This window comes from Odocoileus virginianus, chromosome 17 (genome assembly GCF_023699985.2).
Source record: "Odocoileus virginianus isolate 20LAN1187 ecotype Illinois chromosome 17, Ovbor_1.2, whole genome shotgun sequence".
In the NCBI taxonomy this organism is placed as follows: domain Eukaryota; kingdom Metazoa; phylum Chordata; class Mammalia; order Artiodactyla; family Cervidae; genus Odocoileus; species Odocoileus virginianus.
In genome coordinates, this window is record NC_069690.1 from 6,799,958 (window position 1) to 6,860,033 (window position 60,076).

General features: G+C 45.7%; 1 protein-coding gene and 1 long non-coding RNA gene across 3 annotated transcripts; one reads left to right on the forward strand and one right to left on the reverse strand.

The window, feature by feature from the left end:
- Positions 1–9,125: 9,125 nt before the first annotated feature.
- On the reverse strand, positions 9,126–33,297 carry TRIM25 (tripartite motif containing 25). Its single transcript, XM_020888934.2, has 9 exons — positions 32,631–33,297; positions 27,659–27,754; positions 24,141–24,374; positions 21,282–21,453; positions 19,166–19,231; positions 16,532–16,558; positions 16,127–16,204; positions 15,950–16,048; positions 9,126–14,153 (listed from the first exon to the last, which is right to left on the reverse strand). Exons 1-9 carry the CDS (start codon positions 33,228–33,230, stop codon positions 13,624–13,626), a joined length of 1,902 nt encoding a protein of 633 aa, XP_020744593.1. The 5' UTR covers positions 33,231–33,297; the 3' UTR covers positions 9,126–13,623.
- An 80-nt stretch (positions 33,298–33,377) lies between these two features.
- LOC139038988 (uncharacterized) lies at positions 33,378–51,489 on the forward strand. 2 transcript variants are annotated; one of them, XR_011492086.1, is made up of 4 exons: positions 33,378–33,685; positions 34,025–34,120; positions 37,836–38,043; positions 44,493–51,489. It is a non-coding gene; the product is annotated as an uncharacterized lncRNA (long non-coding RNA). The 2 variants fall into 2 exon arrangements; XR_011492085.1 differs by lacking the exon at positions 33,378–33,685 and having other exon boundaries at positions 33,704–34,120.
- The last annotated feature ends 8,587 nt before the right edge of the window (positions 51,490–60,076 follow it).

The following is a 60,076-nucleotide window of genomic DNA, read 5'->3' on the forward strand; positions in this document are numbered from 1 at the left end:
TCAGATACAAGGTAAACCTCTATCAATACCAAGGGGTGATTCCACCATTTAAATCTTGCAGAGCAGATCCTCTTGCAGTCTTGTCAGTGGAGACCTCAAAAGGGACAAATATGACATGCAAAAGCCCAGGTGGATGAACACCCCCTGAGGTGTTCTTTTAGATCAGTGATTCTTGAAGTACAGTTCCCAGATCAGCAGCATCAGCAACACCAATGAACTTGCTAAAAGTATAAACTCTCAAGTCAGAAACTCACAGATGGAGCCCAGGAATCCGTTGTTGCTGTTGGTCAAAGTACCGGAGATTCAGCATCAGCATCAGTCCTTCCAGTCAATATTCAGGGTTGATTTCCTTCAGGATTTACTGATTTGATCTCCTTGCAGTCCAAGGGGCTCTCAAAAGTCTTCTCCAACACTACAGTTCAAAAGCATCAATTCTTCAGCACTCAGCCTTCTATATGGTCCAACTCTCACATCAATACATGACTACTAGAAAAACCATAGTTTTGACTGTACTGACCTTTGTTAGCAAAGGGATGTCTCTGCTTTTTAATATGTTGTCTATGTTTTCGTCATAGCTTTTCTTCCAAGGAGTAAGCATCTTTTAATTTCATCACTGCAGTCACCATCCAAGGTGATTTTGGAGCCCAAGAAAATAAAATCTGACACTGTTTCCATTTTTTCCCCATTCATTTGCCAAGAAGTCATGGGACCAGATGCCATGATCTTCATTTTCTGAATGATGAATTTTAAACCAGCTTTTTCACTCTCCTCTTTCACCTTCATCAAGACACTCTTTAGTTCCTCTTTGCTTTCTGCCATTAGGATGATGTCATCTGCATATCTGAGGTTAATGGTATTTCTCCCTGCAATCTTGATTCCAGCTTGTGCTTCATCCAGCCCGGCACTTCTCATGATGTACTCTGCATAGAAGTTAAATAAGCAGGGTGACAATATAGCCTTGATATACTCCTTTCCCAATTTTGAGCCAGTTTGTTGCTCCATGTCAGTTCTGTTATTTCTTGACCTGCACACAGGTTTCTCAGGAGGCAGGTAAGGTAGTTCTGCAATCCCATCTCTTGAAGAATTTTCCACAATTTGTTGTGATCCACACAGACAAAGGCTTTAGCATAGTCAATGAAGCAGAAGTAGATGTTTTTCTGGCATTCACTTGCTTTTTCTATGATGGATGTTGGCAATTTGATCTCTGGTTCCTCTGCCTTTTCTAAACCCAGCTTGTACATCTGGATGTTTCCCAGCTCACATACTGCTGAAGCCTAGCTTAAAGGATTTTGAGCATTATCTTGCAGGGATGTGAAAAGAGTGCAATTGTGTGGTAGTTTGAATGTTCTTTGTCATTGCCCTTCTTTGGAATTGAAATGAAACTGACCTTTTCCAGTCCGTGGCCACTACTCAGTGCTCAAAATTTGCTGGCATATTGACTGCAGCACTTTAACAGCATCATCTTTTAGGATTTACAATAGCTCAACTGGAATTCCATCACTTCTACTACCTTTGTTTGTAGTATTGCTTCCTAAGGCCCACTTGACTTCACAGTCTAGAATGTCTGGCTCTAGGTGAGTAACCACATCAGCATGGGGGTCCAGTTCATTAAGACCTTTTTTGTACAGTTCTGTGTATTCTTACTTCTTAATAGCGTCTGCTTCTGTTAGGTCCATACTGTTTCTGTCCTTTACTGTGCCCATCTTTGCATGACATGTTCCCCTGGTATCTCTAATTTTCTTGAAGATATCTCTAGTCTTTCCCATTCTATTATTTTCCTCTATTTCTTTGCATTATTCACTTAAGGAGGCTTTTTTTAATCTCTCCTTGCTACTCTTTGGTACTCTGCATTCAGATGGGTATACCTTTCCTTTTCTCATTGGCCTTTAGCTTCTCTTCTTTTCTCAGCTATTTGTAAAGACTCCTCAGTCAACCATTTTGCCTTTTTGCAATTCTCTTTCTTGGGGGATGGTTTTGATCACCGCCTCTTGTACAATGATGATGAAATGGGAATCCAAGTTTTTGTTCATGAAGCCAAAGGATGAACTTTAAGAACACACACACACTCAAGGTAGCAAGCAAATAGCATTTATTAAAGAGAAGGAAAGTACAAAACTCTCAGCATAGACACTGAGATGGGGTACAGAGTCCCCCAAAGGTGGGACTTACAACAGTTTATATCTTTAACCATATTAACCTGTACATTTTTGGTTGGCTCCTTTCCTTAAAATAGATCATTTTTAACCAATCAGTTTAAAGGTCAGCTTAACATCTTTATGGCTTCTGTTGATCCTCGGGTTGAAGAAATGCCCCCTGGTCATTTTACAATGGAACAGATATATGGGCGAAAGATTAATGATCACCACTTGTTTTCCCCTCAGCCATGTGGAACAGAAGCTAATTACAGCCCTTCCCTGGATCTGAGTGCTGATAACTTATCAGACCAAGAACATATTCCAGGAATTCAGAACTAGGGGTACAGCTTTAGGTTAATGGTGCGAGATGCTTATTGAAAACAAGACTGAGGTCTCAGAGTCCTACACTGATGGCCTGGAAATTTCTACCTCATTATAGTCCTCTGTCCATGGTTCTTCAGGCACATAGTCTATCAGACCTAATCCCTTCAATCTATCCCACTGTATAACCATAAGGGATTGAATTAGCTGATACCTGAATGGCCTTTCAAAAGTATGTGAACTGTGAACTTCCAGACGTTCAAGCTGAATTCAGAAAAGGCAGAGGAACCAGAGATCAAATTGCCAACATCTGCCAGATCATCGAAAAAGAGAGTTCCAAAAAAATATCTACTTCTGCTTTATTGACTATGCCAAAGCCTTTGGCTATGTGGATCACAACAAACTGGAAAATTCTTAAAGAGATGGAAGTACTAGACCACCTGACCTGCCTCTTGAGAAACTTGTACGCAGGTCAGGAAGCAATGGTTATAACTGGACATGAAACAACACACTGGTTCCAAATAGGGAAAGGAGTACATCAAGGCTGTATATTGTCACCCTGCTTATTTAAATTATACACAGAGTACATCATGAGAAATGTCGGACTGGATGAAGCACAAGCTGGAATCAAGATTGCCAGGAGAAATATCAATAACCTCAGATATGCAGATGACACCACCCTTATGGCAGAAAGTAAAGAAGAACTAAAGAGCCTCTTGATGACACTGAAAAAGCAGATTGAAAAAGTTGGCTTAAAGCTCAACATTCAGAAAACTAAGATCATGGCATGTGGTCCCATCACTTCATGGCAAATAGATGGGGAAACATTGACAGACTTAATTTTTTCGGTCTCGAAAATCACAGTAGATGGTGATTGCAGCCATGAAATGAAAAGACGCTTACTCCTTAGAAGGAAAGTTATGACCAACCTAGACAGCTTATTAAAAAGCAGAGACATTACTTTGCCAACAAAGGTCTGTCTAGTCAAAGCTATGGTTTTTCCAGTAGTCATGTATGGATGTGAGAGTTGGACTATAAAGAAAGCTGAGTGCCGAAGAATTGATGCTTTTGAACTGTGGTGTTGGAGAAGACTCTTGAGAGTCCCTGGAGTGCAAGGAGATCCAACCAGTCCATCCTAAAGGAAATCAGTCCTGAATATTCATTGGAAGAACTGAAGCTGAAGCTCCAATACTTTGGCCACCTGATGCAAAGAACTGACTCATCGGAAAAGACCCTGATGCTGGGAAAGATTGAAGGTGGGAGGAGAAGGGGACAACAGAGGATGAGATGGTTGGATGGCATCACCAACTCAATGGACATGAGTTTGAGTAAACTCCAGGAGTTGATGGTGGACAAGGAAGCCTGGCGTGCTGCAGTCCATGGGGTTGCAAAGAGTTGAACACAACTGAGAACTGAACTGACTGACTGAATGGCCTAGCGGTTTTCCCTACTTTCTTCAACTTAAGTCTGAATTTGGCAATAAGGAGTTCATGATCTGAGCCTCAGTCACCTCCAGGTACTGATTTTGCTGACTGTATAGAGCTTTGCTATCCCCTTACCTTACTTTCTTTATAGCAGTTTTTCCTTAACTAATACTTTGTGTATTGTCTGTACCCTCTGCTAGAGTGTAGGGTCCATGAAAGCAGGTGTTTGGTGGTGGTGTTTTTTTTTCCCATTGTGTCCCCAGCATGAGAACAATTCCTGGCACATAACCGGAACTCTAAAAATGCTCCCGGAATAAGTCACCTGTCCACGAGGACACTGTAGCAACAGGAGCATTGTTTCAAGGGGGTGGTGGGCCAGGGTTCTAGGTGAGGAAGCACTAGTGAACCGGAGCCATACCTGGGGGAGGGTAGAGACAGGACAAGTCACACGAAGGTGACGCAGCAGGACCCTGTGGGGCCCTGATGGGTGCAAGTCCTTTCTGTTTCCACTTTTTATTGGCAGGCAGTAGGTTTCATTCAGCCTCCTTGACCTTCCCTGAGTTCCAAAGGGCAGATTCAAACAGTTGCTCATCAGGGAAGGGAAGGAATATAGAAACAAAAGAGGAGCAGTCAAGAAATAATAGTATAGCCTCGGGGCAGGGTCCTGATTCCTCCTGAAGAATACACATAACAGTATCTTTGAGTTATTCTGCAGAAACAAAGATCTCTACCAAGGTGGAGGACAGTAACTTCTCCATGATCATTAGATCCCTGGAGCACCAGCCTGTTACCTCACCATCAACCAATCAGAAGAAAGTCACATACCCTGCAGCCCTTACCCCAAAAGTTGCCTATAAGAAATCCTTCTCCCAAACCATCAGGGACGTCAAGGCTTTTAAACACAAACCACCCATTCTCCTTTCTTCACACTGCCATAAACCTTTCTCTGCTCCAGACTCTGACATTTCAGGTTATTCGGTTTCACTGTAACAGGAAGTTTCGCAAAATCTGACTCTGTTGGATCTGTTCCTCTGAGTTGTTTCTCATTGCTTTTGTTATTACATTCACACATGGTGGCCTGCCCCAGGAAATATGCCCTTCTGTCTGAGTATTAAACTAAAGTGACTTTGTTTATCTCACAGAGCAACAATCTGATATCGCCCACCTGTGAATAGCTACAGAAAAGAAGAAATTAATACATCCCCTCCCTGATGTTGGTCAAGCCAGGCAATATTTTGCAATACTAATTGCCATTTTATTTTACTTGCTCATCTCCTCTTCCTTTCTGTTCTATAAGAGAAACTGGCACCCAGACCCCAATAAAACGGTTTCTAGGGGAACACTAGTCCTCCATCTTCTTGGTCTGCCAGCTTTCCAAATACAGTTGTGTTTCTTGCCTCAACACTTTACCTCATGGTTTACTTGCCTGTTGTGCAGTGAGCAGAGCAAGCCTGGACTCGGGAACATCACTGTGCATCAGGCACATGAACTTGTGTTCAGTAACAGAGGAGCAGCTGTTCTGCGTGGAGCAGCTGGAGATGAACCAGGACCTGGGAGGCAGACCCTCGTGTCAGGGGAAGCACACTTACTCAAACCAACCACCCTGGCCAGGCACCAGAGTAACCATTTGCGTGAGTTGTTTTACAATAGGAGGTCCTGGTAAGGAACATGGAACTAATACGCCACCGCCAACCAGAAGAGTTCAGGAAAGATCAAAAGGAGACACCACATGTCCGACCACCTCCCAGAATCCTCCTCGCTGGCGTCCATCTTGGCTGAACAAGGCTGCACCACCAGGAAGGACTCTGAGTCAGAATGATTGGTCAGAGACAACCCGGAAACTAATCTCATCGCCATAAACCCTGAGACTGCCAGCCATGTGGCAGAGCGGTCTTCCTGGGTTCCCTCACCCTACCGCTCTCCACCCAGGCACCCCTTCCCAATAAAGTCTCTTGCTTTGTCAGCATGTGTGTCTCCTCGGACAATTCATTTCCGAGTGTTAGATAAAAGCCCCCTTTCAGGCCCTGGAAGGGGTCCCCCTTTCTGCAACACTTGGGCTACAACAAATTTAGCAAGTTAGTGCGATTTTTCATTAAATATTGGTGCTTTGTTAAAAAAGTATAGTGGCAGAGGATTTCCCTGGTGATGCAGTGGATAAGAATCTGCCTGCCAATGTAGGGGCACAAGTTAGATCTCTAAACCAAGAAGAGTCTGAACACCAAGGAGCAACTAAGCCCATGTGCCACAGCTATTGAGCTCGTGCTCTAGAGCCTACAAGCCGCAACTATTAAGCTCCATAACAAGAGAAGCCACTGCAATGTGAAGCTCATGCACTGCAACGAAGAGCAGCCACCACTCACAGCAACTAGAGAAAGCCTATGCAAAGCAATGAAGGCACAGCACGGTCAAAAATAAAATAATTTTTTTTTAAGAAAGAAATGAAATGGCATAATTGGCAGCATGCATGCATGCTAAGTCGCTTCAGTTGTGTCCAGCTCTTTGCAACCCTATGGACTATAGCCTGCGAGGCTCCTCTGTCCATGGGATTCTCCAGGCAAGAATACTGGAGTGGGTTGCCATGCAGCATAGGGAAAAGGGAAAGATTAAAAATACACAAGAGAAAAGGTGACTGTGGAACAGAATTCCTACCTCTACTTCTCAGCTTCTCTTAGTCTCTATCTTGCCATAAAATTAGGAATTATCACTGCTATTACTCTTTCCTTCTCTTCATGGTAGCAACTACTATTTCCTAAAAGTGTTCGAGTACCCAGTACGACTGTAGTTTCTGATAACTGGCTACCTTCCAGAAAGGTGACAAAAGGAAGGTCACTGTGTGCCATTGTTAGAATTTGCTAAGCAAATCTGACTTGAGGCAACTTAAACAGCTAGACGTAAAGAATCATGAATCATTATGAATTAATGTTAGAAATTAAGTGTTAGAAATACAAAACAGAAACCACTCCACCTAACAGGTGGGGCTCCTACTAATAGAGCAAAGGGCTGCTCACAGAATAGCACAAAATTGTGCAGCAACCCACAACATGAAAATAAATGTAGCTTTTTTGTTTACACTTCATAGAATTGTTTTGAGATGACATTACTGGCATCTATTTCTGACTAAAGATAGTTGGCACTTCCTACACCATTAGAAAATTTAGACTTATAGTTTTTAAAAAATAATTTTCCAAAAAGGGAACACAGCACAGACTGCATTCAGCCTTTTCTTTAAGTGTTGTATAAAGAGATGTCATTTCTTACAGATAAGCAATGACTCCTTTATAAAGTGGGAATAAACTTTTGAGCTTTTTTTTTTTTTTAAAAAAAAGTAGTTTCTGTTAAAAGAAACATTGATTTGCATGGCATTTTAAGAATTTAGTTTCTGTGCTCTAAATAGGTGACACTATTCTTTTTGTAACTTTAAGGGTTATTGTATCTGACAGTCCCAGTGGCAACAGAGGGTGATTAATATTCTAATATTATTCATGGACATTGGTATTGAAAGTCTAATACCATTTGTATGTGTATCTGAATCTTTTACACAAAGATGAATGCAAAGTTGCAAACTGAGTAATATATATATATATATATACACACACACACATATAAAAACATTCCCTCATACTCAAAACAACAATATTTTCAAAGAACAATACTAAATTATTACAGGTGTTGGCAAGCTGAAAGCAGTATATGAGTGAAACAGGAAGGAAGGGGGCACGGCCTAACCTTTAAAGAATGACACAGCCATTGAGTATGTGCTGAAAACTGGTTAGAACCAACTAGGTTCTGGCTGGCAGAATATATCACTTTCAGTGGACCTTGAGTTTCTTCATATGTTCATCATAATATATTAGCACGTGTTAAGTGATACACTCATAAGCACCTTGTCAGTTTCGAGGCCAACCATCAAAGACCAAAAAGAGGGTGGTGGCCACTTCCTGCAAATCTCCACCATTCTTCAAAATAGCTGGAATAATCCTCTCACTCATTAGCCTATGAAATTACCCAGCCCATAAAAACTAACCTGCCAATTTCGAGACACTCTCTCACCTTCTAACACAGCCCACACACTGTCTGTGGTGTGTTTTTCTCTCTTAAATAAATCCACTTCTTGCCGATCACTTTGTCTCTCACTGAATTCTTTCTGTGATGAGACATCAAGAACCTCAGATTCATTAAGCCCTGAGACCAGGTGTGATCTCAGTTAAACGACTGTGGGTTCAAATCCCAACCTGGGTTTTGGCCAGGTTCAAGTCCCAATATGAGTCACATGGTTTCATTTGTTTTCAAGAAGAAGTGACTCAGAGGATTATGACAGATTTTTTTCCCCAGAGATAACCACACCATTATTTCCCATTCTACATGCTCAATTACGTTAAATGTAAATGGTCTATGCATACCAATTAAAAACAGACTGTCAGATCTGCAAGACCCAAATACATGCTCTCTGTAAGAAATACACTTTAAATATGACAACACAGGTTAAAAGCAAAAGAATGAAAAAAAGATATGTCACACTAACATTAACAAAAGAAAATTAGACTGTCTATATTAATATCACAAGAAGTGGTTTTTCAGAGCAAAAATTAGTAGCAGTGTAAAAGGGTTAGTTCATAAAGAGGTCAAATCACCAAAAGAACATAAAAATCCTAAGTATTTATACACTTAGTAGTAGGGCAGCTTCAGACAGACCCAGGTTCAATTCCTGGGTTGGAAAGATCCCCTGAAGAAGGAAATGGCAACCCACTCCAGTATTCTTGCCTGGGAAATCCCATGGACAGAGGAGCCTGGCAAGCTCCTGGGGTTGCAAGAGTCGGACACAACTGAGCGACTAAACACAAGGCAACTTCAAATTACACAGAATGAAGACTGACAGAACCTCAAGGAAAGGTAGATACATTCAAAGTTTTAGAGATTTCTAGCACCCTTCTCCCAGTGATTAATACAAGTAGACACAAATCAATAAGCATATAAAAGAACTGGGATTTCCCTGGTGATCCAGTGGCTAAGATTTCATGCTCGCAATGCAGGGGGCCCGAGTTCAATCCCTGGTCAGGGTACTAGATCCCACATGCCGCAACTAAGGTAAGAGTTTACATGCTGCAACTGAAAGATCCCACATGCCACAACTAAGACCCAGCACAGCCAAATAAATTGTTTTAAAGAGTATAAAAGACCTCAACATTTATCAACCAACTTGACCAACTGACACAGAACCCTCCACCCAACAAAAGCAGCATACACATTATTCTCTTTTTTTAATTTATTGAAGTATAGTTGATCTACAATGTTATGCCAATCTCTGCTGCAAGCAGAGTGACTCAGTTATACAACATATGAACATTCCTTTTATATTCTCTATTAAGGTTTATCCCAGGATGTTGAATATAGTCCTCTGTGCTATATAGTAGGACCTTGTTGTCCATCCATCCTATCTGTAATAGTTTGCATCTACTAACCCCAAACTCCCAGTCCAACTTGGCAACCACAAGCCTGTTCTCTATGTCTGTGAGTCTGTTTCTATTTTGCAGATGGGTTCATTTGTGCCATATTTTAGATAACACATGTAAGTTATAAGTATTTGTCTTTCTCTTTTTGACTTCACTTAGTGTGATCATCTCTAGTTGAATGCATGTTGCTACAAATCACATTTTCATTTTTAACGGCTGAGTAGTATTCTATTGTGCCACCTATTCTTATCCATTCCTCTGTCGATGAACTTTTAGGTTGTCTCTATGTCTTGGCTATCGTGAGTAATGCTGCTATGAACACAGGGGTACATGTATCTTTTTAAATTATAGTTTTGTCCAGATATATGCCTAGGAGTGGGACTGCTGGATCATATGGTAATTCTATAATATTTTTAGTTTTCCTAGGAACCACCACACTGTTTTCCATTATGACTGCACCAACTTACATTCCCACCAGCAGTGTAGGAAGGTTCCCTTTTCTCCACACCCTCTCCAGCATTTGTTATTTATAGACTTTTAAAAGATGGTCATTCTGACTGGTGTGAGATGGTACCGCATTGTAGTTCTGATTTGCATTTCTCTAATAATTAGTGACATTGCACATCTTTTCACGTGTATATTGACCATCTGTATGTCTTCTTTGGAGAATTATCTATTCAGGTCTTCTGCTCTTTTTAGATTGGATTGTTTTTTGTTGTTGTTGCTCGTGTATGAGGTGCTGGTCTGTTCTGGAAATTAAGCCCTTGTCTGTTGCATCATTTGCAAATATTTTCTCCCATTCTGTGGGTGCCTTTCTGTTTTGTTTTCTTTATGGTTTCCTTTGCTGTGTACATGCTATTTTATTTATAATCTCATGCCTGGTCTCTCTGATGACCAGCCCCGATCCTGGGTCATCTCATCTCTTAGCATAAGCTCAGATGTGATCCAAGGGGCTGGTGAATAATAAGGACACTCCCATTACTGAGGGCAATTCCAAGGATTTAGAATCTCTCCACCAGGAACAACAGACAACAGCCAAAAAAAAAAAAAGAGAGAGAGACAACAGCCAGTCAAGTTATTATACAGCAACCTCAAATCCACACCTCCCACAACTCCCTCCCCTCTTTAAACAAGGATAAAATCTGGGCCCATTGCTGGATAGTTTTGTTTCATTGTTTTTAAGTTTTTATTATAAGAATTTTCAAACAGAGACAACAGTAGAAGGAATAATATAGTAAACCCTCATATTTCCACCACTGTTTCCTTGATTACTCAATGGTGGTTTATTTACCTTTTCACTCATACCCCTCCCCTGCCTCCCTACCCTCATCCTCAGATCATCCTGAAGCAAAGCCCAGAAGGACATTTGGCTGAGAATTCATGGCAAGCTTCCTGAGGGGCTGCCCCACCCAAGCAGCCTCAAGTAGGCTCCAGCTCTGCTGAAATCTAGCAGGCAGCTGAGTGCGGAGCACCCAGAGGCCCTTGGGCACCTCATTTGCTGACTCCTGCATGACAGTTAAGGAACAGTTTCTACACACACTGCAGTGTGTGCAAGAACACCAAACGCCACTTTATTGCATTCAAAGCTTCTAAGGCACGTAAGCCAGCCTTGGTCCTGATATTTCTCATGCCTTTCAGAGGAATAGTGTCTACAACACTGATTATGTCCTAAAGAATCAACGCATAAAAAAACAAGCTCAAGAACACAGGCTTAAATACTCCTAAATAAAATCAAGTCAGGGTCAGACACAATAAGGTAAGAAATAATGTATCAGTATTATTTATAGATCACAGACCCATCTCAGAATAATTAAAACAGGCAAACCATTCAACCAGTCTTTGAACAACAAAAACTTGACCCCAATCTTTGATTTATCATGCCAGAGTGGCAGAGACAGTCCCTGCTACCTAGGTTGGGAGAATATTTGCATGTTTATCTGGGAAGTTCTGACCCTCCCCCAAGGTACCAGGAGGCATCTACAAGGTACCTCCTCCAAGATGGGATGGCAGGAGCAGTGAGTAGATTCATCCAATACCTGCCCATCTGACTTAACTCTGCAAAACAGGAAGTCAAATGAATGCAAAGTTCCCCCAGGTCTAGGACTTGAGCACTGAGTACCAGCCCTGCAAGGCAAGAGGGGACACAAAGTCTCACTATTGGACACAGTATGGTTCGAGACAGCAAGGGTTAGCTCCTCAATTCATGTCTCCAAGGCACCCGCAGAGGCCTCAGCTTGGGTTACCTGCTCACCTTTCATCCCAAGAGGGGCTCAGGCTCCTCCATCCTGAGCTGGACGATACACTGTCAGGGGAGCGCCCCCCCACTGCCCTCATTTCTAGAGCAGAGCCCAAGTAGGACCTGTGGTTTAATCTTGGGCATTCTCCTCCTAACTCAGCTATTTCCCAAGCACAAACTGGCTCTGAACAAGGCTTTTGTTTCAGGAGATCAAGGAAGGTGCTTTGAACCATCTCCAAAAGCAGAGAAGAATCACCAAAGAATTTTTCTTCCTAGTAGCAAAGGAAGAAAATCTTTGAACACCCACAGTTCAGCTATTGCAGGGGATCTTCCCTACAAAGATGAGTTCTCTCCCAAGGAAGTAAAAGTTTGTGTTGGAAGATGACACAGACCAACACTTCTGTCGGGAACATCAAGTGCTCCGGGCCTGACTAGAATGCCTGGGGACCCAGCACAAGACCAGAGATGAACTGACATAACATCGAACATCTTTACGGAAAGGCTGGGGTGCGTGTCTCCAATAGTATCGTCCTGTTCAGACCCTAAGGCATAAGGAAGCTGACTTCAGCTCCCCAGTTGGGCAAGCCCGGAGCAAGACTTATTTCATCACAAGCCGTTATACTGCTCCCACCGTGGGGATGAAAACTTATATTCTGACAAGGTCAGGATATCAGGAGCTCGGGAGATTCCAGCCACCCACTCCCGCTAGCCCTCAGTGGGCTGAGGCTATCTCCACTGCACAGAAATGCTGCAGGAAAAAACAGTGCCTTGTACTTGAGCCTGGCAGCTGGTTTCCTCCCTGGTTTCAGCCTGTCTGACCCTTCTCCTGGTCAATTCCTGCATCTGCATTTGGCTCATGTGAGGCAGAGAGGAGAAAGGGTTTGGCCCTCTCTGACTCACAAGAGGACCAGCGCTGGGTTGAAGAGGAATGTTGCTGCTTCCCGTGGATCTGCTAGCAGACCCTTCTGGCCACAGGTAGGCACCCCAGCAGGTGACGAGAGTGGCCTCGGAGGCAGCCGCACCTGGCCTGAGTGACAGCAGGCTTAGCTAACCGTTGAGCTTTGCTGGCCATGGTGGGGTCTCCACCAGCCAGGGCAGGATCTCACGATCCTGGAGGATGGAGGCTACCACTGAGGAGAGCAATCAGTCAGAAGGCAAGATGCTCTGATAAGAGCAAAACTGCCAACTGCTAACACCCTCTTAACTATGGGGGACCGCTGCTCCATGGCCTGCACGACCGGAAGGGTCTGGGGCTGCAGTCGAAGCCAAAGGCATCTGTGGAAATGCCTTTCATAATACATGGGAGTGGGAGGGGCTTGTGGCCTCATGAGAACCAGGTCATGCTGACCCTGAATCACAAAGTCAACACAGGCTGATTCAGATTATGGTTTGAAATCTCAGACCGAAAGGGTTCCTGTTGGGACTCAACATTTTAAAACCGTGGATGGGGTGATGAGATGCAGGACAGGAAGGCACCTGGAGGGGGTAAAGGACATATTTCTTTGGGAAACGCTGGTCTGGATGGAGACCTGTCGCTTCCCTCGAGCACAGAAAATCACCAGAAGTCTGAGCATTCATCCTAACTCCTGCATGGAGGCAGTGGAGAGGAATGAAATTCACTGACTTTGGCTTTTTTTTTTTTAAATCTCCAGAGCTGAATAGCTCTACAAAGAGTCATCAGAACTCCAAGATTTGAAGGCTACTTCAGAGAGCAAAGAAGCAGGCACCAGAGGCCTGAGGAAGAACCCGCAGTGGCTACAGATTATGTCCAGCAGGAAAGGGGTGCTAGTAACTTTAACTCCCCAGAGACCCACCCAGCAGCCTGGAGATCTACCAGAACCGATAGGGGGTGGGGGGAGGCATCCGGCCAGAGAGGCACCAGGAAGTGGGAAGCTTCCTCACCCACAAGGCAAATACCCCACCCCTGTCCCTGGCCAACCCCGACCTCTCATCCCATCTGCCCAGCCTCCCACCCTCAGCAGCTGCCCTCCCATCCCTTTGGCCCTGGGGGACCTGGGGAAGCGCGCGGGCGGTCCAGCCGAGCATCCGTGGCCGGCCTACTTGGAGGAGCAGATGGAGAGCGTGGCTCCCGTGGAGAACAGCCAGAAGGCTGGGTACACAGCCTCGGCGAAGTCCACCTTGTACTTATACAACAAGTGGACCTTGTCAGCCGCGGCGAAGAAGAGGACAAAGCCGTGATCGCAGTTGAGAAGCACCCCCACCCGCGTGGCCTTGGTGGAGGGCAGGGTTTTCTCCACGTTGTTGTGCCAGGCGGAGATCTTGGTGTTGAACCACTCCACACACCAGGACGCACTGTTGCGGCCAAGCCGGCTCTCGGGGCCCTGCCGCTCCATGCTGCCGTAGCAGATACCCACCCCGCAGAAGTTGTTCTTCTGCAGCTCCACCTCCCAGTAGTGAATCCCTTTCTTGTAGCAGTGCAGCCCCAACACCTGCGAGCAGTATGTGAACCTCTGGGGATGTGGCCGGTAGTTCAGGGACGTGTCAGCCACGGACGCGACGGTGTAGTTCTCAGACAGGGCCACCTTGTTGTGAGCGGTGTTGTAGTCCAGGATAACTTTAACAACATCTAAGGAAGCATCAAGGGGTCAATCATGAGGCGCTCCAAACACTCTCACCTTTAATCCCCTCCCTAGCTGGAAATATTTATTCATTTGTTCTACCCATCCATTCAACCACCCTTCCATCCATACATGCATTCAGTCCATTCATTCTGTCTAGCTCGTCAGACATCTGTCCATCTCTTTAACCACCAACCAAGCCATCTCTGTGTCTATTAGTCACCCATCTGTCTGTCTATTCCTCCACCCAAAACCATGTACTGAGCCCCTGGCTTATGCCAGGTTCTATACAGGACACACAGCCATGAACCAGACGTGGTGCCTGGCCTCGTGGAGTTCACACTCACAGAAGGAAGTCAAGCCCATCAGTAATGACAACAGTGAAGACTCCACACTCCACTAAAGGGCAGGCACTCTGCTGGAAGGACACAGCCATGGGGGCAAGGGGCCAAGGGAGGGGAGAGCACAGAGGAACACTTACTTCATGGGCAGACTGGCATCTGAGCCAAGCGAAAGGGAGATGAGAAGAATTAAACAGGAGAGCAGAGGAGGGAGAAAGGCTACGCTGGACAGAAGAGACAGTGCAGGCAAGCATGGAGTCACAAGGATGGCAGACATGTGCCAGGACCAGGGAAGGCCGGGCAGCTGGGAACACAGAGGCCGCAGCAAGAGAAGAGAGACCCCTGGAGCCACGAGTCTTAAGTCAAAGGGTCTCGACTTTAACTGGTGGCAGCAGGCAGCCAGCTGAGGTCTGCCAAGCACATCAATGGCCTGAAGAGAATCCTTGACGAGGACACAAGCCTGGCCTCCACCTCCTCCCCAGGACACAGCCCTCCCTGCCCTTCCACTCGCCAAGGACCCTGAACCAGGGCAGACAGGGAAAATCCCACACTTGCGCCTGGGAACTGGGAAGCTAGAGACCAGGGTTCTTTGCCACCCCCTGGCTCAGTGGCCCAGGGAAAGACACTTTGCACCTGGCCCTGGGCTTCCCCCAGGGCAAAATGAATGGCCTGGGAAAATGTCCTCTGAACACCCGAAGCCCCTAGAACTCGTTTCTCCTGCTTAGACAGCTGCACCGCAGAGCGCAGGGGGCTCCACAGACCTGTGGCTCAGCAACGCCCCCAGCAGCCTGGCAGCAGTCACGGGGGCTGGGAGCAGGGGGAGGCCTTTCCCAGCCAGGAAGCTCCAGGGAGGCCGGCCCTGAGAACCAGGTACCACAGCGCCAGCAATGGGTGAACCACGCCCACTGCGCCAGAACCACGCCCACAGCTCCAGCAATGGTGAACCACGCCCACTGCGCCAGCACCACGCCCACAGCTTCAGCAATGGGTGAACCACGCCCACAGCGCCAGAACCACGCCCACAGCTTCAGCAATGGGTGAACCACACCCACAGCGCCAGCAAATGGGTAAACCACGCCCACTGCGCCAGAACCACGCCCACAGCTCCAGCAATAGGTGAGCCACGCCCACTGCGCCAGAACCACGCCCACAGCTCCTGCAGTGGGTGAACCACGCCCACTGAACCAGAAACACGCCCACTGCGGCTGTCGGGAAGGAGGGCCAGAGCGTGCAGAGAGAGGTTTGGCAGCTGCAAGGAAGTGAGAACCAGGGGAGGGTGCTCCGTGAGTGAAGCTATAGGTAGCCCGGAGGCCTGGCCTGGAGGAAGGAACTCCCACCACTTCCAGGCTGGAAGCCACAGGAGAGCAGTAAGAGCATGACAGAGCAGAACACAGTGGGCTCTCCAGGGAACAGGCTAACCACACCAGACAGAGGCAAGGACAAGCAAGGCAGCAGCTACTCACACTCCAGGAGCTCCGGCCTGGACTTGGTGAGGAAGTTCTCCAGCACCTTGGTGGTGAGAGATGCTGAGGTCGGCGGCACAGGAGGGGCTTTGGCTGCACCTGGAGGAGGAACAGAAAATCATTTTCTAAACAAATTCAGAGTAGGCACACCACTGTCCACGGCCCACTGGAACTTACCCTCCTGGACAGTTTGTTTGAGATTCACTAAGTGTTCCGAGGATCCAAAGGTGACAGGCTTGTTGAGGGCGGCAGGGGCTGGGATAAGAAAAAAGAGGTATGAGTTGGGGAAACGACAGAGTGACCTGATGGCCTGGGATCCCTCCCACACCATTGCTCAAGAGCTGCCTCCACAGACACACAGCTGGACAGCCAGGGCAACACGCATCGTACTGGTCTCATGCCTGTCCATGTATCCTCACCCCCAAGCCCAGACCTGGCGGCCAGCACAGGTCAGAGTCGTGAAGCCCAGGCCCATCTCAGACCCCCCACACACACCAGCCCACAGCCCAGCTTTCCCTGCTGGCTTTTAGTTCCGCACTCAGGCACTCAAGGAACTAAAAGACACAGACATGCATAACTTACCAGGTTTCCTGGACTTCTTCTCTTCTTCTGAAAAACAAAATTTTCAGAATTAAGATGTTTCAAAGCACAACACAACCACACTTTCAAACACCATAATAATAATTGCTACCTGAATGTGGCCCATACAAATAAAGCTAGTATGTTTTAATTTGAAAAATATAAGGGGGTCAACAGGCAAATTAATCTATGGTCATACATCATGGTTTTGGCGGGGAGGGGCTAACAAGGAGCATGAATGGATTTCCTCGTGAAATGGAAATCTTTATCCCAATTTGTGTAATAGTATGACTTAGCAGCAGCAGCAGCAACACAGATGTATGCGTTTGTTAATCTAACTGTACTTTTAAGATCTGGACATTTTACTGTAGGTAAATCATATCTCCACTAAAGAAAAAATGCAAAACCAAACACACAAAAAAAACCCACACAGAAAGCCAGCCAAAAAAAAAAACATGCTTGCCAGATATCACAATAGTCTTTATAAAGTATCTGGAGTGTTATATCTATGGGAACTGAGTTTAGCTAAAACAACTGTCCTCAAAGCACACGCCCCAAGTCAGCAGCATCAGCGTCACCCGGGCAGCTGTAAGGAATGCAAATTCCCAGGCCCCTCAGACCTGCTGAAACTAACAGTCTGCGTTACAAGCCACTGGACTCTGACATGTGCTCAAGTTTGGAGGGCCAGAAGATTTCGGGTCCGCTCTTCACCACCACAACTGAAATGAAAAGGGGAGTCCTGGATCTCATCCCTGCCGGCCTGAGGACCCTGCACATTCTAGACCAGCCCCACCAGACCCACCCACGGCCCACCTGGCCCCCGGCCGCCTCTTCCTCTCCCTCCAGAGCCCCATCTCTCAGGGGTCATTTTCACTCTCCCCATCTCCCCAGCTGCTTCTCCCCGCCCCCACTCCTACTGGACCAGCATCTTGGGAGGACTCCAGGCTGTGACCTCAGCTGTGGGCACAGGGCCCCCTCCCAGTGACCACAGGAGGCTCACCCACACTGTGACAAGTCCACCCAACGAGCCAACCTGATGCCAGCATCCTTGGCTCACGCATGCAGAGCAGGCTTGTGGAGGGGGGCAGTGGGAAGGAGGCTTTCTGGGCCCGTGCCTTGAGAAGGACACAGTTTACAGTGCAGGTCACCTCCTCTTCACATCGGGTGCCCATGCACATGTTCAGGCTCCCCGACACCTCCCTCCTCCCCTGCCCCAGGCATCCCAGCCCCTGACTACACTCCACTCAGAAACCACACACTTGTCTGCCAAAGACAAGCACTAAATACTAACAATGAGCAAACAACAACAAAAACTAGGGCAGCATCCTCTCAGCCCCTCACCACCCCATGGCGGCGGGCAGCCCTCCTCCGTCCTCACTGACTATTTCGGTCAACAGTTTGATGACATTTATTGCTGTCCAGTAGCTCAGTTCTGTCCCATTCTTTGCGACCCCATGGGCTGCAGCACACTAGGCTCCTCTGTCCTTCACTGTCTCTCAGAGTTTGCTCAGATCCACGTCCATTGAGTCTGTGATGCTTTCTAACCATCTCATCCTCTGCTAACCACTTCTCCTCCTGCCCTCAAGCTTTCCCAGCATCAAGGTCTTTTCCAGCGAGTCAGCTCTTCACTTCATTCGGCCAGAGTACTGGAGTCTCAGCTTCAGCATCAGGGACATCGGCCTGGCCTTTAAAGAGCTTTCACCATTAGTGTCCCACATAAACCTCACACAGCAATCCCATGAGGTCAATGCCATTATGGTCTGCATTTGACAGATGAGGAAACTGAGGACCATTCTCTACCCAGCCCCCATCTCAACAAGGGTTCCAACATCCCCAAGTGAAAGTGAAAATGACGGTCACTCAGTCACATCCGACTCTTTTGAGACCCCATGGACTGTAGCCCCCCAGGCTCCTCTGTCCATGGAATTCTCCAGGCAAGAGTACTAGAGTGGGTTACCATGCCCTTCTCCAGGGGATCTTCCCAACCCAGGAGTCGAACCCAGGTCTCCTGCATGGCAGGCAGATTAGGTACCATCTGAGTCTAGAGCCCATTACCCCCAAAGTAGGGGACAAAAATTGATTCTTAGGGGCTCAGGAAGAGGTAAGGAAAGGAAAAATCTTGTTCTTTTTATGGATCAAAGCACCATATGTAAATAGACACACCATATGTGGGGTATTAAACTTCATGTATGGGGTGATTTGGAAAATTTTGCCTAAAAGGGCTTCAGAGGTAAAAGCAAAGGAGGGTAATAACGGAGAAAAGGCTGAGAGGCTGTGAGGGCTGACTCACGTCACACCCGGGACTGAAGAGAGACAGCCTCTTTTCGGGGTGATGCTCCTGGGCCAGAATTTGGCGTCACGTAAGTATTTCTCAAGACGAACCAGCTTTGGTCACCTTGCTGTCCCGGGCAGTGGAAATATCCAGCGCTGCTGGCTGGTCCTCCCAGGAGCCCTGCAACCTCCCCGCATCAGGGTCGGTCGGTACTTGCCCCGAGACGCTTCCGGGCCCCCCCCCCCCCCGAACCCGGGCTAGGCCGGGCCCCCTGGGGAGGAGCCGGGACGCCCTCCGGTGCCTGAGCCTGAGCGCTGATGCCCACAGCTGCCACCACCCACGGGCACAGAGGCAAGACTACTTACTCAGGGGCTTCTTCACAGGCCGGTGGGTCTTCGGGGTATGTGGTCCGCAGTGTCCTCCAGCGTCCCCTGGGCCAAAGAAGGAGAGGTTAGTTTAGGCGGCTCTTCCACACCAAGCGAGGAGCCAGCCTCACGGTGGAAGGGTAGCAAGCTGCAGGGAGCTTACCGAGGTGATTTCCAGCGGCATTCCCCGCTGATCACTCACAAGGACTAAAAACAAGGCAACAGAAGCACAAGTTGGGTGTGTTCCCTCGCTTCTCTGCCTTAAAAGGTAGCTGGGGTGCAGTCTCTTCCCTGCCAGCGGCCTGCTCCACAGCCGCTGACCCGTCTGCAAGCTGCACTTGCTCGCCCACACCGCGGGGAGGACTCCTCACCCAGGGGGCGAGACCAAGGTGCCCGCTGTGTCCAGGAGGTTCCCTTCCCCCGGGAGTCTCTCACCACTCATGAGCATGGATGTAGCAGGAAAAGAAACACACGGGACTAATGCACCAAATTAGCTTTCCCCTCGGCCACGGCCACAACACCCCGGTTGCAGAGGCTCTTCAGCAGGGCCACTTGGCCGACCAGGCTGGGACTCAGGCCTGCTCCCTGGATTACAGACCAAGACCCATCGCTGGGGACAGTACTAGATGAAAAACAGACCCAGCCCCTGCTCTCACGGATCACAGTCTGGCAAGGGAGACAGAGGGTGATGGCAAGGAAGAGTAAAATGACGGGAGTGAAGGAACTTCCCAGGTGCTCCAGTGGTTAAGAATCCACCCTGCAAAGCAGGGGACGCGGGTTCAAGCCCTGGTTGGGGAACTAAGACCCCACAGGCCTTAGGACAACTAAGCCTGTGAGCCTGGGCACTCCAGGGCCTGCAAGCCACAACCAGAGGATCCGTGCGTCTCAATGCAAGAGCCCGCGTGATGCAACTAAGACCCAATGCAGCTACATAAATAAATACTCTTTTTTAAAAAAATGACAGGAGCAAAAAGGGCCCCAAGGGAAGGATAAGGACCCTGGGACCTTGTCTGAGGAGCCAGACTGGCAACAGGGATGTTTTGCTGAGAAATGTAACGTTTCAACTGATCTCCAATGGGAGACAGGAGTCATCCGGTGGAGTCTGAGCCCTCTAGGCGGGGAGGAGCGGGGGTGTGTGTACAAAGACCCTGTGGGGGGAGGTTAACATATTTGAAGACTTGAGCATAAAGGGATGGATTGGGAGGAGGAGGCCACTTCAGGGCTGGAGAGGTGGATGGGGCCTGATCAGGCAGGGGCTTAACAGCCAGAGTTAAGAGTGTGGTCTGCAATCTAAACAAAGGAAATTCTCCGAAGAGGAGGCAGGGGAGAGGGTGCCAGGAGAGCAGACCGTCATCCTGAGACACTCTCTCCAGCTGTGATGGGAGCCGCTGCAGAGGAGCTCGTTAGGAAGTTGCTGCAGGTGATTCAACGGAGAGCAGCCACGTGGTGGCTGCAGTGAAACGAGCTGAGTCCAGAGATATTTAAGAAGCAAACTCTGACAATGGGTTGGATATAAGCAGAAGGGCAAGGGGTGGTGGTTGTTTAGTCGCTAAGTCATGTCCAACTCTTCTGCAACCCCATGGACCGTAGCCTGCTGGGTTCCTCTGTCCATCGGATTCTCCAGGCAAGAGTACTAAAGCATTGCCATTTCCTTCTCCGGGGGATCTTCCCAACCCAGAGATCAAACCCATGTCTCCTGCTGGGCAGGTGGATTCTTTACCACTGAGCCACCCAGGAGGCCCCAGCGTAGGGGGTATCAAGAAAGAATTTCATGTTTCTCTGACCTCCAAACTAGCCACTTCCTTACCAAACAACACTGACAACCCAGAATCCATTCAGCCCATCTGAGCCAACCTCAGACTCAGACCAAATAAAAGCCTATCCAGAAAGGCCCATCATAACTCCTGGCCAAAAAAGACATCTGAGGAAGGAAGGCTACAGTCTCGGGATGAGGTGAAGACCCCCCCCCCACCTCCTAGATGAGGGCAGTGGTCTTGTAACATCTGAAGTTCAAGCCCCAATGCTCCAGAGCAGGATTTTCTTTCCTGAACCACAGAGGGGACCCATCCCGTTTCCAGAACCCCAGTGGAAAGCCTGAGAGGCTGCTGATGGTTACCTGGGACAGTGAGCTCCTCGGGCTTCTTGTCCTGGGGCTGTCTGAGGCACCGCTTCAGCTCATTCTTCAGGTCGGAGGTGCCCTGACAGACCTCCTTAATCAGCTCGTGGTTCAGCTCCACCTTGGGGACGAAGACTGGCTTCGTGGTGATTCCCTGCAGTTTTGTCGCTTTCTGCAATGAGGCAGGGGGTTAGTTCAGGCAGCTCCAGCGAAGCTAGAGCCCAGGCTCAGGCCTCATGAACCCTGGAAGGAGCTTCCCCGTGCCCATGGGCAAAAAGTCTAATCAGCCTCTCAAAAGTGGCTGGGGGTTGACGTGCCACTTTAAGACACAGCCATGTGGAGGTGGAAAAGCCCTCGCCTTCCAAACGGAAAAACTGCAGTCAAGAAATGACAGGTGTCCTGCCAGGACCTCTGCCAATTAGTAGCAAGGACAAAGCTGGGACCCAGGCCTCCTAACCCATGGATAATGCTCTTACCATCGCCCCTCAAAGACCAGCTCTGAATGCATGTTCTGAAAACAGAACAGGAAGGCCTGAAGGGCTCAGGATTCAGCCACACATCCAATGCAGGAGAAGAATCTTACAGAAGGCTTCCCAAGCTTGGAGACCAGATCAGATCATATGGCATCAAGAGGCCCAGATGTGGACTCAGAATCCTTCTGGGAGACCTCGAGGCAGCTGGGTCAACAAACAGGAGTGGGCACGTGAGAAGAAAATGCCATCCCGCCCAGGCGTGGCTAGAAGACCCTGCACACAGGAGAGAAGGTTCCTGGGCACTCCTGGGCCTCCCAGGACCTGAACGTGGGATCTGGGCCTTTGAGGTGTCAAAGCGGCATGCCACCCAGTCAGCAGGGCTCCCGGAGACACCCACTGTGTGCCCGGCACTCTGCTGTGCACGGACATGCCAGGAGGGTGAAGGGCCCCTCTTGAGAGGCGCGGGCAGCCTTCAAAACAGACAAGAAAACAAGCACATCTAGACTGAGGTCATCAAGGGAGAGAGCAGAGGTCGTCAAGGGAGAGAGCAGGGATCGCCAGCAGTGGGAGAACAACAGATCCCAGGAAGATGGGGGAACTGGGGCTGCCCTGGACAAACGACAGGGTTTATGAGGCAGAGGGAGGCTCGGAGACCCCTGCCCAGGCTCAGGGCCTCTGAGGAGCGCCCTGCGGTGGTCAGAGCCCCAGGCACGGGCTGGGGGTGGCTCGCAAGAGATAAGGCTGCTGGCAAAGGCAGGCAGGTCACCGAGGGCCCTATGGGCCATGCAGAAGAACATGAAGTCAGAAAGGGTGGGGAGGGTTGTCCACGCTGTAGAAAGATACTTCCGGGGACCATGCAGAGATGGGATGGGGGGAAAGAAGGTGGAGGCCTAATGCAGGCAGCATCCCATGATGGTCCCCGAGCCTCCTGACTGCCCTGGGCACACACATTACACATCCTCTCCCCCAGGTTAAGGGCAGAACAGTGAGTATGAAAGGGTATCACTCCCAGGACTAGTTTACATTACATGGAAACAATGAAGGAGTACCGCGGATGTAAGTAAGATCCCATATCTGTTGATTTTGTGTTCATCAGAAAGATGATTCTTCTGGGTGGGCCTCACCAAATCAGGTAAAAGTCCTTAAAACAGAAACTGGGCCTTCCCAAAAGGAGAAATTCTCTGCTGGTTTTGAGGAAACCTGCTGCCCAGTCGACAGAGGACCACATGCTGAGGAATCGTGGCAGCCTCTAGGAACCTCAGCCGGCCCCAGCTGACAGTCATCGAGGACACGGGGACCTCAAGCCTGCACCACGAGGGACTGAACTCTGCCAACAAGCATGTGAGCATCCCTGGAGAAGGAAGCGGCAACCCCTCCAGCATTCTTCTCTGGGAAATCCCACCGAGGGAAGAGCCTGGCGGGCTACTGTCTGTGGGGTCACCAGAGAGTCAGACACAACTTAGCGACTAAACAATCACAGAATATCCTCCTTTCTCAAACAGGAGAGTCAGACTTCCTATTTGTGAGTTATTAGAACCCACATGTACCGAACACACTGGAACCCAACAAAGGAGAATTAGACTCTCTTCTCAGGGAGAAAGAAATACATGTCTTGGGGAAAATGTCCAAGGGACACAGGTATTATGTCTGTGTTTGTCAAACAGGCAAAGGAGATACATCAAACAGCAGAAAACACTGAAAAATAGGTCTTGAGCTAAAACTTCCCTGAAGTGTGTGGACTTCTCGGAGTATGAAGCCCTTTGAATGAAGACTTTAAGCTGTACACAAAGATGGAGTTCAATTAGGATCGGATATCAACGATGACCCTGCTTATTCCAAGTGATTTGACCAGACACTGGCTCAAGAGAGTTTAAGCTGAAAAGGAATTAGTAACGTTGTCACTAAGATTCTAACAGATGTGAATAACAGGAAGAAGAACTCTGGGGCAATCAGAGAATAAAAGTGGAAAAGAGGCTTAACGGATACAAACTGCTGACTGCTTTGATTGAATCTCATCCCAACTATGAATTCAAATAGTAAAGCTATCATTTCAGAGAAACAAATCTCTTTTAATAAAGAAAAATTACACAATGGAAAAAAAAAAAAAAAGCATGTCAGCTTGGAAGACAACCCTGAGCTCCAAAAGGAACATACAGCCTGGTGAGACCACAGCCTAAGCCACACAGAGTACGAGGTAATGGGCAGCTTTTCTTCTCTGAGCCACGCAGTTTGCGCTAAGTGGTCACAAAACGTAGAAAACTAATACAGCCTGTGTGTCTCAGGGATGCTTCCCAAAACCCCTCACCACCCCAACTCCTGAGAGTCCCACTCAATACTATAAGGCAAGGCAGAAAGAGGATTGAACAGCGCCCTGATCATGACCCACCTCCAGAAACTCAAACTCGTCCCCCTTAGTCAGGGCCAGTTCAACCTCCTCCTTCAGGCTCTGGATCTCACTCTTCTTCTTGAGGATGATCTGGTAAATGTTGTCGAACTTGCTGGTGACCCTCTTCTCCTCTTCCTTTATCTTCCTTGTGGAGCTGGCCTCTGAGGCATCAATGAGAGCCTTTATTTCCAGGTATTCTTGTCTCAGCTGGTCCACCTTCCTGTGTGCAGCCTCCTGAGAGGCCAGAACAAGAGGGCATCCATCAGACTGGCAGAAAGGCTCGGCCTGACACGTGGAGCACCACAAGCTCTCACCTATACTTCATGGGAATTCAGACGAGTGCAACCACTTTGGAGCGCGATCGGGCAAGATCAATGAATTTCAAGGTGTTCACACCTTATGACCTAAATCCTAGAGGAAATCAACCCTAAATATTCAAGGACTGTTGCTGAAGCTCAAATACTTTGGCCTCCTGATGCAAAGAGCTGACTCATTTGAAAAGACCCTGATGCTGGGCAAGACTGAGGGCGGGAGGAGAAGGGGACGACACATGCTTGGATGGTACCATCAACTCAGTGGACATGAGTTTGAGCAGACTCTGGGAGATAGTGAAGGACAGGGCGACCTGGCGTGCTGCAGTCCATGGAGTCGTAAAGAGTTGGACACAACTGAACACCACCACCACCGCCACCTTAGGACCCAGCAATTGAGTCCAAAGAATGTACTCTAGAAAAAGGCTCTGCTTCTGAGACACACAAGAATGCTCCAAGCAGCACTGAATAGAAAAATCAAGGAAACAAGCTGAATGTCAGTCAGTAAAAGACTGAATATTATTCACTGGGATGGAATATTAAGCTATGATAAGGGAAAAACAACTTATAAAAGACACACGGTAAGATGCGCTTCACATAAGACTTAGAAACAAGCAGAATGGCACACGTGTGCGTGCTTAGTCACTTCAGTCGTGTCCAACTCTCTGCGATCCCATGGACTCTCTGTGACTTCTGGAAGAGAGAAAGAGGGATACAGAACAAGAGAAGCAAAGCTAGGGCTATACTCTCCTTGGCGATATTTTATTTCTTAAGCTAGAAAGCAGTTCATGAGTAGTTTTCTTAAAGGGTATGAAGCTGCCCTAGACAACTTCCTCTAGAACTGCACTCCCCAATACTATAGCCACTTGCTACATGTAGCTACAGCACCCTTGACCTATGGCCAGTCCAAGTTAAGATGTGAGACAGGGTAAAATAAAAAGAGCATGAAATATCTCATTAATACCTTATATTGATTAAAATAACACTTTGGATGTACTGAGTTAAATAAAAAATACCAATAAAACTAGTCTCATGTATTATTCAAATTAAAGTTATATGTAAGGTTATATAAGGTTCACTTTATATTTCTACTGGATGAAGCTGCTTCACTGCTCTAGAAGCCACAGTTTCCCTTTACAGGTTGGGTAACCTCAACAGCTCAGAATCAAACGTGACAAAGAGAAACACACAAGAGGGCCAGGGAGATTGGAATTCAATTTTTTTTTGGCCACACCATGCGACATTCAGGATCTTAGTTTTCCTACCAGGGATTTGAACCCAAGCCTCCTACAGTAGAAGCTCAGAGTCTTAATCATTGGACCACCAGGAATTCCTGAGAATTCAATTATTTCTTAAACAAGTACCTGACCCTGCCACTTCCAATGTGACTACCAATGTCCCCAAGTATTCATCCTCCTTCTCCCCCATCAGTAAGAAAACACCACTGGGTTCTGATGGGCACATGACTGCCCAGCCACAGACTACATCTCCCAGCATCCCCTGCAGCTGGTCACGTGACTAGGCTGCTGCCTACACAATGGGAACAGAAGTGACAAGCACAACGTCTCCCCCTTTGTCCCTCCTTCTCAGAGGCTACAGCAAAAATCTAATGGTGACCCAGTGGCAGCCAGAGACGAGGAAGGGCAGTAAGAAGGCAAGGTCCTGAACCCTGATGGGTCACAGGCTGCAGACCACCCCATAGCCTGCCTGGGTTACGCAGGTCCAGCCCTGAGGCGTCACAGTGAGGAACATACACAGCTATCCTATTTAAGCCTCTGATTCTGAGGGGTAGCTTTGCTGCAAGAAGTTAGCTTGCCCGCCAATCAATACAGGTATTCTCATGTGCATTCTTTCACTTAAGCCTCAAACTCACCTTTGGAAAGAGGTTCTGGAAGCAGATGGAAAAACTAAGGCTCAGAGATCTGCCAAGATGACTACAGTATCACAAGCTAGTATTCTAACCCAGATCTCATCTAATCTAACCACAGCTGTGGCAATGAAACCAGATGCTGCCACTCCAGAAAGGATACTTAAAAATCAGAACTTCTCTCAATATAAAAGCACTGTAACCTTATAAAAATTACGAACCTGGAGGGAAAAAATCTCTATAATTCTACCATTCCAACACTCATACTACTATTCCTTGACTATATTTCCTTCCAGTCTTTTTTCCTACACTTCCGGTAATGGGTTTAATGGTGGCTCCCAAAAAGTTACATCCATGTTCCAGAATCTGGAAGTGTGACCTTACTGAGAAAAGGAGTCTCTGCAGATGTAAGTAAGGTAGAAATCTTGAGCCAAGATCATCCTAGTTTACCCAGGTGGTTCTAAAGTCACTAGCAAGTGTCCTTACTGGCGACAAAGAGCAGACACAGAGGGAGGAGGCAATGTGAAGATGGGGGCAGAGACTGGAGTGAGGCAGCCACAGGTCAAGGAATGCCTGATGCCACCAGAAGCTGGAGAGGCGGGGACAGACTCTTCCTCGGAACCTTCGGAAGGAGTGTGGCCCTGTCGACACTTTGGATTTGGACTGCTGGCCTCCTGGTGCCCATTTTACAGGTGATGAAACTGAGGCAGAGGGGACAGCATGGGGTCAAGTTCACAAGACGGAATGAGCTGAGATAGCAGCTTCAGTAAGTGGCAGATGGGGTCGTTCAAACCAAGCCTCCCCCTGCAAACCAGAGAACTGAACTGTGAGAAACTACCTGTCTGTTGTCATAACCCACGTTTGTGGTAATTTGTTACAGTAGTCCTAAAAGACAAATACACTGTTAACAAACAAATAGATACAGGAACTTCCCTGGTGGTCTGGTGGTTAAGACTCTGTGCTTCAAATGCAGGGGACATAGGTTCAATCCCTATGTTTGGAGGAACAAAAGTTCCTCCATGCTGCATGCAGCGCAGCCAAAAACTAACTAAATAAATATATGTAGCTTTGTCTTCCTGTTTCTCTCCCACTTAAACGGTAACTACTTTTTACGTTACTATGTTTTAACCTTAATTTTTAGTGATTCCTCCCACCCAGGTTGGACTCGTAGTCTAGGAAGGATCTCTCTGGGCATGTGGATTTTTGCATGTTTTGTTGAATTTTGACACTGTGAGTGAACCCAACAGGAGCCGTATGGATGCCAGAGATGTGCCCGCCTCCACGGAGGCAGGGGCAGAGGCAGGCCCCGTGGTGGCGGCAGGGCTGGTCGGGTCACTCACCTGTACCTCCTGCTGCCTAGCTCTCACGTCCTCCAGCGCTCTTGACGCCCCATTGATCTGGCCATACATGACAGTCAGTTTTTGCCTCAACTTGTTCTGCAGAGAAAATGAAATGGGTAAGAACACACCTTGTCCCAGCCCCCCAGAAGCACCCAACACCAGAGACTACCCTCAAGTCTCCCCCACAGCTGTTTCCACCACCCCAAGTCTCGCCTGCTTGCAGCTTTCTGACGCATTCTCGTACTTACGGCCTCCATCCTTTCAGGGGGACAGGACAGTGAAAAAGTTATAAGTATAGGACTTGGAGCTAGACAGACCGACTCAATTCTCAGTTGTCGAACTCTCACTAGCTTCTCTGGTCAAGAAATAGATACAGCTGTTCATACCCTGCAGGGCTAGGAGGACGATTAACTGAAGCAGTGTGAGTCCCAGCCTAGTGCCTGGATCTTAGCAAGGACAAACGTCCTTAGTGAATGTCAGCTTGGATTACTACAAGCTTCTTCACTAGCACCCATTTTACAGATGTTGAAACTGAGGCAGAGAGGAAAGCAAGGGGGCCGAGCTCACCCAGACAGAAGGAGCTGAGACGGTCGAGCAGTAAGCGGCAAATGGAGTTGTTCACATCAAGCCTCCCACTACAAACAACCAGCAAGCAGACATCACACTGGGGGAAGGGGCACCTACTGAAAACCAATGGGGGGCTAACAAAGACGGGGAGGATCACACAGTTAAGACCCAGAAGAAGGAAACCCAAAGAGATGAGTCTGGCATCTGGGGCTCTCCCAGGGCCATCTGCCAGTTCCAGAACACAGCTGGGAGAGCCCTCTGTGCGCCTCAGAGAGGCAGGGGGAGAACAAAAACCAAAGTCCAAGGCTCACCTGATAAGCCCCACAGACCGAGCCCTCCAAGGGCTACACCCTGGATTAAGGATGAACTGGCGGAAAACCAGCTCAGTCCCTGAAACTGAACGAGGGTGATTCAGAATCACTAGGCCCCAGGTCATGTTCAGATGCAAAGTAAATTAGGCACCAAGGCAGCTAATGCCACCCAAGGCCTCCGAGTATTTTAATAAATTTTCATAATCACCAGTCAACTTGCACCCAACTCAAGCGAAATGCTGGGGCATAGAAATAGGTACAAAAATCACCACCACCTCCACCGTAATCACGGCAGCCAGTGTTGGTCATGAACTTACTCCAAGTCAGACACTGTTCTAGTGCTTTCCACGTTATTAACTTTGTAAAGCTAAAAACAACAGTAGGAGGTAGAGGGTTATCCGCCCTTTACAGATGACGTCACTGAAGCAGAATAATTAAGGGGCTTACCTAGGCCACATCGCTAATAACTGGTGTTACAAGATCCTGCTATTACAATGACAGACTTACGTCCAAACTGAGCACACAGGAAATTTCTAGGGGAAAAACAAGCACGTCCCTTAACTAGCTGGCTCAACAATTCTCTGGCCTTCCCTTCCTCTCCTCTGACTCTCCCAGGTCACTGACCTTCACTCTGGATTGGAATAACCCAGTGACAGTCACATGGAAAGCCTGGAAGCACAAACCAAGGCCACACTAACTCAACCCTGAAAGCCCAAGTCACTGATGGTGTTTCAGATGTGACTTCTGTGACAATAACCTCTGACCTGGTCTCTAGCAGTGGCCAAGATAAACCGTGGCCAGAGGTGGAAGGCCAGCCCTGGGCACGTCCAGCCTCACAGGTCTCAGAGCTGGAAGAGGCCTCAGGACTCCTGAGGGCTGACAACTGCTTCCAAGACCCAGTCTCAGGGGTTGTTCTTATAGTTGTTCAGTCTCCCAGTCGTGTCCGACTCTTCACAACCCCATGGACTGCAACACACCAGGCCTCCCTGTCCCTCACCATATCTTCAAAGATTTTACACATATTGATCAAAGGCATACAACAGTCCCTGATGATACACAGGGGCCCGCAGGGCTACAGACCAAAAGAAAGCCACCCAAGGCCTTTGAGAGCAGCTAATCAAGGACAGGGAACTTTTCAAAGTTCTGAGCATCCCCTCACAGACTGGGGACTTCGGTCCTCCAAGAAGGCACCAGAGTCCTAAGTCCACCCTACACCACTGATCAAACCCAGCTGGGCTGGCCCTGCTGCCAGTGCTGACCAGCAGCAGGACTGGAAAAGGAGACGGGTTAAAGCAGGAGTCCCCAGCCCTGGGCTGTAGACCGGTACCAGTCCAAGGCCTGCCATGAACCGGGCCGCAGCGCAGGAGGTGAGCAGTAGGCAAGCAAGCGAGGCTTCATCTGCCGCTCCCCACACTGCCTGAACTACCTCTCCCCATCTTTCACAAAACCAGTCCCTGCTGCCTGCCAGAAAGGTGGGGGGCCGCCGGGTTAAAGGACTTAGCAGGCCAGGAGATGGGGGCAGGCAAGGCTTGTTAAAAGGATTAAAAAGCCAAGTGTGTAGGGCATACAGATAATCTGGGTGCAGATTCCAGTTCCAGGCCCTGGAGGCCGAGTGGAAGCTGTGGCTCCAAACCAGACTACGACGGGTCCTTCTGCCCCTGCCTTCTGCCTCCTGGATAAGAACCGCTAGCAGGCCTTCTGAGCAGAGCCAGGCCGCCCAAGTCCTCAGGCCCACACATCCCAAGAAGAAGAAAAATCTGGGCAGTCTAACACCCTCCATGCAGCAAACTCTCCTTGGGGCATTTCTGAGTAACAGTAATGTTAGCAGCAGCGCTATGCAGCACTAGTGAACTATAAAAATGCCATGCATGGGGAATTCTCTGGTGCTCCAGTGGCTAAGAATCCACCTTCCAATGCAAGAGACACAGGTTCAATCCCTGCTCAGGGAACTAAGATCCCATATGCCAAGGAGCAACTAATCCTGGGCACCACAACCAGAGAGTCTGTGCACCGCAACTAAGACCATCATAGCCAAAAATTAAAATAACTATTTTTTTTAAAAAGTAACTCTGATCTCTGTCAACTGAAAAAAAACAAAATACACAACCTAAAAGCTGAGAAGTGAAATGTTAGTTGCTCAGTTGTGTCTGATTCTTTGCAACCCCATGGACTGTAGCTTGCCAGGCTCCTCTGTCCTTGGAATTCTCCAGGCAAGAATACTGGAGTGGGTAGCCATTCCCTTCTCCAGGGGATCTTCCCGCCCCCGGGATTGAACCTGGGTCTCCCGCACTGCAGGCGGATTGACAGCTGTGTTTAAAACAAACAAAACCCACCATTTATGGATCACCTCATTAATCCTCCCAACACCTCCTCAGATAGGCACCATTATTGGGCCCTTTGATGGGTTCCCAGCCAGGAAGCAGAGCCAGAATTCAAACCCAGGTCTCAACATTCAGCTCTGGTCAGAGTCCAAGTCCAGCCAGCCAGGCCCTGGGGCCTGCCTAAGAAGCACTTCCCAAACAGCTCAGCTCTCTGGAGCCTCCTGGCCGCCCTTGGATGTGCAGAGGGAATGCTATTAATCCCATTTTAGGGATGAAGAAGCTGACCCTCAAGAGAAATGCAATGACTTGCCCTGAACCACAGCTAATGTAAGCAGAGCAGGCATCCAGGCTCTGAAGGCCAGACAGGTTCTTTCCTGTAACAGGTGGAGACCCAGGTAGGCTGGGCCTGAGATGGTTTTACCTCCCAGGTCAACATCAGGCAACGCCTGAGGGACTCAGGGAAACAGGCCGCAGGAACCCAGCTCAGCCTGGCCAGGCTGGCCAGGCAGGGAGGGGCCTGCCCGGGCCAGAGCAGCACCTGCACCCGAGCCCTGGAGCCGCTGCAAACCTCCCCAGACTTCACATCTCCTTAGACAGCACAAGGACAGCCCGTGTTTCCCCTGAGAGCCTGGAAGAGGGAGGAGAACCCAGGCCTCACCCTGGAGTTAGACTGAGGCAAGGCAAGAGAGTGGGACTACGCCTGTTCAGCCTCTGCCTCCATTCCAGACGGGAAATCAGGATCCGCGAACCACTGAAACCATCTCAGAGCAAGAAGGGCCCTGAGGAATCCACCTGATGCCCCTCCTCACATTGCTGATGGGGACCAGCCCCGGCCTTTAAAGTGGCTCGGGCAGAAGAAAGGGCACAGCAAGCGTGCGGCTGGGCCTCCTGGGACCCTGCCCACCCTCCCCCTCATAGTGGTCGGTCCTCCCTGGTCACCAGAAGTCTCTGGCTCACAAAGACGTTATCTCACATGACCTCAGGAATGTTCTGTGCTCTGAACTCCAGGACTTGGCCTTCAGGCTGGTCCACCGGGAGAAACAGCAACGATGGTGTCGGACCAGCTGGCCAAGGCTTAATGGCCACTTGGCCACTTGGGTTAACTCGAGTGAAATGAACTTCTCTGAATGTCCATTTCCTATTTCCTCAGCTGTAAACAACTAATTATACCCACCACCTGGGTGCCAGGGGACCTTAAGGGAACAGAGGTAACTTCTAGCGCTCATATTTGATGTTCAAAACCCTCTACTAAACATATCAGACCACTGCGAAAGTGAAAGCGGTCACTCGGTCTTGTCCCACTCTTTGAGACGTCAGGGACTGTAGCCCGCCAGGCTCCTCTGTCCATGGAATTCTCCAGGCAAGAACACTGGAGTGGGTTGCCATTCCCTTCTCCAGGGCATCTTCCCGACCCCGGGATAGAAGCTGAGTCTCCCGCATGGCAGGCAGATTCTCTACCCTCTGAGCCACAGGGAAGCCCCAGACAACTGCTAGGCTTAATGCAAACAACATATCACCCGTCTTCAGTAGTTCCCTCTGTAAAATGGGTGAATGGGGTGAGCCACGAATACGAGGGCTGTATGTTCTCACGGCCCCTTCCACCTGGACACTGGCTGTGCCCCTGCCCCCATCTCAGGCACAGCAAGACCTGAAGGTGCCCATCCACCGCACCCACGGGATCCGCCTGGTCGGCCACGCTGCCCACAGCGGGGCCCTGCGCGCCACCCAGCCGGCCCAGGCTGCCTCTCGGCGCCCCCGCCCGCCACCCCCTACCTCCAGGTCGGTGCTGGCCTCGTTGAGGGGCGCAGGCGAGCAGGTCTTGTGGTCCACCACGCAGACGTGGCAGATACACTCGCTGTGCTCGGGGCAGAAGTAGTCCCGTAGGCGGTTGTGCCGGGCGCACTTGCGGCGCATCAGGTCGCGGACGGGCGGCTGCAGCGGGTGGTCCTGGAAGGCGGGGCTGTCCAAGTGCGGCCGCAGGTGCTCCTGGCAGAAGGAGGCCATGCACACCAGGCACGTCTTGACGGCGGTGGCCTGCAGGCAGTGGTCGCAGGCCACCTGGCCGGCCGCGCTGGGGGCGGCGGCGCGCGTGGGTGGCGTCCAGCCGTCGTCGGCGAGCGCGGGCCGGGCCTGCTCCGCCTGCAGGAACTGCTCCACCACCGCGCACAGCACCGTGTTCTTGCGCAGCTGCGGCCGCGCGGGGAAACCGGTGCGGCAGTGCGGGCACAGGTACGGCGCGCCCTGGACGGCCCACGTCTCGTCCAGGCACGCGCCGCAGAAGTTGTGGCCGCACGGCGTGGTGACCGGGCCCTTGAAGGGCTCCAGGCAGATGGAGCACGACAGCTCCTCGGCCAGTGGGCACAGCTCCGCCATGGTGCGTCGGGGGAGCCCAGCGGGACGCGCGGGGATGCGGCGGCGCAGTGGCCGCGAGGCCGCCGAGGAAACGAAACCGAGCGGCGGGGCGGGGCCCCCGGGCTTCCAGGAAGTCACGTGGGGCGGGCGGGGCGCGCCGGACGGGGGTGCCCGGGGGTCCCCGAGGTGCCGGCCGCCGCGCCCGGGCCCCGGCGACGGGCGCGGGGCGCGGGGCGCCGGACTTCGGGAGTTCAGACCGCCCTCTCGGCCCCCCGGGCGTTTCCCGCGACCGCGCGGCGGAGGAGGAAGCGGGCGCATCGCGGGGAGTGAACCCCGGATCCCGGGCGCGCCGGGGGCCCCTGGCGGACGCGCCTGCGCGGGTCCCTGCCCTCGGGGAGCCCGGCCGGACGCCAGCCGCCTCCGCCGCCCCCGCGAGTCAGGCGGGCTTCTCGGATGGACCTGTGAAAAAACCTACAGTAAGGGCTCCCGTGGCCTCACTGCCTTTTTAAAATTGTATTTATTTCATCCTTCCTTTCTTTTCTCTGGTTCTGGCCCTGGCGTTTGGGCAACACGATCTCCGCAGGCTGGAACCTCTGGTCACACACTGAGGCTTCAACTTGGCGATTTCTTTCCCCACCCCGGGATGTAACAAGCTTTCCGCTCCACGCCCCGCCCCGCCTTCCACTTTCCTGGAGTTTGGTCTCACAAAAATCTCCTGTCTCATACATACCCACTTTCGTGTGCACGCACACAATATAATTCTGAGACATTGTTCTCAAAATTGTTTGGAGTTATTTTCTTCTACTTCATTGTAGCTTTGTTTTCCTGCCTGCTCTAACCTCGGTGCAGGACAAGTGTGTGTACGCTAGGGGAGACGTATTCAAGAAAGGAGATGCGGAGCGAGAGGAAAGGTAGTACTTTGGGAAGAGTGAACTGAAGTATACTTTGGGGACAGGGTGGGCATCAAAAAGGGGGGAAAGGCAGATTCTAATTCTGATCACTACCATTTATCAATACCTCTGGGCGCTAGGCGAGTCATAGATTCCCTTATAATCTCCCATAATCCTTGTTAGCACTATAGGAGGGACGTCATTATGTCCATTTTATAGATGAGGGTCACGTATTTCATACAAAAGAGGACTGGGATACTAGCTCAAGATTGCTTTATTCAACATCCTGATTCCAGCTTTCTCTAACTATTGCTCCAGGACTATTTACCCCATTTCTTCTCTTTCATATTGCGATGTTATTTGTATGAGAAAAAGAAAGAAGACAGAAGAGGGTAGGAAATTAAGATTTATTTATTTAGTATCTAAATCCATGAGGTATAAATACCTTATGGTACAGATGAGAAAGCTGAGGCTTAGAGAAACTAACTTGTCTAAGGTAATGATTATTGGTATCCAGACTATGATTCCAAAAACCAAGTGTGTCCTACTATAAAATGTTGTCCCCCATGGGGAGCATTTTCCAGGAAATAAACATTATGAAATTCCCTCTGACCTAGCTCTTGTGGGTGAGGTGACCTGACTCATGTCAAAATGCTTGTAGAACCCTCCTTCCAGGAAGAGAAGTTTAGAAAGGCTGATTCGTCAGTGAATAACATTAGGAGGGACATGCATTATTATCAACTTCCATGCAATAGCTATTTACTAAGACCTACCTAAATACATTCCATTATGGAGAGAGAATATACTTTGTATTATTTCAATCCTTTAAATGTATTGAGACCCAGATGTGGTCTGTCTTGTCATTGGTTGCTATTTGTGTAGTTTCTCTTTTTCTATCCTTTTATTTTCAACCTATTTGTGTCTGAATCTAAAGTGTGGTTCTTGTGGACTGTATATGGTCAGATCACGTTTTTTTGTGATCCTGCCAATCTCTGCCTTTTAATTGGAGCATCTGCCCCATTTACATTAAATTCCTCAGAAGATAGGATTTTTATCTGTCATTCGCTACCTATTTTTATGTCATATATCTTTTTGCACTTCAGTATCTCCATTAGTGGATTTCCCTGGTGGCCCAGCCACAAAGAACCCGCCTGCCAGTGCAGGAGATGCGGGTTGGATCCCTGGGTTGCGAAGATCCCCTAGAAAAGGAAATGGCATCCCATTCGAGTATTCCTGCCTGGGAAATTCCATGGACAGATAAGCCTGGGGAGCTACAATCCATGCGTCACAAAAGAGTTGGACATGACTTAGCAACTAAACAACTTCCCAATTACTGTGTTAAATGTTTTCAAGTAAACTGTTTTATTCTTTGGTCATTTCTTTCAATATTCTTTCCTCCCTCCTTCTCTCTCCTCTCCTTTAGGAATTTCCATCATGTGTATGTTGATAAGCTTGTTGATGTCTCACAGGTCTTTGAGCCTGTATTCATTATTCTTTTTCTTTTCATTCATTATTCTTTTTCTTTCCTGCTTCACCGACTGGATTGTCTCAGTCTATGTCCAGATTCATGAATTCTTTCTTCTGCCTGCTCAAGTCTGATGTTGAGTCCCTCTGGTGAATTTTTCATTGTAGTTATTGTACTTTCCAAAACCAGAGTTTCAATCTGGTTCTTTTTAAGAAATAATAATAATTTCTGTTTCCATACTGATACAATAAAGAGACATCATTCTCATGCTTTATTTCTTTAGACATGATTTCCTGATGTTCTTGGAACATATTTTGCATAACTGATTTAAAGAATTTTTCTAGAAAGTGCAACATCCGTGCTTACTCAGGGACAGTTTCTGGTCTTTTTTCCTTATATGGGCCATGGCTTCTTCTTTGTATGTGTCATCAATTTTTGTTCAAAACCAGACATGAACATTTAAAATAATACAGTGTGGCACTGTAGACACCAGATTCCCCCATTCCTGGGGTTTGTTGTTGTGGCCATTTGTTGTTATTTGTTTAGTGACTTTTCTGAATTAATTCTGTGAAGTCTGTATTCTTTGTCATGTGTTGCTCTTAACTCTGCTTGTTTAGCTTCGTGATCAGCCAGTGATTAGATATGAATTTCCTTAAGTCCCTAAATCCAGGCCTGGTGTTTTCTAAGGGCTTGGCGTTATTTGCAGACTACTACTTCTTGAGATTGCCATGGAGCTAGGGTGGGGATATTGGGAAAAGGTCAAGTTAAAACCCCACAAAACTTGCTGTTCTTACCAAGATTCAGCCACTTTCTTTGAGTAAGCATTTTTCTGAATTGTTGCAAGCTTTTTTGCTAATTTATAGAGTACTGAAAATGTTTATCCTCAGAATTTTTGCTAGTTTTCTTTTATAGAGGCAGAATTTTCAGAGGTCTTTATTTCTGCCATATAACTCTTAATGTCAGTAGAATCTGGCAGTTACCCCCTTTCATTCCTGATATAAGTAATCTGTGTTTTCTTTCTTTTTTCTTGGTTACTCCATCTACTAGATTATTAATTTATTAATTTTTTCAAAGAACCAGCTTTTGGCTTTAATTTTCTCTATTTGCTGTTTTTTTCATTGATTTCTTCTCATAGCTATTATTTCCTTCTATTTACTTTTGGTTTAGTTTGCTCTTTTTCAAGTTTATGAAGTTGGAACATCAGATCAATATTGTTAAACTTTCTTTTCTAATATAAATGTTTATAAATCTCCCTCTATGCATTGTTTTAGTTATATTCCAAAAGTTTCGATATGTGTATTCTCATTGTTATTTCATTCAAAATATTTTCTAATTTCCTTTGTAATTTCTTCTTTGTTACTGTAATTTCTTTCTAATTACTTATAAGGATATGGCTTCATTTCCCAATATCTAGCACTTTCCTGGATATCTTATTGTTATTAATTTCTAATATAATTCCATTTTAGTCGGCTCTATTACTTAAGATGTTTGTCTTTTGAAATATGTTGAGACTGACAGGATGTTAATTTCTTCAATGTGATGATGAACTTGTCTGTTTCTCACTTTGTATTTGCCCTGCACCCCCCATGTATTCTGAAACTTTGTTATTAGGTACTGTTAGGCATTGAATTGTGGGAATTGTGTCCTTACACAATATATGTTGAATTCCTAACCCTTGGTGTCTATAAATGTGACCTTTGGAAATAGAGTTTTGCAGCTGTAATCAATTAAGATGGGGTCATTCAGTTCAGTTCAGTCACTCAGTCGTGTCTAACTCTTTGCGACCCCATGAATCGCAGCATGCCAGGCCTCCCTGTCCAACACCAACTCCCGGAGTCTACTCAAACTCACGCCCATTGAGACAGTGATGCCATCCAGCCATCTCATCCTCTGCCGTCCCCTTCTCCTCCTGCCCCCAACCCCTCCCAGCATCAGGGTCTTTTCCAATGAGTCAACTCTTCGCATGAGGTGGCCAAAATATTGGAGTTTCAGCTTCAGTATCAGTCCTTCCAATGAACACCCAGGACTTATCTCCTTTAGGATGGACTGGTTGGATCTCCTTGCAGTCCAAGAGACTCTCAAGAGTCATCTCCAACACCACGGTTCAAAAGCATCAGTTTTTTGGCACTCAGCTTTCCTCACAGTCCAACTCTCACATCCATACATGACCACTGGAAAAACCATAGCCTTGACTAGACAGACCTTTGTTGGCAAAGTAACGTCTCTGCTTTTTAATATGCTATCTAGCTTGGTCATAACTTTCCTTCCAAGGAGTATTTAGGGTGGCCCTAATTTGGCATGATGTAAGATGACACTGAAGTCAGAGACTGAACCACTGTAGCTGAAAGCCAAGGGACACCAAAGATTGCTGGAAGGTCATCTTAAGCTGCAAAGAGGCAAGAAAGGAGCCTGTCTTAACAGATTCCGGAGGAAGCATGCCTTCTGATACCTTGATTTCAGGCGTTCAGTGTCCAGAACTGTGAGTGAATAAATTTTTGTTCTAAGTCTTCTAGTTTGTGGTACTTTGTAATGGCAACCCTAGGAAATTAATACGAGTGCATACACATTAGGATTTTATATATTTCATGGTATTTAACCCCTTGAAAGTCCACCTTTATGTCTCATAATAATCTTTCTCTTAAAATCTACTTTGTTGGGACTTCTCTGCTGGGGATGTGGGTTCAATTCCTGATTGGGAAATTTAGATCCCACATATGGTGGAGCAACTAAGTTCATGCGTCACAACTACTGAGTCCACACGCCACAACTGGAGCGTCCATGCACCACAGCAGAAGACCTGCATGATTCAAGGAAGGTCTCGCATGCCACAACTAAGACCCAGTGCAACCAAATAAATAAATAGATGATACATCATTTAAAAAAACAAAACAAAAAAAATCCACTTTGTCCAATATCAATATAGTCAAATAGTTTTCTTACTACCTGCGTGGTATAGATTTCTAACCTGTTAATTTCTGTTTCTCTGTGTCTTTATATTTAAAGTATGTCTTGTAAAAAAAAAAAAGAAAAAAAAAGTATGTCTTGTAGATTGAACATAGTTGGGTCTTCCTTTTACATCGAGTCTGACAATCTCAGCCTTTCAATTAGAGTGTTTAGTCCATTTGAATTTAATGTGCTTCTTAATTTGAAATGTACCAAAATGTTACTTGTATTTGGTTGTTTCTTTGGGCTTTTTCTGCTTTTCCTCTTTTCTAGTCTTCTTTTGGACTAATCAAAGAGGCCGTACATTTCTTTTTCATTTCTCTTTTGGCCTTTGCTTATGCTTTTTTTGTACTTTTTACTTTATATTCGAGTATGATTGGTTGACAGTGTTGTGTTAGTTTCCGTGCACAGCAAAGTGATTCACTTATACATGTATCTATCATTTTTCCAATTATTTTCCCATTTAGGTTGTTGTGTAACATTGAGCAGACATAACATAGCATATTCCCTGTTCTTGTTTATCCATTTTAAATATAACAGTGTGTACATGTCAATCCCAAACTCCCTAACTATCCCTTCTTCTTATTATATTTCTCATGGTTATTCTAAGGATCTTATTATGCAGCCTTAATTTATCACAGTCTATTTATAATGAATATGTTAAAATGAATAAACATATAAAGTGTGACAGTCTTATTACATTAATATTTTATCTACCACTTCTTTTGCTCTTGTTGTCACGTAAGAGCCTGACATGACTTAGTGATCGAGTACACATGCATTTTACGTATACGTACCTAATAACCCCACACTATTGTGAAAGTCATTGAACAAGGAAGTCATTAGACTAGGGTGACTCCTGTGCTTGGCAGCCAGCGTAAGCAAGCCACAACCTAAGCCACAGTCAATTTCTGTAAATACCTCAAGGTTAAGAAGTCAACACTTGAGTACAACCAATCACAAACCCCGCTAACTAGACTTTCCCGGGTAATGCTACTGCCCAAACTAAAACCAGTTAAATGATCCCCTTGCTGTGTCCTGCGTCTGCCCTGTAGCAGCCTTTCCCTTCATTCCTGCAGGCGGAGTGAGTGCCCTCTGGCCACTTTCAGTTTGGCACTTCCTGATTTAAATCGTTTGCTCCAATGAACTCTTCACAAGGGTGATGTTCCCCAGTTAATCTTTTAACAGTATTATATTGTTACATTTACTTTAAGCAGTCACCTCTCAAAGGAAAATACAGTTATACATAAAAGATAGATCTATTCTCCACATATTTACCATTTCCAGTAGTCTTCATCCTTCTGACTGCAAGTTTACTTCTGCATATCCTGTAGTGCAGAACTGCTGTCAATTCTTTCATCTTTTATTTATCTGGAAGTGTCTTTTTTCATCTTCACTTTTAATGGGTAATTTCACAGCATATATAATTGTTGGTTGACTTTACTTTCAACACTTTAAAGATGACATTCTGTTCTCTTTGCCCTCTATTGTTTCTGATGAGACATCAACTTCCATTTGTATTGGGGCTCCCCTGTTGTTGTTCAGTTGCTAAGTTATGTATGACTCTTTGTGACCCCTTAGACTGCAGCACACCAGGTTTCCCTGTCCTTCACTATCTCCCAGAGTTTGCTTAGGCTCATGTCCACTGAGTCAGTGATGCCATCCAACCAACTCATTCTCTGTCACCCGCTTCTCCTCCTGCCCTCAATCTTTCCCAGCATCAGGGTCTTTTCCAGTGAGTCAACTCTTCACATCAAGTGGCCAAAGTACTGGAGTTTCAGCTTCAGTATCAGTCCTTCCAATGAACACCCAGGACTGATTTCTTTTAGGATGGACTGGTTGGATCTCCTTGCAGTCCAAGGGACTCTCAAGAGTCTTCTCCAATACCACAGTTCAAAAGCATCAATTCTTCAGCACTCAGTTTTCTTTGTAGTCCGACTCTCACATCCATACATGACCACTGGAAAAACCATAGCTTTGACTAGACAGGCTTTTGTCATCAAAGTGAAGTCTCTGCTTTTTATTTTGCTGCCTAGATTTGTCATAGCTTTTCTTCCAAGGAGCAAGCATCTTTCAATTTCATGGCTGCAGTCACTGTCCACAGTGATTTTGGAGCCCAAGAAAATTAAGTCTGTCACTGATTTCCTTTTTTCCTTATCTATTTGCCATGAAGTGATGGGACTGGAGGCCATGATCTTATTTTTTTGAGTGTTGAATTTTAAGCCAGCTTTTTCACTCTCCTCTTCCACCTTCGTCAAGAAGTTCTTTAGTTCCTCTTCACTTGCTGCCATAAGGGTGGTGTCATCTGTATATCTGAGGTTATTGATATTTCTCCCAGCTGTCTTGATTCCAGCTTATGATTCATCCAGCCCAGCATTTCTCATGATGTACTCTGCATATAAGCTAAATAAGCAGGGTGACAATATACAACCTTGGTGTTCTCCTTTCCCAATTTTGAACCAGTCTGTTGTTTCAGGTCCAGTTCTAACTGTTGCTTTTTGACCTGCATACAGGTCTAGCAAGAGGCAGATAAGGTGGTCTGGTATTCCAACCTCTTTAAGAATTTTCCACAGTTTGTTGAATGTTTTTTACTTCCTCAGGTGAGTTTTGAGATTATCTCTTTAACTGTGATTTTCAGCATTTTAACTATGATGTGCCTAAGTGTCTTTTCTAAAAAATATCTTGCTTGGGGTTTGCTAATGATAGCTTCTGGTGAATGGTGTCAGATTTGTGATCTCTGAAGTAGAGAATTTGGCTTCGGGACCAGAGATACAGCTTCAGGCACTCAGAACTTTGTTCGGAAAAAGTTTTATTACAGTGAAAAAGGGAGAAAGCTTCTGCCATAGACATCAGAAAGGGGCAGACAGTGCCCCACTCACTAGTCTTGTCAAGACCTTATATACTTTCTTCAGTTGGTTACTAACAAAAGAAAGGTCTTACCAGACCCACTCCCACAGCATACATTTTAAGATAATAGGATTAGTCAGAAGGTTCTTGTTAAGAAGGAGAAATACGTCCTCGAGCAAGATAAAATTGTTGTTTTATAATCATTAGTACAGAATTTAAGGAAAAACATGCCCTTGTGCAAGATGAATTGTTATGTTGTATAATGATTAGCTCTGGGCTTAAATTAGTCTTAGAAGAAATAGATTGTTGCAAGTAACAACTCAGAGCTTTAAGAAAAAGTCTTATGTCACTAAGACGAGGAACGTAGAAAAAAAGTTTATCCCTTTTCTCCTCTAGGGCCCAAGACCACTTTCTCCCCCTCCAAGGCCCTGGACTCCTTATCAACCTGCGTAAGAACTGACTCTCTCACTAGGCTTCTTGGATTTGTAACTCATTCTCTTTTTCCAAATTTGGGCAATGTTTTCCATTCCTGTTTCTTCCAGTTTGGGGCCTCATTTCCTCTCTCTAGTTAAATATATGTTAGCTTGCTTGATATTGTCCCGTAGGTTACTGAGGCTTTATTCATCTTCTTTAAGTCTCATTTTCTTCCTCTTCTTTAGCTAGTATTGTTTCTGTTGACCTGATTTCAGGGTTTACCAATCCTTTCCTCTGAAGTTTTTAACTTGCTATCCCAGGTGGCGCTGATGGTAACGAATTTGCTTTGCCAGTGCAGGAGACACATGGGATGTGGGTTCAATCCCCCGGCAGTAGAAAATGGCACCCCACTCCAGTATTGCCTGGAAAATTTCACGGACAGAGGAGCCTGGTGGGCTACAGTCAGTGGGGCTGCAGAGAGTCAGACACCACCGAGTGACTGAGAGGAGGCGGGAGGGAGCCAGAGGTCAACATTTCTTATGTCTTTTTTGATATCAATTATTTCAGAACATTTTGTTTCTGATGTTTTTGATGCTGTTTTCTACTGGGGCCGTAAGCTTAGTCCTAGTCCACCATCTCGATAATCCAGCACCACCCTCTCTCCTATTTTTTTCCCACTCTACCTTCTAATCCTAAAAATGGATTAGGATCAAGAGAATAAGGAGACAAGCCACAGAATATGAGAAAATACTGGTAAAACATGTACCTGCTGAAAGACGATTTTTCAAAATATGCAAAGAACTCATGAAACTCAACAATAAGAAAACAAACAACCCCAATAAAAAAGTGGACCAAAGACCTGAACAAGAACTTTATCAAAGAAGACATATAGATGGCAAATAAGTATATGAAAAGATGCTCCACATGGTATGTCATCAAGGAAATGCAAATTAAAGCAGTGAGATACTAGTTTACATCAATCAGAAAGGCCAAAATCTAAAACTTTAACAACACCCTCCAGGAACTCTCAGTCATTGCTGATGGGAATACAAAAAGGGAACAGCTAGTTTAGAAATCAGTTTGACATTTCTTACAGAAGTGACATACTCAACACACAATTCAGCAATCATGCTCATTGGTATTTACCCAAGGGAGTTGAAAATCAGTGTCCACACAAAAACCTGTATGCAGATATTTATGGCAACTTTATTCATAATTGCCACAACTTGGAAATAGTCAAGATGTCCTTCAGTAGGTAAATGGGTAAATAAACTTTGGTGCATCCAGACTATGGAATATTATTCAGTACTAAAAAGAAATGAGCTGTCAAGTCAAGACATGGAGGAAACTTAAATGTACATTATTAAGTGAAAGAAGTCAATCTGAAAAGGCTAAATACTGTATGATTCCAACTATATGACATTCTGAAAGTGAAAGTCACTCAGTCTTGTCTGACTCTCTGCGACCCCATGGACTGTATAGTCCATGGTATTCTCCAGACCAGAATATTGGAGCCATTAGCTATTCCCTTCTGCATGGGATCTTCCCAAGCCAGGGACCGAGCCCAGGTCTCCCACATTGCAGGTGGGTTCTTTACCAGCTAAGCTACCAAGGACATTCTGGATATGTCCCTGGTATAACATTCTGGATAAGGCAAAACATATGGAGACAGGAAAAAGATCAGTGGTTTCCAGAAGATTTTTAAGGCAGTGAAATGGAAACCATTCACCTCATATTGGGACTTAAACCCATGTGCTGGGACTCAAACCCAGCCAAAACCCAGTTTGGGACTCTTACCCCTGTGGCTGGGACTTGCACCTGGCCAAACGCCAGTTGCGATTTCAAGTTTCAAGACCTGGTTCCAAGACCTAGTAAAGCTCAGGTTCTTTTTTAGTTTTGATTGTGCAGGGTATCCGTTGCTGCACTCGAGCGTTCTCTAGTTGCATTCAGCAGGGGTACACTTTGTTGCCGTGTGCAGGCTTCTCTGGCAGTGGATTCTCTTTCTGTCGGAGCACAGGCTCTAGGCACACGGGCTTCAGTAGTGGCAGCTCACAGTAGTGGCGGCCTGTGAGCCGGACTTCAGTAGTTGTGGCTCATGAGCATTAGTTGCGCCGTGGCATGTAGAATCATCCCAGACCGGGGATTGGACTCACGTCCTCTGAATTGGCAGGCAGATTCCCATCCATTGTACCACACGAGTAGTCCAAAGCTCAGGTTCTGGATGTCTCATCACAGAAAGAATTCAGTGAGAGACAAAGTGATAGGTAATAAGTGGATTTATTTAGCAAGAAACACACTCCAAACAATACGGGCCACGTCAGAAGACAAGAGTGGCCTCGAAATGTGGTGTGGTTAGTTTTTATGGGCTGGGTAATTTCATAGGCTAATGAGTGGAAAAATTATTCCAGCTGTTTTGGGGAAAGGGTAGAGATGACCAGGAATTGGGCCCCCATCCACTTTTTCATCTTTGATGGTCGGCCTTGGACCTGTTGCAGTTCCTGTGGGTGTGTCGTGTAGCTCGCTGCTGTGTCCAGTGAGCATACACTGAAGATCAAGGACTAGGCAGGTGAACCTGTCTGCCATCTTGGACCCATTTGATTCTAATCAGCTTATGTTGTGTCCTAAGGCTATGTCATTCTTTCAAATGTTATGTCCTACCCTCTTCTCTCCTATTTCAAAACTATTCTGTGATACCATTAATGGTCTATTTGATAAATTAATTAGGAGTCAAAATGGTGCTGGATTAAGCAAATGCTATGCAGAGTACATCATGCAAAATGCCGGGTTGGATGAAGCACGAGGTGCAATCAAGATTGCCAGGAGGAATATCAATAACCTCAGAAATGCAGATGACACCACCCTTATGGCAGAAAGTGAAGAGGAACTAAAGAGCCTCTTGATGAAAGTGAAAGAGGAGAGTGAAAAAGCTTGCTTAGAACTCAACATTCAAAGAACAAAGATCATGGCATATGGGCCCATCACTTCATGGCAAATAGATGGGGAAACAATGGAAACAGTGACAGATTTTATTTTCCTGGGCTCCAAATCACTGCAGATGGTGACTGCAGCCATGAAATTAAAAGACTCTTGCTTCTTGGAAGAAAAGTGATGACCAACCTAGACAGCATATTAAAAAGCAGAGACATTACTTTGCCAACAAAGGTCCATCTAGTTAAAGCTACAGTTTTTCCAGTAGTCATGTATGGATGTGAGATTTGGACCATAAAGAAAGCTGAATGCCGAAGAATTGATGCTTTTGAACTGTGGTGTTGGAGAAGACTCTTGAGAGTCCCTTGGACTACAAGCAGATCAAATCAGTCAATCCTAAAGGAAATCAGTCCTGAATATTCATTGGAAGGACTGATGTTGAAGCTGAAACTCCAATACTTTGACCTCCTGATGCAAAGAATTGACTCATTGGAAAAGACTCTGATGCTGGGAAAGATTGAGGGCGGGAGGAGAAGGGGATGACAGAGGATGAGATGGTTGGATGGCATCACAGACTCGATGGACATGAGTTTGAGCAAGCTCTGGGAGTTGGTGATGGACAGGGAAGCCTGATGTGCTGCAGTCCATGGAGTCGCAAAGAGTCAGACATGACTGAGTGACTGCACTGAACTGAACTGAGAGGGAAAGCCAGATAAAGGAATTGTAACAGGCTTAGGGGAACTTTCAGGAAAATGTGCGGTTTGCATTGATTATCTAAAACTAGACAGCTCCTATATACCTAGCACATTAGCACATTCTCTTAATTTTATTCTCAGAGGAAGTAATGGTTCTAAGAATGCCAAACATCAAATAATTGCTTAACAACAAACACACACGATGGGCCATTTTGGAGGCCAGGGGTTTATCATCCTCAGTAGTCTGCCTTAGACTACTTTTGTAAATTAGTTGTATTTCACGAGCCGCAACAAGAGAAGCCACTGTAATGAGAAGCCGATGCACCGCATCTAGAATAGCCCTCACTTTCCACAGCTAGGGAAATCCTGCGTACAGCAACGCAGCCAAAAATAATTTAAAAAAAGAAAGAAAATGTAATCGAGGGCTGATCTTTTTGGTTTAAGAAAATTGCTTTAACCAGGATTTATGCCTGAGTGGAAGCCAGTTCACAGATGCAGAAAGGAGAGCTGAAGACCCTGAGCAGAGCTGAGTTGTCCTGAAAAACAAACTGTCTCAGATAAAGGGGAAATCAAGTGGCTGGTGTTCTATGTCCTAGTGCTGTGGGTCTTTAATCCTAGCTGTGCACCAGAATGACCTTGTAGCTTTGAACAACACAGATGTCCAGTCCCCCAGGGGATTCCAGTGTATCCCCAGAGACGGGGACCACTGCCTAGAGCATGAGGACGTTTCAGGCAGAGAAACCCAAAGCAGTTTCTACCAATCCCTGGCCACAGCCACAGTTATTAGTTAGCTGCGCTTACTGGATCTGACTGTGAGCAATGGAAAACCCTGGTGAACGTGGAGGAAAAATGCACTCACAGGCAGTGAAACCTGCTGCATCAGATTGTGGGAATTTAGTCAGTGAGTCTTGGAGGATCCCTGCCCACAGGAATACCTGGGCCCTTGCATCCAGGGTGCCATGGGCATTTGCAGTGACTTGGATTTGTGGAGGCTGATTAGCCATGCTAGCTCACCCAGGCTAGCCAGGTCACAGGGCTCTTGCTGCTGACACTAGAGAGGTCCCAGGCAAACGGTTGAGTTGGTCACCCCAGTGGTTTGGCCTCTTCTCAGTGTAGGATCCGAGAGGGAAGTGTGTGACTTGGCCAGTGGAGTCAGGCCTGAGGCCGAGAGGTGGGCGATTACTGGTGGCTTCCTCTCTAGCTGGGCTGTCAGAGGCAGGGTCCTCTCCCCCTACCTCTGCTCCAGTCTCCCTGAGACATTTCTGTGTCTGTTCTGGATTCCAGCCAGGGCCCAGTCAGAGCCTGGGAGCCTCTGGGGCCTGGGAGAAAAGAGAACTTCCCCCAAACTCTATTAAAGATCTGCTCTGTTGACCTCCGTAGGACCGTGACTTTCCTCCAGAGTCAGGACGTGGGGCTTTGAGACTCACTGCCTTTTGCCTGCAGACTTTATTCTTCAAAGTCAGGTGGGTTGCCCCGGGGGAGAGATGAGACAGGCTGGGACCTGGGACCCTTCGCTGAGTGCTTGCACCTGGAAAAACACCTCCTCCTTGAGCAACAGAATGCAAAGAAATTGTAAGAATAGCAGAAAACAAGGAAACTGTGTAAGGGTTTCCCTGATGACTCAGATGGTGAAGAATCTCCCTGCAGTGCAGGAGACCAGGGATCGATCCCTGGGTCAGAAAGATCCCCTGGAGAAGGGAACGGCAACCCACTCCAGTATTCTTTCTTGGAGCTTTCCATGGGCTTCAGTCCACGGAGTCACAAAGAGTCGGACATGACTGAGTGGCTGACACTTTCACTTTCATAAGGAACTAAAAATAACAGTGTGGGTGTGCAGGTGGAAGAAATTATGCACAACAAAATACAAAAAGGTAAAAAACACAACTCCACTTCCGAAGAGCTGGGAGCAAAAGCACGGTGCCCTGAGTAAAAGCAGGGTACTGCTCATGCCCTCTGCACACAACATAACCAGTCACCCCTTCGGTCTGGACACATCCCTACCCTCACCCCGTACGTGGAACCAGCTCACCCCTGCTTGGGAGTGAGCAAGGGAACCTGTGACTTGTTCTCACTCTCTCCTGCTGTAGCAGGAGTCCCAGTAAAGCCTTGCCCGGAAAAAAAATTAGTTGTATTTCTATGCATTTTATCCCCAAGGATATTCATTGTATCCTCGGAAACCATCTTAACATCTAGTTAGATATTCACTGTGGACTTAGAAACAAAACGTCTATAGAGGACTGCTTAATTAAGTAAATTAATACATCCATGTGATGTGTTAGTTTACAGACCTTCACAAAGATGTTGGAGGAGAATATTTAACGACATGGGAGAGTAAGATTAATACTTTCAGAATAACATTTTTTGTTTGTTTTAGAGATGATTGTGTTTTTATTATAGCTTTAATTCCTTTAGGAAAACAGTTGACTAAAGTGTTTTATTAAAAGTTATAAAACATTTGGTGAAAACATATTTTTAACCTTGTTTCCTCATCTTTTTTTCTTTTTTTTTTTTTGTTGAGAAACACCAAAAACACACCATTATTTTGTTTCTGTTATATTTTCTTATATTCTTTTTTGTGTTCTATCCATTGTTCTAGAAGTTCTTAGCCATTATATAATAACATCATTTGGGAATATTGGTTAAATAGCTATTTGTACGTATTGATTTTGTATTTCTAGATACTAATGTTTTTCTTTATTTTTTGCAGTGCAGCTTGTTTACAATGTGTTCATTTCTACTATATAGCAGTGACTCAGTTATACATATATATTTATATATATATATATACACACACACATACATATACATTCCTTTTTAATATTCTTTGATAACTGGTTTACCAGTTATCAAATATAGTTCCCTGTGCTATATAGTAGGACCTTGTTGTTCATCCATCCTATATGTAACAGCTCACACCATGATAACATTTTTAAGACAAAGCAGCTTGCAAAAAGTATATACAATTTGATGCTAGTTTTATTTCACTGTATTTGTGTGTAGAAAGAGGGTACACATCAAAATGTTGAGTTATTTGTGGGTAAATGTATCATGAGCATTTCTTTCCTTATGATTTATGTGCTTTCTATATTATTACAAACAACGCATATATTGTTTTTAAGGAGAAAAAGGTATAATTTTTAAATGAGTTGAATCTTATGAACAAAAAAGAGTTAATGGTAACAATAGGGAAGATTGTTCATGATATTAAGCAAACTTTTATTATATTAAAGTGGAATCATCATAATCTTCTGATAATGTGCCCCCCACCCTGTAAAAAGTAAGTAGTAAGTGGGCATTCTCTGTAGTTGACCCTTCTTCTGTAGGAAATGGCCAGCTTGCCTCTTAAATACCAGAAGCTTTGTATCCATTTTTTTTAGGAATCCTTGTAGGTTTGAGTTTGTTTTCTCCCTATTTCTTCAGACAACGAAGGGAGGCTTGGTGCAGTTAAGTGACTTGTCCACATTCCTATGGCTTTTCTAATTTTATTTCTTTATTTGCTGTGCCAGGACTTAGTTGCGGCATGCAACCCTTGGTTGCAGCAGGTAGGATCTGGTTCCCGGACCTGGGATCGAACCTGGGCCCCCTGCCTTGGAAGTGCAGAGTCTTAGCCACTGGACCACCAGGGAAGTCCCAAGTTCCTATGACTTTTACATGAGACATCTGCTAAAACAAACAAAACTCCTACATTATGAGATTCTGAAATACACACTTAAGTGGCTTAAGATTCTTGTCAGGACAGCATGGTGAGTGGTTAAAGACACCAACAGTGACTCTGGAGCTCAGCATAGCCAATTTCAAATCTCAGCTTGGCCGCTTATTCTGTGACTTCTGGGCAAATTACTTGGCTTTCTGGTGCCTCCGCATGTCAGCTATGAAAGGGAAGCAACATGATTTAGGGTTTCTGTGAGGATCAAATGAATGAATGTAAAGCACTTAAAACAGTCAGAACTCAATAACTGACACGTGTCAGCTAGAGTGCAATGTCACGTCCATTCTCTTCCATCCCAGGAGCCAGATCATTGCTCAGCTGCAGTACTGTGACTGGAAAGCAGGGCTCCAGCTGTGCTGAGCTATTGTTCTTAGCTCCTGTCTGCAGGGAGCCCTCGAGAGTTTAAAGCACCATGGCCTCTGAGGGTGTGCACACGTGCCTGCATGTGTGCATGTTTGTGTGTGTGTGTGTTTGTGTTCAGTTGCTCAGTCATGTCTGACTCTTTGCAACCCCAAGGACTATAATCTGCCAGGCTCCTCTGTCCATGAAATTTTCCAGGCAAGAAGACTAGAGCGGGCTGCCATTTTCTTCCCCAAGGGATCTTCCCAACCCAGAGATCAAACCAGAGTCTCCTGTATCTAAAAGCTACCTGATGGCTGGAGCATTAATAGATCCCTTAGTTAAATGAGCCAAAGGAAATTCTCGAAAGTTGGAGTTTTTCATCTGAGGTCCTTGGATTCCCACTGTTACCAAGGTATATAAAACTGTTTGTGGCTGTCCTCCAGACCCACACAGTAACATCAGGGACATTATGTTATAGTTGTACCTCATTTGGAAACAGAGATGGTATCTCACTTTATCCGCCAAACTTGGCTGTTTCCAGAAATTAAATCTGGAATTCAAAACAGTAGATTAGCTATATTTTTATTACTGTCATTACTGTAATTACTTGAGTGGCATTCTCAAGACTGCTGCCCAAAGGAGATTCTAAGAGAGTTGGCAACAGGCAGCTTTAATGCAGTAAATGTTTGGAAATCCAAGGGTTTTGTAAGACAACATTTGTTTTTTAAAAAAATGGGAGGGGGGATGATGTTATTTCTTCTATTTCTGTATTGTTGTTAAAAAGTTTAATGTGACCATGTATGACACAATATACATTTGAATTTATATTGAAGAGGGGAAAAGTATTGCACTGATCATTATCGTAAAAAAGTAAAAAAACAAGCACCAAAACCCTTATTCATGTTATACACAGAGCAGCTCATTCTAATTATCTGTTAATAGGCCCAAAACACATTCTTGTAGTCAATTATGCTTGGCTTTTTTTACTTATTGATTTTACAAGAGCACATTCTTAAGCGAAAGGGATTCAGCCCCAAACCTTTTGCTCAGCCCCTAAATGTGGAATTCGGTATGTGTTTCTTCCTGCTGAGTTACTAACCGGTTGATGGCGAGGTGGGAACCTGCGCTTGTGGCCATACCCCATCAGCCCCGCGAGCATGCTGGAGCCTCTCGCTGCTGCCAAGGCTGGATGTCCGTGGAGGCAGCGTGACTGATGCGGCTGCGTCTCCTCGGTGCCCACCCCCCACCCGGAGCCCGGTCCTCTCCACCCTCGGAGCGGGCTATGCTTTGGGGGCAATTGTAGATCCCTTATTCTTTCCCCCTGTCCCCTGAAGTAATTGCGGAGCCTCAGGAAAAGAGAAAAAGTTATGATGGCCGAGGTTTGCCGTGTATTTCTTATTTCATGTTGGAAATCATCAGGACCTGTATCACTAGCTGCTTCTGCATCGTCATCCCGCCTCACCCACCCCCGACCCTACACCCTCTCTACTTCCTGTTGCCCAGTAGCTCTGCTTTCTGACGTTTTCCCAAGTAACATTCCTACTGATGCCATATCCCTTTAAAGCATACTACAGCTGGACAAATAGCAACTTACAGCAAAGCATTATAGCTGAAATCCTTTTTGTTTAGGCCTTAGAAGGAGTCTGGCATCTCCTACTGAACTCTGTACTCGCTTCACGAAGGTACTGAGCGTACAGTGAGCATGGTGTATGATACTGTCTTCAAACTTGAAGTCAAGTCAAAGGTCAAACGTTTCAAACTGTGGGAGCATCGCACCACTAGTAATTACCTTGACCCAAACAGGCAGGCATCAGGCCAAGTTCCTAAATGGAGCTTCTGTGCCCTCCTAAAGGAAGACACAAACTACTACTCTTCTGGAGTATGTGGAAGGCAGATGGCAACTAAGACCAAGAACTCTGAGTTTTATATACTATTTTCACGATCAGAAAAATTACTTAACACCTTAGAAAGAAAGTCTGATATACGCTACAACAGGAATGAACCTTGAGGATATTATGCTAAGTGAAATAAACCAGTCACAAAAAGACCAATTCTGTATGATTCCCCTTGTATAAAGTACTTAAGAGTAGTCAGATTCATAGAGACAGAAAGTAAAATGATGTTTGCCAGGGACTAGGGACAGGGGAGTTATTATCTAATGAGCACAGAGTCAGATTCAGTTGCCTTCAGTTTTACTGGATGAAAAGAATTATGAAAATGGATGGTGGCGATGGCTGCACAACCTTCTGAATATATTTCATATATTTAATATCTGAACTGCATTAACACTTTAAAATGGTTAAGATGGTAAATTTTATATAATGTATATTTTACCACAATAAAAAGAATGGGTTATACATAAAAAACAAACCAAAAAAGGTACTACAAAATTGTACAGGTATGGCATGCTTGTGGCAAAACATTTGCAGAGAGGAAGGATGTAAAACAGTGAAATTTTTCACACGATAGCAAGATACAAATTCCATTCAAGTTTCCACAGACTTTAAACTAGGAGACACTAGAACATATCCAGGGACACACACAAAAAAGTGCAAAAATTTCATGTTCTAACGGTATTGAAATCATATAGAGTCTGTTAGCACTGTGAAATTATGTTAGAAATCAATATTAAAAGATATTTGAAAATAACCCACATATTTTCAAGTCCAGTATGGCATTTACTGAGAAAGATCTTGAACCTAGCCATTGAAAGCCTCAGTGAAGTTAAACTAAAAAAAAACAACCCAGAAGGTGATTGCAGAGAAGAAAGCATTTAAATGAGAAGTTAGTATCAACATGAGGAATTAATATTAAAGATACTTTAAACAAAATACCATGTATTTGGAAATTAAATGTCCACTTTTAAATGATGGGTGTATCTAAGAAGCCATAACAAGGAAAATTAGAAAATATTTGTAATAGAATAAAAATGAAAAGAGAATTTACCAGAATTTGTTGCATGCAGCTGAAGCTACTCAATGCAATTAAATACAATGTAGAGTCTTGATAAGGTATGAAAACAAATAATGGACACTAGCATAAAATTTTGTGAAATTTGAACCAAATCTGTATTTCTGTATTTCATCATAGACATCTCCAAGCCATCTATTAAAAAAAATCACTGATGAGAATTAAGTGACTGATTTCCTCCTACTTGAAGGAGGAAATTAAAGAAAATCTAAAAATGACAACCATGATATGAGATATGACACAAGTTGTTTCTAACAAGTGAAAATAAATTAAAAAGAGGGGGATTCAAATTTTACCAAAAATTTGGAGCAGGACCTGAGGAAGCCACAAAATGGAAATATAAGTGGTAACTATATCAGTTCAGTTCAGTCATTCAGTCATGTCCAACTCTTTGCAACCCCATGGACTGCAGCACACCAGGCTTCCCTGTCCATCACCAACTCCTGGAGTTTACTCAAACTCATGTCCATTGAGTCAGTGATGCCATCCAACCATCTAATCCTCTGTCATCCCCTTCTCCTCCCACCTTCAATCTTTCCCAGCATCAGGGTCTTTTCCAGTGAGTTAGTTCTTTGCACCACGTGGCCAAAGGATTGGAGTTTCAGCTTCAGCATCAGTCCTTCCAATAGTCAGGACTGATTTCCTTTAGGATTGACTGGTTGGATCTCCTTGCAAACCAAGGGACTCTCAAGAGTCTTCTCCAACACCACAGTTCAAAAGCATCAATTCTTTGATGCTCAGCTTTCTTTATGGTCTAACTCTCACATCCATACATGACTACTGGAAAAACCATAACTTTGACTAGACAGACCTTTGTTGGCAAAGTAATGTCTTATCAAGCATTTACTATGTGCCAGGGCCTGTGCTAAATGCTTTACATGCATTATTATCTCATTCAATCCTCACCATACTCTTATTGGTGGTTACTGTGATGAGGAAATTGAGGTTCAGAGAAGTTAGATGACTTGTCTTATGGGAAAATGACAACGAAGGGAATAAGACAGAACTGTACCTGACTCATCAGACTCTAGTGCCCTTGTTCCAACCACAAGCATCTCTGTTATTTCACTACCTCTGAACCTGCTGTTTTAGGGTAAAATGGAGTTTGGGCTTCGTCATTCCAAAGGTGGCTTCTGGCTTTAACATTTTATGACCCTACGATGATCAAAGATTGGGTGCTTAGATTCCAGGAAAGACTCACAGTTTAGACCAGAGCTTTATTTCTCCCTTGAGTCCACTGGGACACAGAGGAGATGATATTCTCCTGGCTGATCCATTCCCAGCATGGTGCCTAGACTGTTTAAAGAGCTGGGTGTTAGCTACAACCCCACTCTCATTTAGGCAGTGAATCTTTAGAATGAACATTTTAAAGCAGGATACATACATATAACTTGAAAAGTGAAACGAATCAATCAACCAAGAAGAATGTTGTTCAGTCGCTCAGTCATGTCCAACTCTTTGCGACCCCATGGACTGCAGCATGCCAGGCTTCCCTGTCCATTAACATCTCCCAAAGCTTCCTCAAACTCATGTCCATTGAGTTGGTTTTCCTCTATTTCTTTGCATTGATCACTGAGGAAACCTTTCTTATCTCTCCTTGCTATTCTTTGGAACTCTGCATTCAAATGGGTATGTTATTCCTTTTCTCCTTTGCCTTCTGCTTCTTTTCTTTTCTTAGCTATTTGTAAGACATCCTCAGGCAGCCATTTTGCCTTTTTGCATTTTTTTTCAGGGGATGGTCTTGATCACTGCCTCCTGTACAATGTCATGAACCTCTGTCCATAGTTCTTCAGGCACTCTGTCTGTCAGATCTAATCTCTTGAATCTATTTCTCACTTCCACTGTATAATTGTAAGGGATTTGATTTAGGTCATACCTGAATGGTCTAGTGGTTTTCCCTACTTTCTTCAATTTAAGTCTAAATTTTGCAATAATGAGTTCATGATATGAGCCACAGTCAGCTCCCAGTCTTGTTTTTGCTGACTGTATAGAGTTTCTCCATCTTTGGCTGCAAAGCATATAAGCAATCTGATTTCGGTATTGATCATCTGTTGATGTTCCTGTGTAGAATCTTCTCTTGTGTTGTTCAAAGAGGGTGTTTGCTATGACCAGTGTGTTCTCTTGGCAAAACTCTGTTAGCCTTTGCCCTGCTTCATTTTGTACTCCAAGGTCAAATTTACCTGTTACTCCAGGTATCTCTTGACTTCCTACTTTTGCATTCCAGTCCCCTCCAATGAAAATAACATCTTTTTTGGGTGTTAGTTCTAGAAGGTCTTGTAAGTCTGAATAGAACTGTCCAACTTCAGCTTCTTCAGCATTACTGGTTGGGGCACAGACTTGGATTAAGTGATACTAAATGGCTTGTCTTGGAAACAAACAGATCATTTTGTCATTTTTGAGATTGCACCCAAGTACTACATTTCAGACTCTTTTGTTGACTATGAGGGCTACTCCACTTCTTCTAAGGGATTCTTGCCCACAATAGTAGATATAATGGTCATCTGAATTAAATTTGCCTATTTCAGTCCATTTTAGTTCACTGATTCCTAGTGTGTCAGTGTTCACTCTTGCCATCTCCTGTTTGACCACTTCTAATTTACCTTGATTCATGGACCTAATAAACAATAGAATGGGAAAGACTAGAGATCTCTTCAAGAAAATTAGAGATACCAAGGGAACATTTCATGCAAAGATGGGCACTAAAGGACAGAAATGGAATGGACCTAACAGGAGCAGAAGATATAAGAAGAGATGGCAAGAATACACAGAAAAACCATACAAAAAAATATCTTCATGACCCAGATAACCACAATGGTGTGCTCACTTACCTAGAGCCAGAATCAGTCCTTCCAATGAAGTTTCAGGGCTGATCTCCTTTAGGATTGACTGGTTGGATCTCCTTGCAGTCCAAGGGACTTTTTCACCTAAACACTGGACCACCAGGGATTTCCCCAGAGTTTATCAATTAGTTTCTGTAGATTCATATTAATGTCTTAAGGATAGACCAATACTTTCTGAATGTCACATTTTACAAACATTACTTTGACCTTTCATTACAAATCTAAGGTGGGTTGGTCTCATTGTACAAATGAAGGCACTTACCCTTTGTCATGTAGCTCAGACTTCAAAACCCATTCTTTGCACTGTAACTTTCCTCAGCAGTTCTCCAAGTGTAGCCTGTGAACTCCCTGCAGGTAGGCCCTTTAGACACTTTCAGGGGTTCTGTGAGGTCAGAACTCCTAAGACATCATTTATCTTTTCACGTGTTGATGTTTGCAGTGATGGTGCAAAAGTAACCAGCCCTGCACTTGAGCACCAATCTAGCCAGTGGTGGCCTGGCTTTCTCACTCACAGTGGGGGGGGGGGGGGGGGGGGGGGGGGGCGGAAGACAGTTGCACTTGAGAACGTCCTTGATGCAGCAGAGACAACTGTTATTAAATCGTGACTCTTAAAGGCTTCATACCATAGTATAGGAGGGTTGTCCCAAGGAAAACCATGTGTGCAACTGGTTGCATTGTGAGCTGGACTGCCCCATTTTTCATGGAACACCAGTATTACTTGAAATAATTACTGATAGAAAACCAGTGGTCATGCAGACATGGGTATTGCCAGACATTGTCTTGACAATGAATGAAGCGATCTTCTCCTTCAAGAATAATTGTGTGTGTGTGTGTGTGTGTGTGTTAATTGCCAACAAAAAAAATTTGAGCTTTCAAGTAAAAATTACAATTTTGGAAAACTTGTATCTGGTAATAGTGAGCTGATAGCTTCCCAATACTAAAAGACCTTTCTGGTGAGATCAGACATTTGGCAGTATTAATTAATGTAATTTTAAAATTCTGCATAATTTAATGTGTCATGATTTGAAAGATGGTGGATTTCCAGCAGCCCTCCCAAGAAGGTCTGATCATAACCCCCAGGGATGGGGGTTTTGGGGGCTCTATCTCAGCCCCAGGGGTTGTGGCCACCCCTAATAACTGCTATTATCATATTTTTAAGAGTTCTATTTCCCAATAGCCAGTCCCTCATGACTCCAGCCCTTGCTATAGTTAGTAATTATCTGGTTGAATTACTGTGTGTTCGCTCTCTCCTGATTGGATCGAGACTAATACAGTTGGCCCTGCAAGCAAAAGCTGAACAGTCACCAGGGAAGAAAACCAAACCATGACAGTCACTGCTGAGAAGAGAAGGAAGCAAGGAGAGTGGCGCGATTCACCATCCTCCTCATCTGTGTCAACAGCAAGAGCCCCCAGGGGAGGGGGTGCAGTTTGAAGAAGACAGTTTGGAATAGCTGCTTTTAGATATAAATAAGAATTGAAAATTAAACCAAATAGTACCTACATCTCCAGCAGGGTATTTTTTTCACCTGTGAAAAGTGTGATGTCATCCCTTCAGAACAGTTAAAGGAGTAGGAAGTCAATGACCCAACCAATTAAGGTTTGAAACTAACTGTAAAAGAAGTCAACAGGTGATGGATTGACCATCACAGTGTCCATGATGAGGACAGCAGAGAGGAGATCAATCATATCAGTGATGGGGGTGGAACTGAGCTTGAAGCTTTCCCAAGTGGAGGGGAAGGTGTGAAACTGGACCAAGTCAGGGTGTTTTTATACAGAGCTGAGCACCTGCTCAAGGCAGTTTAGAACTTCACAGTGGGGAATTCCCTCGTGGTCCAATGGGCGAGAATTTGCCTTCCAAGGCAGAGGACATTGGTTCAACCCCTGGTTGGGGAACTAAGATCTTGCACACTGCAACTAAAGAGGCCCATGCACAACTAGAGAGGCTCCCCCACACAGCACACCCAGAGAAGGTCCCACACACAGCACACCCAGAGAAGCTCCCTCACACAGCACACCCAGAGAAGCTCCCACACACAGCACACCCAGAGAAGGTCCCTCACACAGCACACCTAGAGAAGGTCCTTCACACAGCACACCCAGAGGAGCTCCCTCACACAGCACACCCAGAGAGGGTCCCTCACACAGCACACCCAGAGAGGGTCCCTCACACAGCACACCCAGAGAGGGTCCCTCACAGCACACCCAGAGAGGGTCCCTCACACAGCACACCCAGAGAGGGTCCCTCACAGCACACCCAGAGAAGGTCCCTCACACAGCACACCCAGAGAGGGTCCCTCACAGCACACCCAGAGAGGGTCCCTCACAGCACACCCAGAGAAAGCCCATGCACAAGACCCAGCAGAGCAGCACAGCCAGAAAAAAAAACAACAACCAGTTACCATGTTTTTATTATTTACAGTAGCCAAGAAGTGGAACAACCTAAGTGTCCATCCATGAATGAATGGATAAAGAAATGTGTAGTACATAGAATGGAGTATTGTTCAGCTTTGAAAAAAGAAGGGAATCCTGCCTTATGTGACGACATAGATGCATCAAAGGGCATTCGTTATACTCAGTAAACCAGTCACAGAGGGACAAATACTGCATGACTTCACTTACATACGATATCTAGAATAATCACACAGAAGCAAACGGTGGTTCCCAGAGACAGGTGGTATGGGAAATGAGGAGTTGTTGTTCAACGACTATGAAGTTTGTTATGTGAGATGAATGCATTCTAGAGGTCTGTTGTACAACAAAGTTAACAATACCTCTACTGTGCGCTTAAAAATTGTTAAGAGGATAGGCCTCATGCTGTGTTCTTACTACAAAAACAAAACCAAAAAAAAAAAGGGTATGGAAAACTTTTGGCAGTGATGTTTTTTTAACATTTATTTTTAATTGGAGGATAACTGATTTACATTGTGATGGATTTCTGCCATACAACATGAATCAATGGTGACAGATATGTATTACTTTGATTATAGTGATGGTTTCAGAACTGTGTGCATGTCTAAACTCATCAAATTGAACACGTTAAAGATGTGCACTTTTGGTATATAAGTTGTATCTCAATAAAGCTGTTTTCTTTTAAAATTATTTAATCCAAACCAAAAATATATATAAAAATTGGGTTTTTTTAAAAAAGAGAACATAATGATGAGTGGACAGCCTGAAGATGGACGAAACTGGGTCGTGGGACCAGAAAGGCAATTAGCCAGAAGATTTATCTGAGCTCCCAAAGGACAAAGGCAGCAGGGGAGCGAGCGCTCAGGCCAAGACAGAGCCACCTTAGGGACGGCCACCACTGCCCTGACACGACACTAGGCTCTCCTTCTGTTGGGTGGTCTTTGGCAAGTTATTCAATACTGACTTGAGAAGAGTTAGCTGAGTCCCTATTTTGACCCAGAGAATAATCCTAGAATAATACTGACTGGCATCAAGAACGGTGCTTCTGGGACATCACTGGCAGGGCAGTGGTAGAGAGTCTACTTTGCAATGCAGAAGATGTGGGATCCATCCCTGGTCAGGGAACCAAGATCCTGCATGCCGCAGAGCAACTGAGCCCCAATGCCACAAGTACTGAGCCTGTGTACTCTGGAGCCCACGTGCTGCAACTGGAGTCTGAATGCTGTGAGGAAGACCCCTCATGATGCAACTAAGCCAAATAAATAAATAAATATTAAAAAAAAAACAAAAACAACTGTGCTTCTGGACCACCAGTCAAGGAGCAGTGAGGCAGATTTGGTCCTTAGCATGGACTTTTTGCCTATGTTTTCACCTCTCCTCTTATCTCTCACTCCTAGGATAATTGTTTGGAGTTTCCACATCTGACAATTATAGCAGATTTCAAACAAGAAATAATTTACATTTTACATGATGATCCAGGGCACACATAAATTGTAAATTGTTTCTTTCACAAAGCAAACTGAAATTTACTGAATGTGGCACATTATTTTTCTACCCTATTTCATTTTTCAAAATGCAGGTAATGACCCCCTACATTGAAACCATGACTCTTCTGGTAGACTGCTATTCACTTTGAAAACCACCACCATAGAGGAAATGGTGACTCATGAACTGATTATAATCCAAAGAAAAGACATCCTGAGGTCTTTTTTATTTTTAAACTGAGGTCTAATTGACACATAACATTAGTTTCAGGAGTATAACATATTCAATACTTACATACATTGCAAAATGACCACCACAAAAAGTCTATAGTCACCAGACAGTAACATTTTCTTCTTGTGATGAGAACCTGTAAGATCTACTCTCTGAACAACTTTCAAATGCAGTATGCAATACAGTATTATTATCTACACCATACTGTATATTGTACCCCCAGGACTTATTTTATAACTCGAAGTTTATACTTCTGACCTTCTTTACCATTTTGCCCACCTTCAGCCCATGCCACTGACAACCACCAATCTGTTCTTTTTAAGTTTGTTTTGAAATTCGATAGGTGAGATCATATAGTATTTTTTTTTGTCTGATTTAATTCATTTATCATAATGCCCTCAAGATCCATCCATATTATCACAAATGGCAAGATTTCATTCTCTCTTATGGCTGAATAATATATGTATACACACACCACTTCATCCATTCACCCATTCTTCATCCATCCATGGATATCAGTGACTCCATATCTTGACCTATTGTAAATAAGGTTGCAATGAATATGGGGATACAGCAATCCTTTTAAGTCAGTGTTTTTGTTTTCTTTGGATAAATACCCAGAAGTGAAACTGCTGGATCATATGATAGTTTTATTCTCAATTAAAAAAAAAAATTGGGGCGCACCTCCATACTGCTTTC

Bases quoted from the DNA above. Each gene is read 5' to 3' on its own strand.
- TRIM25 (XM_020888934.2), bottom strand. From the start codon at position 33,230: ATGGCGGAGCTGTGCCCACTGGCCGAGGAGCTGTCGTGCTCCATCTGC. The intron at 24,375-27,658 runs GTGAGTGACCCG...CTGGCCTCTCAG, and splicing joins CTAGGCAGCAGGAGGTACAG to GAGGCTGCACACAGGAAGGT. The intron at 19,232-21,281 runs GTAACCATCAGC...TCTTTGGCCCAG, and splicing joins CGAGGAGCTCACTGTCCCAG to GGGACGCTGGAGGACACTGC.